The 72,089-nt window shown below is 30.5% G+C and overlaps 2 protein-coding genes across 2 annotated transcripts; one reads left to right on the top strand and one right to left on the bottom strand.

Moving 5' to 3' along the window:
• Positions 1-44,192: 44,192 nt before the first annotated feature.
• On the top strand, positions 44,193-56,098 carry LOC111301160 (ABC transporter G family member 13). The gene is made up of 9 exons (XM_089744648.1): positions 44,193-44,809; positions 51,861-51,937; positions 52,134-52,595; positions 52,754-52,876; positions 53,341-53,472; positions 53,693-53,977; positions 54,084-54,356; positions 54,455-54,562; positions 55,174-56,098. The coding sequence occupies exons 1-9, from the start codon at positions 44,527-44,529 to the stop codon at positions 55,528-55,530; spliced, it is 2,100 nt and encodes a 699-aa protein (XP_089600774.1). The 5' UTR covers positions 44,193-44,526; the 3' UTR covers positions 55,531-56,098.
• A 3,901-nt stretch (positions 56,099-59,999) lies between these two features.
• On the bottom strand, positions 60,000-65,824 carry LOC149514724 (protein TRAUCO-like). The gene is made up of 2 exons (XM_089744647.1): positions 64,584-65,824; positions 60,000-60,453 (listed from the first exon to the last, which is right to left on the bottom strand). Exons 1-2 carry the CDS (start codon positions 65,707-65,709, stop codon positions 60,185-60,187), a joined length of 1,395 nt encoding a protein of 464 aa, XP_089600773.1. The 5' UTR covers positions 65,710-65,824; the 3' UTR covers positions 60,000-60,184.
• Between the last annotated feature and the right edge of the window lie 6,265 nt (positions 65,825-72,089).

The following is a 72,089-nucleotide window of genomic DNA, read 5'->3' as shown; positions in this document are numbered from 1 at the left end:
CTATGCCTAGGGTTTCATTAAAATCCTTAAAATTACAATCTCATGCTATCGCTATAGTATCGATTCTACTGCAGTATCATTGTCGTCGTTGCTGCGTTATTTTTCTTATACATTTTTTTTCTCTTTTTCATTCTATCTATTGATTGATTGGTACCTTTCTTTTCTCTCTTCCTTCACTCATTTACTAGTTATATGTTGAAAAAGTAAGAATGTTTGGTATGATTAAGTTTTTTGACCTTGGATTTTATCAACGAGTTTTATTGGATCTGTTCGCTGTAGAGAAAAGTATAAATATTGTTCATCTTGTTACTTTATGAAAAATTAGTAAGTTAATCTAATTGTTTGTTAGGCTTGTGTGTGAGAAAGCAGTGTTTGTAAATTTTTTAGTTAGTTGTATCTATAACAGCACCCTATACTCTATCTCTATGGCTACCAAATCTAATGAAACAATGTTGTAGGTAAAAGCATCCCATAAATCTAGTATAGAAGTTGTTACATATAGGAAGTTGATTGAAATCAAATTAAGTGGACTGAACTACCCACAATGCATGGTATTAAAATGCACACATATTTAAAAAATGTGCCTCTAAATCCAAAGTCAAAGGAGTATCAATAGTAACTTTCAGATGATGATCAGATCTATGGTCAACTAATGAATTCAATGGATGTGAATGGGTTTATGTGCCAAAAATGAATGTTGATGGTACATTTGCTTGTTTAAAAGCATGTTTGGTGGTGATGGGTTTGTGTAAATGTATGGTGTTGATTATACAGAGACTTTTTTTGCTGTGGATAATTTGGCTTCTGTTTGGTTATTTATAGCTTTAGTAGCCAGGCATTAGTGGCTGTTTCACCAACTTGATGTGAAAAATACCTTTTTACATAGTGATCTGTAGGAAGAAGTGTACATGGAATTATGAAAATCTAATCTTTATTATTACTTGATTAATTGACTTTGTTTATTTTAGTTAAGTTTCTTATTTTAATGATTTAGGTAATTACACCAAATCTATTAAATATTTTTTCATTATATGTAAAGAGTAAAATACTCATTTGATTAGCTGTTTTTAATGCATGAAAATCTTGAGTTTTAAGGCTAAGAATATTAAGTCTTTAGCCTATACATTTTCATGCAATTCTAGCATTGTAATAAGAAAATTATAGAAGAATAAAATAGTTTTATTCAAGAGATTTCTTCATAGTATTAGAGCATGATCTGAACCTTTGAAAATTTACATTCGAAATCCATCATGACCAGTGAAAGGGAGAACCCGACATCAGAGGTTACCTTTAACCCTAGAGCTGGTGTTTCCCAATCATTACAAAATATTACCACTCCTATTTGAACAGATTCTTTAACATAAAAAGATAATTTTCTAAGTGCTTTAAGTGTAAAACTAGAGATATTAAATTCATGGATTATGGATTCAAGAACTTCAAACCATATGACTGAAAATGCATCTGTATTTAGTAAATACAACCCATGTTATGAAAACTTTATAGTTCGAATTACTAACGGGTCACCTTCAAAAGTAGCCGGTATAGGTTTTGTTATTATTTTAAAAAGATAACACTTGATTCTATTTTATTTGTTCCAAATCTAAGTTATAATCTATTGTCTATAAGTAAACTTACAAGAGACCTTAAATGTGTTACTAATTTTTTTAAAAATATGAGTGAATTTTAGGATTTGAACTCGAGGTAAATGATTGAGAATGCTAAGATGTATACAAGATGCTATATCCTAAGAGCTAATGGTTCTGAAAGATAATATCAAAATACCTCTTGTGTAGCTTTATCCTTTAGTAATAATAAAGATAGTTTACCAACTATCCAAACATACTCATCCCATATATCTTAATAAGTTTTACAATTCATCTCATCATTTATCCATGATACACAGTAACATTTGAGGTCCTTTCAGTGTAAATAATATTATTGGTTCCAGTTGGTTTGTCATACTTATTGATGATCACACTATGGTTACTTGGGTATTTTTTATGAAAAAAAAATAGAAGTGGGCTAACTATTCCAAAACTTCAACAATATGATTCAAACTCAATTCAAAACCAAAATTCAAGTGTTGAGAACCAATAATGGGAGAAAATACTACAATTCAATCCTTGGATCATATCTAATGAAGCATAGTATAATTCATCAAAACTCATGTGTCAATTCTCTTTAATAAAATAGCATTGTTGAAAAAAAATTGACATTTGTTGGAAGTTATAAGATCCCTAATGTAGCTGCCCATGTACCTAAACATTCTTTGGGTGAGGCTATTCTTATTGCTACATATCTTATAAACAGAATGCCTTCTCATGTCTAGAAATTTCAAAGCCCTTGCCAATCATTTCTTGGTTCTTATCCTCACTTTTGAATCATCTTGTCTATTTCTATTAAACTGTTTGGATGCACTGCATTTGTTCTTACTAGCCAGTAAAACCAAAGTAAACTAGATCCCAAATCCATCAAATGTATATTTCTTGAATACTCCCAAAATAAAAAATGGTTACAAGTGTTACTCACTAGTAACAAAGAAATTATACTATTCCATGAATGTTAATTTTTTTTTAAAATCAACCTTACTTTTTCAAAACTACCATTCAATGAGAGAATTCAATTACATAGGAATATCAGCTTTGGGAAGATCTTATTACTGAACTACTAACCACTTCTCAAACTCCCTTTCATATCCAAAACATCCAACCAATCTAGGGATGTTAATCTTACCCATACCCAATGGGAAACCCAACTTTTTATCCGAATGAAAAAGGGGATGGGTATTATATGGTGGGTATGAGAATGGGGATGAGTATGATTTTAAATTTTTATTGGGTATGAAAAGGGGGACGGGTAATATAGTACTCGCCCTGTATCTGTACCTTATATATATTTATATATATATTTAGTAAATATATTTTTGATTAAATAATATAAATTATGATTTAAGAATAATTAAAATTAATATATTTTTATTGAAAAATATATATTAATATATATTTATAAAAAAATTACCTAAATATACAAGATAAAAATAAAAAAAATGTTAAAAACATAAATGTTATTTTTTATTTTTTTTATAAGTTAAGGGTATGAGGATTATCCATACCCATTAAATATCCATGAGGATGGGGATAAATTTAAAATATACATTGGGTTTGGGTATGGGGAAGTGTATAATATAAAAATTTGGGGATGGGGATGGGAATGCTCTACCCTACCCACACCTTACCGATTGACATCTTTTAACTCTCTTTTAAGTCTAAAACATCCGACCAAATCTTCCAAGCCTGAAGTCTACATAAGAGAAAACAAACCAAGAATTGATTGTCTATTTAAGAAGACATAAAACTCAAAAAGATCTAAGAGAATGTACACATTCAAAGCAAAATAAAGAATCTGAACCGATTCAAAAAATACTTGAAACCAATATAGGTAACACTCTTATTGAATCTAATTCAGTTAAATCTTTTGATGATCTTGATCAACCAATTGCTCTAAGGAAAGGTGTGAGATCATATACTCAACACCTAATCTGTAATGAGGTTTCTTATGAAGGTTTATCACCTAGTTATTAGGCTTTTGTTACCATACTAAACAATATGTAAATTTCCAATAACATTCATGAAGCACTCATGCAACCAAAATGAAATATGATTGTTTTGAAAGAAATCAGGGCCTTAGAAAAAAAACATGGGAGATTTTAGAACTACCCAAAGGAAAAAATTCAAATCAATGCAAATGGATTTTTACTGTCGAGCATAATGCAGGTAGAAGTATTAATAGATTCGAAGCTCACATTGTTGCAAAAGGATTTACTTAATCCTATAATGTTGACTATGAGAAAACATTTGCTCCGATTGCTAAACTTAATTCAATATGGGTGTTATTATCATTGGTAGCAAATCTAGATTGGCCACTCTACCAACTAGATGTCAAAAATGCATTTTTTAATGATGACCTAGAAGAAAAAGTTTACATAGAAATCCCTTTAAGATTAAAAATCAGGATAATTTTGGCAAGGTATGTGAACTTCAAAAGTCCCTATATGGTCTCAAACAATTCTCACATGAATGGTTTGATAGATTAACAAAAGTGATAAAGAACTATGGTTTTTCACAATGCCAAATCGATCACATCATGTTTGTCAAAAATTAACTTGAACGAAAAATAGCCATTCTCATTGTCTACGTTGATGAAATTATTCTTACTAGAGACTATGTGAAAGAAATTAACAACTTAAAGAATCTCCTAGCCAAAGAATTTGAAATTAAAGATTTGGGACACCTGAAATATTTTTTTGGCATAGAGGTAGCTTGCTCAAAGAATGACATCTCTATTTCATAGCATAAGTATGTCCTAGACTTACGTAAAGAAACTACAATGCTTGGATACAAACTTGTTGGCACCCCTATGGACATAATGAATAAGGTAGGAATGGAAGAAAGAAGTTCACCAATAGATAAGAGCAAATACTAGAGACTTGTAGGGAAACTCATATACCTCTTTTATACAAGATTAGATATCAATTTTTCAGTTAGTATGGTAAGCAGATTCATGAACAAGCTAATGAGGAACACTTGAGGTTTGTGTATTGAATCTTACAATACCTAAAGAAGAGTCCTGCCAAAAGGTTATTTTTTAATAAGACATCATGCTGAAATGTTGAAATTTACACTGATGTTAATTGGGTTAGATTCGTTACTGATTGAAGATCAACTACTGGTTATTGTACCTAGGTGTTGGGAAATTTGGTTACTTGGCAAAGTAAGAAGTAATCTGTGGTGGCTAGAAATAGTGCGAAAATTGAGTTTAGAGCTATGTCTCATGGCATATGTGAGGGAATTAAGCTAAAAAAGTTGCTAGGGGAGATAAAGGTCTCTCCAGAAGAATCCATGAAGATATTTTGCGACAACAAAGCTACCATAAGTATAGCAAAGAATCTTGTTCATTATGATAGAACTAAACATTTGGAGATTGATTGATCATTTGATTTTACTTCTATTAGTGTGATTGGATTGGAGTTATTTAACCAAACAAGTGTATCGGAGTTGTAGTGTTTCCTAAAAATATTGCACTACTAAAATAGTTTCTTCAGTCTAAGTTTCAAACCAAAGATCTTGATCGCGTAAATTACTTTTTTGGCATAGAGGTGGCACGTAGAAAGAAAGGGGTCTTCATTTCCCAACATAAGTATACTAACGACGTCTTAGAAGAGGTAGAGATTGGCTCTTGTAAGGTTTATGATACCCCTATGGACCCAAATATAAAGCTTCTCGGTGATGAGGGGAAGCTACTGGACATACCTAAGAGATATAGAAGGCTGGTTGGAAAGCTCATTTACTTGTCGCTGACACGCCCTGATATTTCGTATGCTGTTGAGGTCGTGAGTTGCTGCACCGCGTAAGTCATACTAGGATGCAGTTCTTCGTATTCTTCACTACTTGAGTTAATTTGTTGGAAAAGGCGTCTTATATAGTGATCATGGCCATACCTATTCTGAGGGTTTTACTGATGCTGATTAGGCTGCCAGCCCTTCTGATAGACGTTCTACTAGAGGATATTGCATGTTTGTTGGGGAAAATCTAGTGTCATGGAAAAATAAAAAGCAGGCTGTGGTAGCACGGCCGAGTGCAGAGGTTGAGTATAGAGCAATGGCTTTGGTTACTTGTGAGTTTTTTTGGCGGCGCAGTTTTTTATCGGAGCTAGGATTCAAGCAAGATACTCCTTCTAAACTCTGGTGTGACAGTTGTTCTGCTATACATATAGTCAATAATCCAGTGTTCCATGAGCGAACAAAGCATATCGAGGTCGATTAGCACACAATTTGAGAAAAAGTGCAAGATCTGACTATGTCACTCTCCCACATCAGAACTGGTGATCAGCTAGCTGATATTTTCACCAAACCATTGGGAAGGGTACATATTAACTATACTTGTAATAAGCTAAGCCTGATGTCTATGTTTAGCTTGAGGGGAAGTGTTAGAATAGCATATTATTTTGTTCGAGTAGCGTGTTGCTATGTTTGGCTCATTATTATTTGTTTTACTCAATTTTCTTGTTAATGGGCTTGGCCCATGTCTTAATCAATAAAAGTTGCTTGTCACCCATTTTAGGGTAACAATAGATTATTCTCTCAATTAACTTCATGTTGTAAAGATTTCTTAAAAAATCTATGGTTGTGTGTTAGAAATTATGGTTGGTTTTACTAAAGTGCAAAACATGAAGGGAGAAAAAGAACTTCGAAATTTTGTTAACGTGCAGCAATTGCTAGGAAATTAAGTCACTTAGATAAACATTGAAAGTAGAGAACTTTGTATCTATTATAATCTTTTTGATTTTGAAGTTCTAGGTAGACTTGGTTGTTAAAACAGATAGAAAGAATGGCATGAAGCATGATTCAATCACAGGTGTACCATTTTCTGAAGCACACCGATCAGTATACTATTTCTTTCATATTCATGGCATGACTGCTATTTAACCAAATGCTACTTCTTCCGTAGAACAAAGCTTTATATTGATATTCAACGTAGAACGAAGCTCTTACGCTTCTTCCCTAAAATTTTAGCTGTTAACATGCAGCTTTATGACATTTTGTGGTATCATTGCTTAGGGAAACAACTTTACAAAATAGGGTGGTATGTCTTATTTCATTTCTTGATGTAAAATTTCCTCTGCCCTTTTTTTCTTTACTGTCAAGTTGCTTGTTACATATAACAAACTTTACCCATTGAGCTTCTATTGTTTGTTCCACACTTGAGTTTCATTATGAATCAATGTAGGTTGAATTGTACAATACAGAAAGAGCATTACCAAAGATCAAGCGCCATGCTCCTTCTACTGGTGTTAATGTTAAAAAGAACCAAAACCAGTCTATTGGAAAGTAAACTGGTCACCACCTAAGTATATGGAGAATTTACAAGTGGAACTAGGGGAAAGCTGTAGTTGCAGTCATCTAGTGTCGTCAATTTTTCTTGTGTAATTTCAATTTTAAGAATTTATAATTTTCTATATTTTATTGTTCAGTTGTAGTATCACAGTTTGTGCAATTTTAGCACCCAAGAGTTAATTGTTTTTTTTTTTTTTTTTTTTTTTTTCTAATTTAGATTATTCTAGGAATTTAGGGCTTTTTTTTTTTTTTTTTTCTCGTTTTGGGGTCCAAGTTGGATACTTGGTTTCCAGTGAGCTTGTCATCACAGAACCTGGTTGTAGTTTGTTTAGAATTATCCAGCAATCTTTAAAAATATTTATGTAATCTCTATATTTAGAATACTTTTGTCATTTTAAGTGTTTTTCTAAACTGATCATACAATTATTCAACGGTTTAACATGGAAATTTGAAATTTAAATAATCAGAACTTGAAATGATTTAAGTTTGAATTAATCTGATCTAAGATTTCTTAAACACGTGGTGATATGATTTTTTTAAAAATCTGAATTTAATTTTATATAAACTCAAAATGATTTCAATTTTTAAAAACAAAATAATTCAATTGTTTTTTATCAAAACCAAACTTGATTCAAATCTAAAGTAATTTATTTTTTTAATCTAAAATGATCTGATTTAAAATTAATAACAAACCAAAATTAGATTCGACCTATCTAGGGCTGTAAACGAACCGAGCCGAGTCGAATAGTGAGAAACTCGAGCTCGAGCTCGACTCACAACTCGGGGCTCGAAACTCGGTTCGAGCTCGATCGAGTTTTATTTTTTAAGTTCGAGCTCGATTCGTGATCGAATTCGAGCTATTCGAGCTCGCTCGATTAAGCTCGATTAATATGTAAACATAAGCTCGATTCGTATACTCGACAAGAGTTCGATTATTCATGCTCGAACTCGAACTCGGACTCGAAATATTTTATTAATTAAAATAATAAAAATATATTTAAATATAAAAGCTCGATTAGATTCGCGAGCTACTCGAGTCAGATATAAGAATACTCGAATTCGACTCGATCGATAAGTTGAGCTACTCGAGCTCGAGCTCGACTCGACAATAATCGAACCGAATTCGAATTTTTTTCGAATCGAACCCGAGTAGTTTGCGAGTACTAATGTATCATTTACATCTCTAGATTTATCTGTTGACTACCTATAATTCTATTTGTTTTATAGGCATCCTTGCTTATAACTTGGTTTAGCATTTATCAGTAATAATAATATAATTTCACTTAAAGCCATTCATTAAATAAGCTATTTGATAAATAAAAAAGTTAAAGGTTTAAATTTAATTTCTTTAACTTCGAAGTTTTAATTTTACATTAACATTAAAAATAATAAATTTTATATTAATAGATATAATATGTATATCGGAATAAACTTTACATGTTAATACAAAATTTGATTAATATGCTTTTTATTAGTTTTAGTTATTTATAAAATATATAACTATATATAGAATATATAATTATATTTACAAATAGATAAAACAATAAGTATTCAGTTGCATAATTTTAAATTGTCATTTTAAATTTTTATTATAAATATTAATAAGATTTATCTAATTTGCAATAAGAATTTTAATTGCATCTAATGATTATCGTTAAAATATTTTTATTATAAATATTCATAAAACTTTTCAATTTGTAAATTAAAATTTTAATTTCATTAAATAACTTGTATTAAAAATATTTTTGTTAATTCTAATAGTATTGAATAATTTATAAATTAATATTAAAAATTTTCATTTATTTATAATTTAAACTTTATGCTTTGGAAATATTTTATTTTAAATGTAAAAATATGTGAAAAGTTTTGTAAATATTTAAATGTAATTTGCTGTAATGGTTTAGATGAATTAGATTTGTCGATGGGCAAACAGCTCACCAAGCCAACGAGTCTAGCTGACTCAGGTCAGGTTTTGAATAAAATTTTTAAGACTTATATTTAATTTGGCCGAAATATTATTTTATTAATAATTTTTTTTATTTAATGTTAATTTTAAATTATATTTTAATAAATGAACTTAACTGAAGTAGTCTAAATGGATTTAATTTCATATTTAGTGGCCAAGCAAGTGAATTTTTGGTGAGGTGCTATTGGGCTGCATTTTTGGTTGAATCACACTGTAAGACATGTTTGGATAACATAATCTGTGAGGTGATTGAGTTCCAGCCCGCACGAAGCCCCAATTTTTTATTGGAAGAAATGGGGTTTAGTAGACCACTGGTCTCTCAAATAGATCCTTTTACCCTCATTAAATTTTTATTTTTATTTTTATTTTTATTATATCCTTAAATTTTTATTCGGAGTCATTTTTTAATATGTTGAATGTTAAATAAAAATAAAAATATACTAGAACAATTTATTAATTTAATTTTATTTAATGTTTTTAATGATTATTTTTATTTGATATAAAAATAATTTTATTAATGTTTGATTATCTATAAAATTTATCATATATAAATTTTAATATAATATCTGTAATGATTATTTTATTATTTTATTATACTTTACATCATTGCTATTATTACATTTACATTTAAATATATATTTTATCATTGATTTTAATGTTATCTCTATAATATTGAATCTCATTATTACAATAATTAATTTTATCATTACAAATATTTTTAATTTTAGTAAAATTAATCTCACAATCCATTCAAATAAACTTTAAGAGAATGACTTGAAAGTTTATATTATTGATATTTTGATTGGGTGTAAAATAGCATATAGAATTTTTATATATTGTAAGTGGAAATTTCAAATTGCATAAAAAAAAATTTACAAAAAAAGGTAAAATATTAACACATCTGTTACTTTATATATGAATTTATTATTATTTTTAAAAAACCTCAATGGGTTATGCAATAACTCTAACCCAGTCAACAAAAAATTTAAATTTAATTAATGATGAATGAGATTATTTTCTCTTTATATATATAGAGAGATGGTGTAAAATAATACCGAGAGATATTAAAAATTACAATAGAATCTAAAAAAAATTTTATATCAACTATTAATTCTTGGTGGAGTTATTAGAATCTTTTTATAATTATTTTTAAAATATTGTGAAGAAAGTAAATATTTTATAACGAATAAAGTTGTCAATCAAAATTTATTGAACCCTTAGTCATCTCAAAATGCTTGATGGTTGGGGGTGGGGGGAAGAAATTATTACATGGAGCCGTACTTTAGAAATTAATGAATGATGCATTCCATTTTTGGAGGGTAGAAATGGCTCAATGGAAGAATTGAAATGGTTCACGTAATTGAATAAATCCCCCATGTTAAATATCACCTATACTTGGATGCCAAACCTTCTTGCGAGTTAGCATTCTGTAAATCAAATTTAAAATTTAAATTATAATATTTATAATTTTTTTATTTTCAAGTTATTATTTTTTTTTGTAAAAAAAAAATTATGAAAGGATCATGAAAAAGCTTGAATATGATGTAAATGACTAAGAAGATGGAGAGTGATGATTTAATTTGATTGTAAAATTTTAAGTAATGAAGATTTAGCAATGGGAAAAGACAATAGAAAATATAAAAATGACCTTGTTGGTATATGCATTCATAAGAGAATGGCTCAAAATATTACATGGTGGATATTTTTGTTTATGATGAAAAGATACTTAAAATTTTTATAAAATTGATATATATATATATATTGTTGTACCTATCTATTTAATCAATAAAGTCAATCCTATGCTCTCCAAATATCTGTACGACTATCGTGTCACCACTATAGAGGGTCAATCAACATTTGCACCCCTTGCCACAAAGTCGACTCGTTCTCGTCAAAAAAGGATTTGTCCAACTATCTTCACTAATGTCACATTAAGATATCACTTTATAGTAGACCAATTAGCCTCCAACTTATCTAGGATTGTTAAATGCAATACACATTATGTTAGGATCATTAAATGCAACCCATGCTCATCCATGTAACCTTTTCTCAAGCTCTACTTAGACTTACCATCAATAATTGGTGTTGTCTGTGGGAATGATAGCCATGTCTTACCCCCACTCCTCTAAAACAACAACTTTAGCCACACACATAACTACCTAACCTATAGCCACTACCGATGCTATGGCCATACTCCTGACTTTCCCAAAAATTCCATCACCAAACCTCATTCCATGAACACCAAGAAATGATACCATCCTCCTATTTCATAGTAACAATATGTTATTAAATGCTTGGACTGTATAGCCATCTAATTATTATCAAAACTTGATGGGAGTTTTATATTCAAAAAATGACCTTGATTCTTTTTTGGTCCATACTGTTACTGTTAAACCCTCAAATCCAACTTCACAACCTCTTCCATAACAGATGCTCTCTTTACAGTCAATTAATATAACTCATTGGCAAAACATTTCCCTTGCTACTTTCACTGTAAAAGTTACACTTCTAGTTCCATAGATCCCTATGTACCAAACTAATATACAACAACATCTCTCAAAGTTTTACCATGCATTAATAACCTAAATCCAGCTTTTAAATGCTTAAATAGCCACCTAATAAAGATTACTTCAACACTACTAGCAAGTCACTCAGCAACCACCACAAGAAAAACCCTACCCAAGGGAAAGCTTTGCCTCTTCCTTCTAAGAGCCATTACAAGCCGCTCTCCAACGTGCTAAAAGCTACCACCAACTTCTTCAAGATAACACTTATCGTCTTAAGCTCACAACAAAACCAGACCTTCATCTGTCATAACCTTGATAATGAACTCGTAGCCTAAGTCACTATTTTGTGTAAAGAATTGGCTGACATAAAAAAGAAAAAAAAAGACTTACAATAGTTAAAAGATTACCATAATCCCTTGCCTGCCCTTATTAGACAAGTTGACATCTTTATCTCCCTAAAACCCCTCAAAGAAACATATAATGGGACCATCAATCCCAAAGATCACCTGGACCATTTAAAGACCTTTATGGACCTCCACAGCATTTCAAATGTAGTCAAATGTAGAGTGTTTCCTACGATACTAAAAGGTAGAGCCCGCATGTGGTTTTACTTGATAGCCTCTACGACTATTGATAGTTTTGACACATTTAGTAGACATTTCATGGCCCACTTCCTTAGTAGCAGAATCATGGTATGCTCTTTTGTGAGATTGTTGGTCATGAGACAGAAACTTAATAAAGCATTACGATAATACTTTAAAACATTTAACATTGTAATTTTGGAAATTAAAGACCTAAACACAGAGTGGGCCATTAAAGCATCCACATTTGGGACAAAACATGATCAACTTAGGTATTCCCTTACTAAAAATAAACCTGAACAATTATATTGGCTTTATGAGAGAGCCCAAAAATTTACCAAGGCTGAATAACTCAAGGTTACAAATAAAACTAATAAGCATGACCGACTCTTTGAACACCCACGAGGTGATAGTAAGCAGACAAAAACCTCTAGAGAATAGCTCTATGACAACCACCAATTCCAAAAATCATCCCTCAAGGAGAAGAGAATGGCAACACAACACTAGTTAAACCTCCTAGCCACAACCCAACCATTACCAAGCCACAAAAAAAACCCTTAATGTCATCATTCTACAACCCATTTAGGCGAGGGCAATACCTAGAAGGCCAAATAATCAACCCCTAGCAAAATAACATTATAACCATTATTCAATAAGGAGCATTCCACTAATGAGTATATAGACTTTCAAAAGAAGATTAAAAGAGTAGAGGGCCTAATCAATAGCCAATCCACTCACTATAATGAGGGCCAGAACAACCTACCAACATATTGGCTAAGAAATACATCCACCTGCTAATAAGACGAGGTCCCTCTTAATTAAAGGGCATGTCAGACCGTTACTAATGATGGCCCTTTGCCTTTCTAACTCAGACTTTTACTACCTAAATACCTTTTTACTCATTAAATGTGATTGTCAAATAATTGAAGGGCAAATCGGTTATCCCACCTATTCAAATTGACCAAATTGTTTACAAAACCCAAGATGAATCAGTTAAAAGGATCAATTGCCAGGTTAACCTTGAGTTAAACTTGAAGATCAAACTCCAACACTAAGAAAATATGTAAATCCCATGTTAGACGTATGAGTCATGCCTGTAGGCACTCACAATTTTACTTAGCCTAACCTTGGGTAACTTTAACATTACATCACTTATCTCGACAACCCCAGAACAAACCAACTAAGTGTATAACCTAAAACCACCTTAAAGATCAAGCTCAACAACTACAATTACATGTTGAGTTGATACATAAGGCTACGCTCAATCGCTCACTATTGACTACAAACCTCTTATCTAACTCTAACACCAGCCTCAATTATATTCAACCTTGGCAATATGAGGTCAGGTCATACGCATAAATTTATAAAAACCCACACTAAAAAGTTCAAGGTCAGATTAGCAAACATGTGTACCAAAGGGCTCAATCAAGCATTCCTTACTCTAATACTTAAATTGTTTTGTGGGGAGACAGACTGTTAAGGGTATTTTTGGGTCCAAAAGGTAAATTGGTTTTTTTTCTCATTAGGGATTGTCAGCAAATAGCTGGGGGTATTTTTTACTTTGGGTTCAATCTAACATGTCAAGCCGACCTGACATACACAATGCCACTTCAACTCAGCTATATCACTATTTTGCCCTATAGACACCTCCCCTTTCACCTATAAATAGAGCTATTTAGGTACTATCTCTATTTATCTAATCTAACTTTTCATTCCATTTCTATTTTCCTCTTATTTCGACCTTTGACTTAAGCATTGGAGTGCAAACGCATGGGACACCTTATGCCTGTGTCCTAACCACTATCTTTCCTTTATTGTGATTTTAAGGTTCTAACCTTCAATTTGGAATTTGGCACCAACATGAGTCTTATGATGGAAGAAAAAACCCAAACATATTTCAATTAAATCTTCGACTACCCTAATTAATTTTCATATACAAATCATGTTACAAATTCGATGAATATCATGTTTACAATGTTTTACACGTGAACAGATGGAAAAGAAATAAAAGATAGTTTTATTTAATTAATTACTCCATTTTTTATCGTACATCTAATCTACTATTCTATTAGGATGTTTTAGATAATAAAGTACTATTGTTAAGTTATTCAATTATTGTACAATTTTTATGGCACTGTAAGCACTAGTTTTTATCTTCAAAAGGCATCATAATAGCAATCATTCAAGGCTTATAATTAAATTTGATAATTTGTTTATGTGCGATATTTATTTTGTATTAAATATATATAAAATATAAAAATTATTATATCATAGTTCATATTAAATACATATAAAATATAAAAATTATTATATCATAATTCATATTAATATGTTAAACATTTGTTTTATTTTTTCAAATAATATATAATTTTTATTAAAATTTTAAATCGTGTTATTTTTATGTCTTTTATCATATCATTTTCGTATCATATTATACTTTATATTTAAAATTATTAGATGTACTAGATTGTAAAACATAACTACATAACTTTTCAATTAAATTAAAAAAAAAAATCAAACTTGATTCTCTGAGCTCAAGTATACACACATCTATTAAATTATCAAATGAGTATTTATCACAGTTAACTATAAATGTGCAAAAAAACCACATTCTTTATCCCCTGACAAAGTTTTAAGTGTATTATTTTTTTATTGAATGGAACGAAAATTTTTGAAATGAAATTAACAATGCAAGAGTATATATAGATATCTAAAAACCACACTTCTTGCAAATTGACTTTCCTTAACATTATGTAACAAGATTATTGAATTATGTATGCATGGGTCATTTTGCCTTTTGAATCTAATAATTAAGGCTCTTTGTAGTTTTACAGAAATATGCAATTCAAGCTAACTTGAATGCCCTTTTGTAGGAAAATGGAATGAATGAAAGGCATGAAAGTCATAAGGAAGAAAAATGATAATTTCTCTCATTCGGTAAAAAGAAATGGAAATAATGAAAGAAAATTTATAAATTTGCACATTTTTACTCATTTAAAATCCAATCATTCTACATTGAGAGTAAAGTAGAAAAATGGCTAAAATATTAAAAAAGAGGTTATCTAAGAAATGGAAAAGACCTTAGAAAATGGTCAGGTAGTTAGAGTAATGGTAACAGTGATGGCATTTATGGTGGTCAATGGCGATGAATGAGATTCTTAGAGATTAGAACAGTGAAAAAGAAGATAATGGTGAGTACACCAACATACTAAAAATTTAGAGGAATCGAACAATTGAAAGAGGCTGAGAAGGTAGTGGAAGACTACGACCTTATTCTTAGATCCCAGTCGTTAGGAGATAATTTATGAAAAATTGAGTTTAAATTCGAGACAAGGGAGCCGAGAGGAAGTGAAGGTGCAATTTTGGGCTTGCTCCAACAAAGGGTGGAGTGTGGCAGTTGGTGATGGCATGACAATCAAAGGTAGTGGTCGAAATTTCTTTTCTAAAGAGATACTAGAGAATAAGAGAACTAAAAAGTGTGGAGAAGGAACAAATGAGACAGAGATAAAAATTTTAGCGTTTTATAGAACAAGAAAAATGACACTATTTTAAGTTAAGTAAATCGAGTTCTCTTTGACCTGATTCAAAGACCCACACAGTTGCCCATTGGAAGATCTGACTTGCTCCGGCCCAATTGCAACATCCCGCTCCAATTGCCCTTTGTAGAATCCAACCCAATTCACCTAGCCCATCATTTTAAAAGTTTGGATGAAAATTTAATTTTGCCAACCATTCAAGACTAATATTTTGGAGTTCTAGTTGGATTTAGCCCAATTGTTGGCACAATTCTCTTTTTTTTATATACTTTTATATTTCATTTTTTATTATTTATATGTTAGGATTAAAGATATTTTATTTTAAAAAATAAAATTTGAGAAAATAAAGACATTACCAACATATTAGAAGGTTGAAATTTTAAAAGTAAGTTTTATGAAAATAAAAATCTTACCAACATATTAGAAGGCTTGTGATTTTTTTTTTTTTAAAATAAAGTTTTTCCAATATATTGGAGAATCTTATGAATTTTTAATAAAAATTAAATTTTGATTAAAATATTTTTCTAAAAAGCCTCTAGTGTTTTGGAGGGCTTATGGTTTAGAAAAAGGGTTTTACCAATTTATTGGAGAATCTTATAATTTTTAATAAAAATTAAGTTTTAAAAGAAAAAGAAAAAGAAAACGAAATAGTTTAAATTAAAAGTGATAACAATTCGATTCGGATCAAATTCAATTCAATTTTTTTGAATATTACATAATATTATGAAAATTTAAAATTTGATCTAAATTTGAATCGAATTTTCATTCAATTCAAACTGAACAGAACTAAATTCGATTCGATTTATCATTTTTTAATTTTTTATATATTATTTTAATATAAAATTTTAATATATTTAAGTAAATTTTGATATAAAATTATTATTTTTATTTTATAAAAATTTAAAATATATATAAAAACTAAGAAAAATATATAATTTAGTTTGATTTGATTTTTTTTATTTTTCACCTTCTAATTTGAAATTCGATCCTAACCTAATATATATATATATATAATATCTAAACTTGATCCGAACTGAAAAAAGGAAAAAACCAATTTGAATCAAACCGAATACTATGGTTTTGAATCGGTTTTCGAATTTCTTAATTTTTTCTCACCCCTAGTTTATATAAAATCCTACCAACATATTGAAGGATAATTTTTTTAAAAAAATCTTACCAACATATTGAAAGATATTTATGAAAATAAAGTGTTTTTATAAAAATTAGATTTTGAATCACCAATGATGGAATTACTATGAGCATTACAAATAGTAATCTCTATATGTCGTAACGATTTTGGGACCATCAGACGTAAAAAGTTTTAATAATCAAGAAAATAAAAAGAGAGTCGCCATCAATCTTTGTTAGGGTGCGATTGGCCACCTAAAAGTTTATCTTTTTAATAAAACTATAAAAACGAGTTTAAAGTTTATCAAAAAGATAAATTTCGATCTACAAAAATCAGGTTGGGTCCGGGAGTCAGTTACGTGTGGGGAAGGATTAGCACCCCTACAACGCCCATAAATTGGTATAATTTAATTATGCGTTATTTTCGGTATTGGATAAAAATGATTTCAACTTGAAATTTAACACTAATTCCCTTCACTTTAAAAAAATAAATTTTGGTTAAAATTCTTTTTTAGAAATATTGAAGAAATCTTTATGTTAAAGAATTATCTTAAAATTCTCCAACATCTAGGCAAAACTTAAGATAACTCTTTTCACTTGAGACTTAATGCAATATCCCTTAAAATAAAAATAACACTATTTATGAAAGATAATTGTCGGTAACACTCCAATATCTAAGCAGAATACCAAGAATTATTCCTTTGGAATGTTATTTTTGTTTTATTTTATAACATCACAACTTTAAAAATATATATATCTTTGTTTTGCAAAACATTTTATAAAAAAAAAAGTAAATAATGGTATTATCAAGTAACAATTAAAAATTAAAGGCAGAGAAATATGAGATGAGCATCAACAATAATATAATGATGCATATATATGCCAATGGATATTATGCAAGATGAAATGCATTTTTATGGTTGGGCTCTTAAGTATAATGAGACCACCTTGACTCTCCAACATCTAGGTAGAGCTTAGGTGTGACTGTTTATATTTTAGATCCCAATTTACTATTATATTTTTTATTTAATAATCTCATTATTAATGCGTATTAAGAAATCATGTGAAAAAAAACTTAATAAAATAAAATTTCTTAAATACCCCATCATTTAGGCAGCATTCGGGAACAAATTACTTCAAGTGAGATTTTCAAATGTCTTTAGAATTTCAGATGGTTTTGGTTAGAGCTTAAGTCAAGGTTTTAAAGGTTAGGATCTCAAGATTTTGAATATTCAAAAATGTGTATCAAATTTGGGTCTTTACCTTTAGATTTTTAGGTTTTGGAATTTTGAGTTTGGGATTTTGGATTTTAGGAGTTTTTAAAAATTTAGATTTTTAGGTTTTGGATTTTAGGGTTTAGGATTTTGAATTTTAGGGATTCGTGTTTGGGGTTTGAAGTTTGAGATTTTAGTTTTAGGGTTTAAAGGATTTAGGGTTTGATTTTAGGGTTTGGAGGGTTTAAGGCTTCGTTTTTAAGGTTCAAAGCGTTTAGGGTTTCGTTTTTAGGGTTAAGAGGGTTTAGGGTTTAATTTAAGGTTTAGAGTGTTTAGAGACTGAAATTTAGGGTTTGAGATTTTGGATTTTTGGGTTTTGAATTTAGGGTTTCAATTTTAAGGTTTGGATATTTTAGGGATTTGATTTTAGGGTTTAGAGGTTTATGGTTTAAGAGTTTTAAAGTTTGGTTTTAGGGTTTGAAGGATTTAGGGTTTCAATTTCAAAATTTTATTTTTTGAAATTAAAAAAAATGCAAACATCTCTAAAAATCCTCAACATCTAGGTAGACTTTCGGAACAAGTTCGATTTTTTTTAATTTCAAGAAAATAAAAAAAATTTTATTATAAATAGTTAATATTAATCTATTTAGTATATATATTTTTTAATAATAATTTTTTAACATCCAGGCGAAATTATCATTATTTAAAGCATTGTTGTATTCCCTTCAACATTTAGGCAGGGAGAAGTTTTTATTTATTATTTATTATGCATATTTATTATTTTTTATTTAATACTTGGATTATTAAAAAAAGAAATTAAAAGTTTTTAAAACATTATTATTATTGTTATTGTCATTTAATTATTATTATTGTTAATTATTACTATAAAACAAAAAGTATTTATTTTAATAAACTCTAAAAGTTTTAAAGTATGCATAATAACAATAATAATAATGTTAAAAATGATATAATAAATAAAATATAAAATTAAAATTAAAATTAAAATTAAAAAAAAATTGAACCGGACCGGTTAACGGTCGGTCTGGTCAGTTATGTTTGTAGGGGTTCGAATCGATCCAAACCGGTTCACTACGGTTCGTTTGGACTGGCTAAAGGTTGGTTGAGATGGGTTGGTGGGTCGATTTGCTCTGATCTCGAGTCGGATAATCGGGCATGCGTCGATCCTCCCTACTCTATACGACATCGTTTTACTCTTAGGCTTTTCTATAAAAGTAAACTTTTTTTCAGTTCATTTCATCCCTCTTTTAGAGAAAAAAATTCCCTAGCTCTCCAAACTCTCTCTGACTTTGGTAGGAGTTCGGTGTCATACCATCACGTTGGCCATCATCTGGGTCACCGTCGATGGTCGTCGGTAATAAAAAAACATAAAAAAATCATCTAAAATTCCCCTCGACACCCTATTTTTTTAAATCCGACCTCTTTTTGCCAAAATGAGCCTCGATAGTAGCGAATCGATCTTTAAAGTTTTTATTTTTTATTTTTAATAACTTAAACTGATGATTTCTCTTTCTTGTTGCATGGTGGCTTTGACATTGAGGTTCCTACCTACGGGGAGGACTGTGTGTTATTTTTTTTTTCTTTTTTTTTTTGGGTTAGGTGTTTAGGAACTATCTGGGTATTTTGAGGGTTTCTGGGTGTAGGCAAATTAAGGTTTCTAGGTAGGAGACTGAGGTCTTCTGAGTGTAAAAAGTTTGGATGCTTATCTACATATGTGTGTTCGAGAGCTTTGAAAAAGAAGAAGTTAGTTTCTTTATAGGGCCAGGTATATGTTTGGAACAATGGGTGGTCTAAGGGTTGTAAGGCTGTTGTAGGGCTCTAGTGAAGGGGTGGCTAGTCTGGTGACTGGTTTGATGGCTGGTCACAAGGGTGGTCTGATGGGACTGGGCAGCTACGTCATACACCGACACCCTTGTTTTGTCTTTTTTTATTAATTAATTAATTGTATTTTTTGTTCAATTAATAAATATTAAAATAAAAAATAAAATAAAATAAAGTATAAATATGTTTTGGGCTTAAAGAATGAGATTGGGCTTCGGGTCTGGTTGGATCAAATTGGGCCTGAAGCTTAATTGAGTCAGAATCAAGCCCGAAGCCTAGTTGAGCCAAAATTGGGCTTAAAGTCCAGTCGAATTGGAATCAGGCCTAGTCCTGAAAAACCTAATACACGCAACAAACTTTAAAATGATACTTGACAAAAAATTGGACAAATTTGGTGTCTACAATTGCCCCTCTTTGCGTATTATTGAGAATCAGTAATAGGGCAAAGATAAAGACACCAATTTTTTTTGAAACTAAAAAAATTTTGTTTTGGTTTTGTTACTTTATTATTATTATTATTATTATCATTTTTTTTACGAGTCAGAAAAATAAAAAAAAAATCAGGACAACATTGCAAGTCGAGAAGTAAAGAGTCAACTGGGATAACACCACGAGTCGAGAAATAAAGAAAACGATCGGGACAACACCATAAGTCAAGAAAATAAAGAGACCGAAATTAAACCGCGAGTTAGAGAAAGAATGAGGATCAAGATTAAACTATGACTTAGAAGTAAAGAGATCGGGATTAAACCACGAGTCAAAAAAATAAAGAGACTAGGATTAAACTGTAAGTCAGAGAAATAATGACGATCGAAATTAAACCGTGACTTAGAATTAAAAGATCGGGATTGAAACATGAGTTAAAAAAAATAAAGAGATCGAGATTAAACCACAAGTCAGAGAATGAAGATCGGGATAAAATCGTGACTTAGAAGTAAAGAGATCGGGATTGAATCGCAAGTCAAGAAAAATAAAGAAACCGAGATTAAATCGTAAGTCAGAGAATAAGGATCGGGATTAAACCGAGACTTAGAATTAAAAAGATTGGGATTGAACTGCGAGTTAAGAAAATAAAGAGATCGAGATTAAACTACAAGTCAAAGAATGAGGATTGAGATAAAATTGTGACTTAGAAGTAAAGAGATCGGGATTGAACCGTGAGTCAAGAAAAATGAAAAAATCAAGATTAAATCGCAAGTCAAAGAATGAGGATTGGGATTAAACCGTAACTTAAAATTAAAAAGATTAGGATTGAACTGCGAGTTAATAAAATAAAAAGATCGGGATTAAACTACAAGTCAGAGAATGAGGATCGGGATAAAATCGTGACTTAAAAGTAAAGAGATCGGGATTGAACTGCAAGTTAAGAAAATAAAAAGACTGAGATTAATCCGCAAGTCAGAGAAAGAATGAGGATCGGGATTAAACCGTTACTTAGAATTAAAAAGATCAAGATTGAACCGGGAGTTAAGAAAATAAAGAGATCAGGATTAAACCGTAAGTCAAAGAATGAGGATTGGGATAAAATCATGACTTAGAAGTAAAGAGATTGAGATTGAACCGCGAGTCAAGAAAAATAAAGAGATCGAGATTAAACCGTAAGTCAGAGAATGAAGATCGGGATTAAACCGTGACTTAGAATTAAAAAGATCAAGATTCAACCATGAGTTAAGAAAATAAAAAGATCAGGATTAAATCGTAAGTCAGAGAATGAGGATCGGGATAAAATTGTGACTTAGAAGTAAAGAGATTGGGATTGAATCGCAAGTCAAAAAAAATAAAGAAACTGAGATTAAATCGTAAAGTCAGAGAATGAGGATCGAGATTAAACCGCGACTCAAAAGTAAAAAGATCAGGATTGAACCGCGAGTGAAGAAAATAAAAAGATCAGGATTAAATCGTAAGTTAGAGAATAGCAACTATCGGGATTAAATCACGATTTAAAATTAAAAAGATTAGGATTAAACCGTAATTTAGAAATAAGAATGACTGAGATTAAATCGTGAGATGGATAATAAAGAGATCGAGATTAAACGCGAGTCAGCAAATAATAAAACAGGGATTAAACTGCGAGTCAGGGAATAACAATGTTAAAATTAAACCGTGAGTCAAGAAATAATGTGATCGAGATTGAACCGTAAGTCACAGAACAATAAAATCAGGATTAAATTGAGGGTCAGAAGAACGATGACTAGGATTGAACCACAAGTCAAAAATAAAGACGACTGGGATTGAACCGCTAGTTAAAAAATAAATGAAGATCGAGATTAAACCACGAATCGAGAGAATAAATGTGACCAAGACTGAGCTATGAGTTAAAAAATAAGGGATTGGGTACTCTATAGATTGACAGTTTCAATTTTAAGAATCGTACTAAAGACAACATATCATCTTCAAGGCCATCATCTTTATTTTGAAAATAAAAAATGCTGATTCTTCCTGATGTCTCATAAAGAAATCTTCTATATAACTTATCAAGAAGTTTGTGATGTATGCAATGATTATGATGAATGAAAAGACAAATATGCAATCAATGAATTATATCATGCATTTTCATCCAAGTTAATTCAACTTTTTGGTTCAATTCTTTCAAACTTTAAAAGCCGCTTCCAATAGTCTCATCCTTCTAAATCTTTTGATTTTTGACCAAAAATCTCTATTTTATGATAAACCTATTTGGCTTTTAATCACTCTAAAACTTTTTTTTAATTCTTTCTTTATCCTCTTTCTATTCTTTGTTTTTAGTAATCAATCAATTTCATTTCATTCTTTTTCCCTCATATTACTATTTCTATCATTCGTATATTGTATTTTTTTTTCGAGTAATGCATTGGTCTATTATGAACTTTATAAATCATTATCTTAATTTTAAATGACAAATACAATGATTTCAGGTTCAAATTTGGGTGTGAAACACGATCAGTAATAGGGTATTTTAGGTTTAGAAAAACAAAGATAAGCTTTTTGAGACATAAAGAATAATTAACTCAAAAGTATTTCAAGAATCAAATATCAATTCTCTAGATAATGAACATTTGAATGACTTTGGCCTACTCAGACCAAGTCTTTTCCAAAAACTCGTTACATTTACGATCTTGTCACGTGTGATTTTATATAATCAATCATTGCCTCATATCTGTGACTAATAAAAACTTGCCCTTTAAAAGTCATCTCTTTAATTCTAGCGATGATTCATCCATTTGGTGCCACTTTTTCGTTCTTTGAAAGATTTTCTCCTAGCTTCATCTTCATTCAAGCTGCCTTTTCAGGTTTTCAGCTTAAATGACCCCCTTTTGGTTTAAACCGCCCTTTTTGGGTTTTCAGTCTGAATCACTTCCCTTTTTTTTTTTACTTTTTCTCTTTTTTTTTCTTTTTTTTTAAGCAAAATATTTCTTGACAATGTCTAAATTTACAAGATTTAGCAATTCATCACCATCCATTTCTACAAGAATCAGAGCTCCACCAAAGAAAGCTTTTTTTTTACCACATATGGACTTTCTCAATTAGGCATCCATTTTTCTCTATTGTCATGCTAATATGGCAAAATCTTTTTCAAAACCAATTTGCCCTCACGAAAGTATCGAGGTTGTATCTTATTGTCATGCGCTCGTATGATTCTTCTTTGATACATTTGCCTATGATTGATTATCGAGAACCTTTTCTCTTCAATAAGATTCAGTTGCTCTAAATGATTTTGAACCTATTCTGCTTCATCCAATTTTGCTTCCATCAAAAGTCTCAGGAAAAATTTTTTTACTTTAATCGGTAGTACAGCTTTCATGCCATACACTAGTGAAAATGAGGTGGCCTTCATGGAGGTTCGAATTGATGTTTTATATGTAAGTATGACAAAAGGTAATTTTTTATGTCAATCTCTATATATATCAGTCATTTTTCTCAATATCCTCTTGATATTTTTATTTGCAGCCTTCACTGCACCATTCATTTTTGGACGATATGATGTTGAATGGTGATGCTTTATCTTAAATAGTGCACATAATTTTTTTATCATTTTATTATTCCTGTTACTAGCATTATTCAAGATGATCCTTTCTAGGAGCTCATACCAGCATATTATCTCTCTTTTTTATAAATCTACACACCGCTGATTGTATAATACTAGCATACGAAGCTGTTTTTACCCATTTTATAAAGTAATCGATTATCACAAAGATAAATCGATGCCCATTTGAAGCTTTTGAGGTTATGGGTCTGATCACATCCATTCTCCACAAGGAGAAAGGCCATGGTGGTGCCAAGATATACAACGAGATTAGAGGGGAATGAATTTTATCTGCATAAATTTAGCATTTATGACATTTTCTAGCATAGTTGATGCAATCATTTTCCATTGTAGACCAGTAGTAACCAGCTCTTATAATCTGTTTGGCCATCATATGCTCGTTAGCATGTGTTTCATAAATTTTTTTATGTAATTCTTCAAGTATTCTTCTTGCTTCTATAGCATCGACACACTTTAGCAAAATCTAGTCTCGACTCTTTTTATACAGGATTTTTTCATCAAGTACAAAACTTACTGCTAATCTTCAAATGATCTTCTTAATATTTTTTGAAGCTTACTCTGGGTAGTGTTGACACTTGATATATTGTACAATGTCATAGTACCACGATTGTCGATCTATCTCTTCTTTCATGTTTTAATAGTGGGCTAGTGAATTTTTTATTTGCACTTTGATGGGCTGAATTCTCGTACTTTCATTTAACTTAAACATTGCTGTCAAAGTAACCAAGGCATCAGCAAACTGATTTTTTTCTTGGGGAACATGCTGAAATTAGATCTCTTTAAAATGTTTCATTAAATCGATTATGTGTTTTTAATATAACACTAGTTCAGGTCTCTGGTCTTTCATTCATCTTTTAGTTGATAAATTACTAAGGCTGAATCTCCATATACTTCTAATGTTTCAATCTTTTTTTCAATGGCTATCTGAAACTTCATGACACATGTTTCATATTTAGCAACATTGTTTGTGCAATTGAAATCTAACCTCGTAGTATAAGGGTAATAATTTCCTTATGGAGATATAACACTGCCCCTATCCCATGCCCCATTAGATTGGATGCCCTATCAAAAAACATCTTCCATACTTTTCTTACAGGATTTTCATCTTTATCCTGCAAGATTGCCATCAAGTGTTCACCTAAAAATTTAAACTTCATAGGCTCATAATCTTTTGTAGTTCGATCAGTAAGAAAATCAGCTATTGCACTCTCTTTTATGAATTTTTGTCATATACACAATATCATATTATGAGAACATCACCTATCATCTCGTTATCCTTTCTGATAAAGATGATTTCTCAAAAATATACTTGAGGGGATTCAATTTTGATATTAGCCAAGTCGTATGATAGAGCATGTATTGCCTGAGTCTACGAGTAGTCCAAGCTAGGGCATAACATATTTTTTTCATTTGGGGATACTTAGCCTCATACTCCTTAAACTTTTTACTTAAGTAATGATAGCATGCTCTTTTTTACCAATTTTATCTCTTTGTCCCAATACACATCCCATTAATTTTTCTTGAATTGTTAGATATAAAATCAACGACCTTCCTGTAATTGATGGTACTAACACTGATGGGCTTGTCAAATACTCTTTAATCTTTTCAAAGGTATTTTGGCATTTTTCATCCCATTCATCAGGATTATTTTTATGAAGCAACCTAAAGATTGGATCACATTTTGAGGTGAGTTAAAATATGAAGCGAGAAATATAATTCAATCACTCCAAAAAGCCTCTCACTTCCTTCTGTGTATATGACGTTAACAACTCTTAAATTGCTCAAATTTTATCAAGGTCTACTTCTTTATCTCTTTCACTGACTATAAACCCTAATAATTTTTCATATTTAACATTAAAGGTACATTTGGCTGGATTCAACTTAAACTGGTATCTTCGTAATCTTTCAAAGAGTTTTTTAAGATTAACAACATGATCTTCGTCTTCCTAAGATTTAGCTATCATATCATCAATATGTACCTCTATCTCCTTATGCATCATATCATGAAAAAGAGTGACCATTACTCTTTGATATGTGGTACCAACATTCTTTAGCCCAAAGGGCATGACTTTATAGCAAAATGTGCCTCATATTATCATAAATGTAGTTTTTTTGTATCTTCGTAAGCCATTTTGATCTGATTATAATCGAAAAACCTATCTATGAATGAAAAAGTGAAATGCTTAGCAGTGTTATCCATAAGAGTATCAATATGTGGTAATAAGAAATTATCTTTTGGGCTAGCCTTATTTAAATCTCGATAGTCCACACACATTCTAACTTTTTCATCTTTCTTAGGAACTGTGACTATATTGGCTACCCATTTAGGGTACTTGGCTACTTTTAAAAAACCAATGTCAAATTGCTTCTTTACTTCTTCTTTTATTTTCAATAGTATTTTCGTGTTCATACGTCTTAACTTTTACTGTATCGATCGACATTTTAATTTTAAAGGTAATCTATGCTCAATCATATCTGTGCTAAGTCCGGGCATATCCTAGTAAGATCATACAAATACATACATGTACTCTTGTAACAGATTCACCAGCTTCTATTTTTCAATCGATGATAATAAAATACTTATCTTAACTTTTTTTTTTATCCTCACCATCTTCTAAATTCAACAAGTCAATTAATTTTTGATGGGGCTCTATAATTTTCCCCTCTTGCTTCATTCATTTCAACAAATCATGAGACAAATCATAGTCTTCTAAATCAACATCATTATCAAGCTCGCTAATGTGAATCGAATTTTTAAAATCAAACCCAGTGTTATTGCCTGGATTTTCCATAATGTTTATTATTAGAAAACCTGAAAATGGGTATAATCACAAAGAAATATATACTAATCTTTGCAAGGGCAAAGAGGATGGCAATGAAAAAGGAAAAAAATGAAAAATAGAGAATATGGTATAAGTGAAATGAATTGCATCCATCATTTTATTAAGACAATGAAAATAAGCCCATACATTTAACCTCCGTATGCTCTTGGGTAGAAGCAATTGAAATTTTTAAGTTAAAAGGTTCAAGGATAACAAAACAGCACACCATTCTTGAATCTCTTAACCTAAAAAGAAAAAAAAGATCTCTTCATCCTACATGACTCCTTCATCTGCTTTAATTTAAAATCGAGAAAAGGCTTTCTCTAATCCCATTACTGGTTCCCTTTGTTCAACCTCCGTTGATCCATGATAGACATGCTTGCCTGAATAAAAAGTTTCATACAAATAAAAGAACACCATTTTTCTATCAATCAAATCTTGCCATTTGAAGTGTGCCATTCTCTTTTCTTTCTTTTTCAGCATTATGTTCTTTCTATCAGTAGCTGTAAGCTTATAGCCTAACCTCTAACTTTCTTTATTTTTAAACAAGCATATGCTTTTGTGATTCCTTGTAAAGCTTTTTCTAAGCCTTGTCTAGCTCGCCAACCCTTGCCAGTAATCTGTTTGATCATCATATTTATAGCTTTTAACAATTGAGGGATCAGTATCTTTGACCTTTCTTTGACATAAGTAGCATTTGCTATTTCAAAAGCTCTGAATAAACATTCGATCGCTTATTTTGTCGCCTCAATGTAGGGAGTAGTTAAGGTCTTTGTTACCAATAAATCTTCCTCACCATTTATATAAACTTATTTTTCTTCCATGAAATTTTACTTTCTGGTGCAAAGATAAAGGTACAGCTCCAGTAGTATGAATCCAAGGTCTTATCAATAGATAACTATATGTAAGAGTTATGTCAATTACTTGAAATATGACATTGAAAGTACATGAATCGATCTGTAATTAAATCTCTATATCACCAATTACCTCTCTTCGCACTTCATCAAATGCTTTTACGATCATATGACTATTTTGCATATGAGAAGAGTCCACCGAAAGCTTTGACAATGTCATTAGATGCATAACATTAATAGACGAACTATTGTCAATCAGCACTTTAGCTATAGTGTGGGATTTACACTTGACAGTAACGTACAAAGCCTTAACACTACCTTGTCTTTCTAGAGATATTTAGTCATCATTGAAGGTGATAAAATTTAGGGCTATAATATTCTCTACCATATGATCTACTTTTTCAACAAAAATATTATGCTCGACATAAGCTTGGTTGAGCACTTTCAACAAAGCATTCCTATACGACTCAAAATTTAATAGTAGTGACAGTAAAAAAATACGAGCTAACAATTTGTTTAACTGGTCAACCGCATTGTACTCACTATACTTAATGATCTTTAGAAACTCACAAGCTTCTTTTTTTGACACCGATTTGTTAATTTACATTTTTGAGCTTACCACCAGCTAAGAATCTTGGCTTTCTTTTATGTCTTTTTCTCTTATCTTACCTTTCCCTTTTCTAGCTCTTTTTGATATTTCGAGAGTGTAAATCCGACCACTTTAAGTCATTCTTCCTATTCTAGCTATGTTGGTAGTATTTCCTATATTTAGATCATTTGAGGTCACATCAGGCTCTCACATCACCACATCATAATTGTATTTCCATGGGACTGCTTTGTCAATCTGATAAAAGAATGGACTAGAGACATAAATGGTCATTGGTGTCCTATAAGAAGGGATGGTTTTCTCAGTTATGGGCTCTGATTTCTCATCATAATAAACAGTAAGAGGTTTAGGGATAAAAGGCTTGCCAAGATGCTCGTCACCCAATATATTCACACTGCTTTCATCATATTCATCATAAAACTCAATGATGGCCTCATTCATCAAGCTCTGAAATATTCGTTTAAAGACCTCACTATCTTGGATCGAATATCCAATTGATCTTTTATGGTACTTACAAAAATGGTTGAGGTTTTCATGACTTTCATTGTTATCTAAAGATAGTAGTTGAATCATGCTTGTCTCACATAAATAGTCATACACTCGTTTAAAAGAGGTCTTTATTTCTTCCACGCATCTTTTAATCCTTACATCTTTTCCCTTACCCACCATATTAATTTTTCTTTCAGTGTGATCTGACAAAGGGTTTCCACTAACATTTAGCTTGAATTTGGTGTCAAAAGTTAAAAGCCCATCATTTATCAAACCTTACACTTTATGTTTAAGTGCTAAGCAATTTTTAGTAGAGTGCCATGTAATCTCGTAATGATAATCACACTTAACGTTAGGGTCATACCAACTTAGGTAAGGTGGTTTTAATGGTTTTGCTTATAAAAGAGTGATAAGATAGGCTCTTACTAACTGAGAGTACAAATTAGTGTAAGACATGAGAATTTGGTCAAAATGAGGTCTTTCTCGATTGTTATTATTTTATGAGTTTCTTTTATTATTGTTTAGGTTGGTTGGTTGGGCAAATGATTGAGTTGGAGGTGTAAAGGTATAATTGGATGGCTAAGGGCTAAAGCTTGATCTGGGTAGTGGTTGTTGAGGTGCTCGATAATAATATGGTTGTTAAAAAATTTGGTTGGTAACAGGGTAGTAAGGAGGGTATGGAGGGTTTGGATTATATGGGATAAAAAAATAATGCAAGAGATTTCTGTGAGTGACAGCATGTGTTTCATGCTCTTTTTTTTTTTGAACTTGTTATTTTCTTTTCGGCCCCTTCAATTTTACCATTTTTGATAGTGCTCTCTATCATCTCTCCTGAGATTACCATATCAAAAAAGTTTTTTGTGGCATTCTCTACCAACCTATCATAGTATGGGGCTTTCAGCATGTTGACAAATAGCACAGTTATCTCTTTTTCAGTCAATGGTGGTTGGACTTGGACTGCTACATCTTTCTATTGATGTGCATATCCTTGAAGGTTTTCATTGATTTTTTTTTTCATATTCTGTAACAACAGCCTATCAGAGGCTGTATTAAGGACATGCTTATACTGAGCAATAAAAGTTTTGGCCAAGTCTTTTTACGTATAAATTTTACTCTGATCTAACTGCACGTACCATCTTACTGTCAAACCAGTTAAACTATCTTGGAAATAGTGTATCAAGAGTTTGTCATTATGGATAAGAGCCATCATATTTCTATAGAACATGGTAATATGGGCAAAAAAACATTTTGTTTCATCGTATTTCTTAAAATTTAAGGTTTTAAATTTTGGCAGAATAACCAAGTTAGGCACCAGGCTCAGTTTAGTAGCGTTAACAACCCTATAGATATCATTTTTTTTCTACTGCTTTGAGCTTTTCTTTAAGTTGATCATACTTATTTCATATTTTGAGCTTATAATAGGCTCTAACATTTTACGAGACTTTTTTTGTTTAATAGGGTCATCAAGATTTGACACTATGATGGGATTGACTGGGATAGGTCTTGAATTAGTATTCAAGTAGGTCGATTGTTGACTTGCTGAATGATTGATATAGGGGTATGGTTACACGCTTGGTGGTCGTATGTGTATACCCCGAAAAGTTTGAACTTGAGCTTGAGACGAGGTAAATCCCGGAGGGTATAATGGCTCATTCATATTAACCTCTTCCCCTATCTTTTATGCACCAACAACTCTTTTACCTTTCAATGAACTAGACAGTAATTGTCTTAATTCAACCATCTATGCTTTGATACTTTGTTGTATATCCATCACATTTTTTCTCATTTTCTCTTGTGCCTTTTCAACTTTTTCAAATCTAACTACGTTTTTTTCTTTCATAACTCGAGCCTAAGAACGAGTATTATATCTGCGCGAGATCAACTAACTTAGATTCTTCGATTTCGTTATCCTTGAACCTTAGTTTATTAACCATGAATTAGATCGCATGATATAATATCGTTGTTATTGTTGTTAGTATTTACTTTTATTAAAGTGCATACATGAAATGAATGTAATGCAAATTAGGGTATTGTCTTAGATCAATCGAAACAAAAAAAAACTTTCATTAACCATGAGAGTCTTTATACATCATCCGATCATCCTTGCATTAAAACCATAAAAATATTTGATTTGAGCATGTTGCTCCCTAGTTTCACATAAAAAATTCAATAATCTCTGACTATAACCTTGGGTCTGTATGATCTTTCGTTTCAATGCCTCTGTCCTTTCGACCATGTTGTCTATTTTTCGAACAATCTTATAGATTTGAGCAGTCAAATGTTTAATGTATTGCTACCTCCCTAAACTTTTTTCTCTCTATATCTCTCAAGTATCTACTTTTATATTGCAAGTACGAGCCCAATAATCCTCTCTCTCTTGTCATTCAGCCAAAATCTTGTCTATATAACTCTAATTGCTTATCAACTGAAGCTTCAAGCTCATTAATTCCTACTCTAAAGCTTTTTTTTCATTGTACAAATTTGAGTTCCTATTATGTTCTTTCCTTAGTTCGACTTTTAGCTTTTCATTTTTTTTCTTACACTTCGTTACCTTTTCAGAAGCTGCTGAAAGTTTTTCTTTCCATTCATGTTATTTTTTGGTAAGTGCAGTGATCATTTCCTTGTTCTCTTAAGCTTTATTCTTTTAATACTCTATCATATCTCTTAATTTTTTCATATCTTTCTTGGATCCCTTCAAAAGTCTACTATCCAACTTTAATTTCTAATTTTTTTTATGCAGATTTTGTAGATCTTCTTTCAATACCTTTCGTTTCTTGGTTAACTTCTATACTACATCATCTTTTATCATTAAATCATATCTTAGTTGGTTAACATGATCTATCATAACCATATTTTCTTTCTCTAACCTTTTTTTTTCAATCTCAAACTCTTTTTGGGCAATCTCAAAAGTTGATAATACTGGTATTGAAATAAGAGTTGGTAACTTTTCTAAAACATCAACTGGTAGAGCCCTAATTTCGTTAACCTTTTTTATCCTTCACGTAAGGTAACTTTTTGCAACATTATCTGTAAATCTAGCTGAGCTCATTTGGTTGACCTGCTTTCATGTTTTGATGATTTCATGAACCATTTTCATGTAATCGGGTGCCTCATAATCAAACTCGAGTGAATTGAGTCTATGAGTCATAGGGATGAACTACCGTGAGTCATATTATCTTTAAACCATAAGAGGTACATAACTCACTACCCTCCATATTCCTAACAAAGGTACCCATGACTCATTTTTATAACTATACAAGATGGCCATAGGGAGCATCCATGATGCCTTCCATGTTACATCCTTGTTAATGAGCTTTAGAAAGAATGACATCTACTGATTTTTATCCAATCTTTCCTCCATTATTTAGCAATAAATTCCTTGATGGGAACTCAATGAACGGAGAATGGCCGAAATGATGTCTTTTTTTTTCCCAAAGTGACTTCTGAGCTAAACAAACAGTAACTGAGCACACCCTATAAATCGTCCCTCAATTTTTTTTGATAAAAATTAAGTGATCTAACGTCTTTGCCAAAATAGTTGGTGAATGATTTATACCTTTATCCAATTGCTCAAAAAAATCAACCACTGATGCTTCTATATGTCCTAACACCTTAGGGAATATCATCAATCCATATATGGTCAAAGCAAACACATCCAACCCTTGATCAGTATCAATATACTTTTTTACATACTCAAACAAAAAAGTTGATGGAATAGTGTCAACCTTATTTTTTTCCTTCTTATGCTTGTCTATCTCCTCAACCCCTATTTGCATGATCTTGGCAGACTTTTTTTTATATCTAGTAGTTTTCTACTCTTTTCAATAGATCTTATCTTGATTTACAAACTCTATCTGGAGTAAAGATGAACATTCTTCAATCGTGAAGGTCAAGTCTTATTAGTTGAACATAAAGCATCGACAGGATAGATCCTAGAATTGTACTACGACTCTCATCAGCTGTTCATCAATCTTTATCGATAAAGTAGTGCCATATCCGTGTATTTCTTGGAAAAGAAATTTTTTCTCTGTTTCTCGCTGTTTCCAAATAGCTTCCAATTTTGATATATCATTCTGACTAAGATCTACATATACTAACTGTGGTAGCATTGATATATGACCATCTACTAAACAATCTCTTTTTTTTCTTTGAGTACTTTCTGATTGGCTCTTAACCTCTAAGTAGCTTTTACACATGGATGATATTTTTTAAGTTTTTTAAAAGTTTTCTTACTGAAGATTGGTCTAAAATAGTACCTTTTAAGAAATATTGTACCTGTATGATACATGCAGCAAAATTGAAGACAACAAAAGAATTAAACAAATCAATAATGTAAATAAAATAAATAAATAAATAAGTAAATAAATAAACAAGTATAATATATGACATAACAAAATATACATAGTGTCTTAGTTTTAGGTAATTTTCTTGTAAAAGGGACAGCATGGCTCTATCCTAAGGTCGAACATTACGGCTCATTATATGCTGGGTTAGGATTTACGTGTCTAAAGGTTCCCAGACTATTCTTCACATCATTGTCCGTTATAGACTAGTAAGGCTTTCTGATCCTCACCTATTACATGCTGTTAATGAAATGGGTTCAATCTGAGTGAAAGTGTTTCATTAGCAAATGCGAAGTTTATCACCTCACGAGAGCATAGCTACTTTACTTTCTCTTAAAAGGAATAGAGCTCAGGTCTAGAACTCATGCATACGAATGAATATGCAAAATGTGTGCAAAGTGATATATTAATCAACATAACATAAATAAATCATAACACAAAACCAAAATAAAGTAATAACTAACATACAATTTATTTTATTCATTAACCTCTATATTTTTGAAAAATAAAATAAAGGAAGTAAATTAAATACCCAAATAAAACCAATTAAATCCAACCATTGTCAATAGTGCATAATTAAAATTTTGGCTTGACTCTCAACTAATTTATATCCCTAGTGGAGTCACCAAGCTGTCGTAACGATTTTGAGACCATCAGACGTAAAGAGTTCTAATAATCGAAAAAATAAAAAGGGAGTCACCACCAATCTTTGTTAGGGTGTGATTGGCCATCCAAAAGTTTATCTTTTTAATAAAACTATAAAAGAGGGTTTAAAGTTTATCAAAAAGATAAGTTTTGATTTACAAAAATTAGGTTGCGTTTGGGAGTCGATTACGTGTGGGAAAAGATTAACACCCCCTACAACGCTTATAAATTGGTACCATTTAATTATGCACTATTTTCGATGTTGGATAAAAATGATTTCAATTTGAAATTTAACACTAATTCCCTTCACTTTAAAAAAATAAATTTTGGTTAAAATTCTTTTTTAGAAATATTGAAGAAATCTTTAAGTTAAAGAATTATCTTAAAATTCTGCAACATCTAGGCAAAACTTAAGATAACTTTTTTCACTTGAGACTTAATGTAATATCCCTTAAAATAAAAATAACACTATTTGTGAAAGATAATTATCGGTGACTCTCCAACATCTAAGTAGAATACCAAGAATTATTCCTTTGAAATGTTATTTTTGTTTTATTTTATAACATCACAACTTTAAAAATATATATATATCTTTGTCTTGTAAAATATTTTATAAGAGAAAGTAAATAATGGTATTGTCAGGTAACAAATAAAAATTAAAGCCAGAGAAATACGAGATGAGCGTCAACAATAATATAATGATGCATATATATGCCAATGGATATTATGCAAGATGAAATGCAATTTTAAAATTAGGCTCTTAAGTATAATGAGACCACATCGACTTTCCAACATCTAGCAAAGCTTATGTGTGACTGTTATATTTTAGATCCCAATTTACTATTATACTTTTTATTTAATAATCTCATTATTAATGCGAATTAAGAAATCATGTGAAAAAAATTTAATGAAAAAAAGTTTCCTAAATACCTTATCATCTAAGCGACATTCAGAAACAAATTGCTTTAAGTGAGATTTTCACATGCCCTTAGGATTTTCACATGATTTTGGTTAGAGCTTCAGTCGAGGTTTTAAAGGTTAGGGTCTTAAGATTTGAAGATTTGAAAATGTGTATTAAATTTGGGTCTTTACCTTTGGATTTTTAGATTTTGGATTTTGGAGTTTGGGATTTTGGATTTTAGGGGTTTTTAAAAATTTGGATTTTTAAGCTTTGGATTTTAGGGTTTAGGATTTTGAATTGTAGGGATTCGTGTTTAGGGCTTGAAGTTTGGGATTTTAGTTTTAGGGTTTAGAGGATTTAGGGTTTGATTTTAGGATTTGGAGGGTTTAAGGTTTCATTTTTAAGGTTTAGAGGGTTTAGGGTTTCGATTTTTAGGGTTTAGAGGGTTTAAGGTTTAATTTAGGGTTTAGAGTGTTTAGAGACTGGAATTTAGGGTTTGAGATTTTGGATTTTTGGTTTTTGAATTTAGGGTTTTAATTTTAAGGTTTGGATGTTTTAGGGATTTAATTTTAGGGTTTAGGGTTTAAGAGTTTTAAAGTTTGGTTTTAGGGTTTGAAGGATTTAGGGTTTCAATTTCAGAATTTTGATTTTTGAAATTTAAAAAAAATGCGAACATCTTTAAAAATTCTCAACATCTAGGCAGACTTTCGGAGCAAGTTCGATTTTTGTAAATTTCAAGAAAATAAAAATTTTTTTATTATAAATAGTAAATATTAATCTATTTAATTTTTTTTAATAATAATTCTCCAACATCTAGGCGAAATTATCATTATTTAAAGTATAATTGTATTCCCTCCAACATCTAGGCAGGGAGAAGTTTTTATTTATTTATTATGCATATTTTTTATTTTTTATTTAATACTTGGATTATTAAATAAAAGAAATTAAAAGCTTTTAAACCATTATTATTATTGTTATTGTCATTTAATTATTATTATTGTTAATTATTACTATAAAACCAAAAGTATTTATTTTAATAAACTCTAAAAGTTTTAAAGTATGCATAATAACAATAATAATAATATTAAAAATGATATAAATAAATAATATATAAAAATAAAAATAAAAAAATTTGAAAAAAAAAAACTTGAACCGAACCAGTCAATAGTCGGTCTGGTCGGCTCTGTTTATAGGGGTTCGGATCGATCCAAACTAGTTCATTGCGATTCGTTTGGACAAGCTGAAGGCTGGCTAAGGTGGGTTGGCAGGTCAATTTGCGCAGATCTCGGGTTGGGTAATCAGGAATGCGTGGATTCTCTCTACTTTATATGACGTCGTTTTACTCTTAGGTTGTTCTATAAAAGTTAACTTTTTTTTAGTTCATTTTATCCCTCTTTCAGAGAAAAAAAAATCCCTAGCTCTCCAAACTCTCTCTGACTTTGGCCAGAGTCCAGTGTCGTACCGTCGCGTCGGTCGCGGTCTGGGTCGCGATTGATGGTCGTCGTCGATGGTCATCGGTGGTCGTCAGTAATCGAAAAACATCAAAAAATCATCCAAAATTTCCTTCAACGCCCTTTCCGAATTCGACCCTTTTTTTACTGGAAAGAGCCTCGATAGTAGCGAATCGATCTTTGAAGTTTTTTTTTCTCTTTTTTTTGAATAACTTAAACTAATGATTTCTCTTGCTTGTTGCATGGTGGTTTTGACGCTGAGGTTCTTCTCTACGGGGAGGACTATGTGTTGCTTTTGTTTTTTTTTTTCGAGTTAGGTGTTTAGGAACTGTCTGGATATTTCGAGGGTTTCTGGGTGTAGGCAAATTAAGGTTTCTGGGTGGGGGACTGAGGTCTTCTGAGTGTAAAAAGTTTAGATACTTGTCTGTGTATGTGTGTCCGAGAGCTTGGAAGGGAAGGAAGCTGGGTTCTTTATAGGGCCAAGTATATGTTCAGGACAGTGGGTGGTCTAGGGGCTGTAGGGCGGCTGTAGGGCTTTGGTGAAGGGGTGGCTGGTCTGGTGGGTTGTTTGGTTACTGGTCACAATGGTGGCTAGTCTGATGCGATTAAACAGCGTCGTCGAACACCAACACCCTTGTTTTGTCTTTTTTTTATTAATTAATTAATTATATTTTTTGTTTAATTAATAAATATTAAAGTAAAAAAAATAAAAGCATAAATATGTTTTGAGCTTAAAGAATGAGATTGGGCTTCGGGTCTGGTTGGATCAAATTGAGCTTGAAGCCCAATTGAGTCAAAATTAGGCCTGAAGACCAGTTAAGCCAAAATTGGGCTTAGAGCCTAGTCGAATCGAAATCAGGCCTGGGCCTGAAAAACCCAATACACGCGACAAACTTTAAAACGATACTTGACTAAAAGTCTGACAAATTTAGTATCTACACTATATAAATTCCTACGTAAAATTTAAAAAATTTTACTAATATATTGGAGAATTTAGATAAAATTTTTTTATACTATGGTTCTAAATATCATTCAATGCTAAATAAATTTTTTTGAGAAATTAAATGAATATTACAATGAAACCTTTTTAAAACATGACAAATAATTTCCTTGAATACTTTTAAGATGAAAAAATGTTCTTAAATTATTATCAACATATTAAAGTAATTTAAGAATAATTTTTAATGATTAATTACATAATAAGATTTTTAAGGCTGGGATAATACAAAATCAAATTGATACTATCCTTTGAATGGGCATTATAGGGGTACTATAACTTTTCTAATGCATAACTGTATTTTTATACCTATTCAATGATGTGGCAATCGCACTTAAATAAAAAAGATTAGTAGTGACTTTTAAAATCATAACTAACGATAAGTATGTAGATCTATACATTATGATAATATCCTATAATAATAAGATATGAATTGGTATTCAATAATTTTAAAAATCAGTTTTATCCTAAAATAATGATTAATATGCTTACATAAAAATAATTATTTAGACCCTGTCTAAATATTAAAAGATTTTTTAATAATTACTTTTCATGTAAGGATATTAAGTTAGATTTTAAAGAATATCGTGAGAATTTTAAATAGAAAAATATTCTTTAAAGTTCTACCTAAATTTTGAAGAATTAAAAAATGTTTCAATATTAAAAATTTTCATCTTATTCTTAAATAAAAGATGAAAAAAGATTTTTCATCAAAAAAATTTTGAAAAAATTACATTTAAATATTAGAATTAAGATTATTTTATAAAAAATAAAAGATAATATATGATTAATTGATACTATTTTTAATATGGGTACGATGAGAGTGTTAATCTTTTTTTACACGTAATCGACTTTAAAACTCAGTTTTATTTTCATAAACCAAAATATCTTTTTGATAAACATTAAATTTATTTTTATTATTTTATTAAAAATATAAACTTTTTAGATAATTAATCACACCTAACAAAAAAATATTAACGATAACTCTCCTCCTATTTTGAAATTTATAAAAAAAAATTTTATCTAATAATCCTCAAAACCGTTATGACATACAGCAATTAAATCAGCCCTACGTAGTAACGTCAATTCCACACATTCTTGGCTTCTTCTCATGCCACCTCTACCAGGATTAGGAGTTCAATTCCAAATTTAAATCTTTCATGAAAATTTTAATTCAATGTGAATGCTTGAAAGAAGAGGCAGTTTCATGAAAACGTGACCTCAACTCGGTCTCGTAAATTCCCTTGTCCATGAAAAAAAAAAAAAAAAAACACCAATCTCGGCTTCACCCCCATGTCATTAAAAGATTATCCCCTGCATGTGCACCGACAGAAAACTTACACAAAAATTCTGAATTCTGCTTGAGCTTAAACCGAGTACTGCTTGAAATAGAAACTGCATTAAATTGCAGACTGTTTTCAATTTTTAAGCACTGCCAAAACTGCTTTAAATTTTCTGCATGTTCTGCACAATTTTCTGCATAAATTGCATTGACTGCACTGCCCAAAACATCATGGACTTCGTGCACTGAATTCTGCACTGTTTTGCCGAAACAGCACTAAAAATCAACAATAAATTCCAGCTCAATTCACCTCCAACTTGTAAAAATTCTGGACAGCTTAATGAACTTTTATCAATTGGTTCGGCCTATCATTGCTAGGAAAAATCTCACTTTTTTTTTTACCAAAAATCAGCCAAATTGTTTAAGAATTCTTTTTTTTTTTAATTTTTTTAAAATTTTGTTATACATGCACAAATTAAACAAATTAGGAAGGCAAATTAAATTATTTTGCTGAAAATAAAATAAATTTCACTTAATTAAGTATAAAAAATAATTTTATTTTATAAAATTATCAATAATCACTTCATATTCATTATTGTTTTTAATTTTATCAAAATCAATTTTATCGTTTATTCAAATAAACCTTTTAAAATATATGTAATAACTTTTTAGCTCTATTAATGAAATTATTTTTTAATTTTATTGAGGATAAATTATATATTTATATGTGTGAGTGATGTAAAAGATGTTAAAATTATAGTTATTCTAAATATATTTTTATATCAACGATTAGTTCCTTTGTAGGTTATGATAAGAATTTTCTCATTTTCAAAAAAATATTGTGAAGAAAATATTTAGTCGTTTCTAAATGCTGGCTGTTGGGAAAAGAAATTATTACATGGACCATGAATGCTCACTCTTAGTTACTTTAAAAATGACTGCTCAATGGAAGAATTAAAATGGTTCACGTAATTCTTCAATCAATCCCCAGTAGAATCCGATCGATGATGTTGAACCGTATATAGAGGTTTAATAAGGATGTCTATGCATGGCTAGATTAGGTAGCTACATCAAAGCTATTATAACAATTTAGTTAAAGCGTTAGCAATCAGTCCGGTGGTAAGGTATACAATCGAATTTAATTAAATTTTTTATTGATGTAAAATGTTATAAAATTTTAAAATTAAATTTAAATTCAAATCAATTTTTTTAAATCAAATTGGTTAGAATTGAACTTTATTGATTAAATTTAATTTATCAGTTTTTTAAAAATATTTATTATTTTTCGTATTATTTTAATATATTTAAATATATTTAGATATAAAATAAATAGTTTTATTTTATAAAAATTTAAAATTTATATAAAAATAATAAAAAATATAAATCGATATGGTTCAAATATTTTTTATTTTTTTATTTCATGATTGGAAAATTAATCTAAACTATAATTTTTTATATTTGATCCGAATTGAACAAAAAAAAAAACTGATCCAAAAATCAAACAATAAAATTTAAGATTAATTTTTAAATTTTTTTCCTCAAATCATGCTATTGAATAGGAACTTAGTCAGCTAGATTACCTAGAGCCCCCAAACATGATAAGGTGAAGCAACATTCCTTCGGGATAAGGGTGAATGCAATATTCATTGCTAAGAACTAGCGAGAAAATTAAACCATCCTCATTATTTCCTTGCTGTATATAAAACATTCTAGATTGGAGTCTTATGATGGAAGAAAAAAACCAAACACACTTCAATTAAATCTTCGGCTACCCTAATTAATTTCCATATACAAATCATGTTACAAATTCGATGAATATCATGTTTACAATGTTTTACATGTGATCAGACGTGGAAGAAATAAAAGGTAGTTTTATTTAATTAATTACTCCAAAAGAACTTCAAAAATGTTTTACATGTTTACAATATCATGTTTACATTAATTAATTCGATGAATATCATGTTTACAATGTTTTACATTCAAAAGAACCTCATTCTGTGTCCCTTGTCAACGTATCAAGTGTATTAATTTTTTTTTTCTTGAATGGAATGAAAATTTTTGAAGTCAAATTAACAATGCAAGAGTATATATAGATATATAAGAACGACACTTCTTGCAAATTGACTTTCCTCAACATTATGTAACAAGATTATTGAAGTATGTATGCAAGGGTCACTTTGCCTTTTGAATGTAATAATTAAGGCTCTTTGTAGTTTCAAATAAATATGCAATTCAAGCTAATATGAATGGCCTTTTGTAGGAAAATGGAATGAATGAAAGGCGTAAAAGGAATCGAGAAGGAAAACAATAATTTCCCTCATTTGGTGAAAAGAAATGGAAATAATGGAAGAAAATTTGTAAATTCACACAGTTTGACTCCTTTAAAATCCAATCATTCTACATTGAGAGTAAAATAGAAAAATGAGCTAAAAAAAAAAAAAAAAACTCTTTTAAACAAAAAATTGATTTATATTAAGGGTTTATTTAATTATAAATAAAAAATATAAATTTATTTAAATATAAATTAAAGTTTTTTTTTGTTATATCATAAACATAAAATCTTAGTATAAATAAGAAAAAAAAAAAGGTTTGATTCGAAATCAGTCCTTTAATGTCCCATCAAGTGCCTTTAATTACTTGAAAACTAAATTAAAGTTTAAAATCTTATTTAAATGTAAATTAAAATTTAAATACCCATTTGTGTATAATAAAAATATAAATAAATGTAAATAAAAATGATAAAGATCATAAGTATTTTTTTTTTATTTTTGCCTAAAAAATATATTTGTTTCACAAAAAAATAATCATTTTATTCATAAATTTTTTATACGAATAGTTTCTTAATTTTGTTTGTGAAATTTGATGTATGAAAAGGGAACTCTAATAATTTTTTTCTACCTTTTCTCATAATCCTGTCATTTAGACATATTTCTCCAATTAGATATATTCCCGATAAGTCATTCACTAGAGAAAAGTGAGGATGCAACTATTTCTTACCCGATAGATCTATGCTCAGCACTACTGCAGGCCATTTAATTTCCAGTATTAGATGTTCCATTAGAAGGTAACCTTAAACGACTTTGCTCATCACTACATGAGGTGTATTCGGAGAAATTAACAATCTTAGCAATCGTAAACATATGGTGAAGTTGGAGCAAAGCTCATATCTTCATTTGTAGGTTGCAACAAATAATATGAGCAATGATGAATTCAAATTTTTTTTTTATTGTGTACTTATAATATATACAAAAAATTACTGAATTCATAATTTTATCAATAAAAAAATATTTAAAATTTTTTTTGAAAATACCTCTTTTAAATTTTCTTGTTTTTCGATGTTTAAAGGTATCCACCTTCAAACATGGTTTGGCACTGAACGTGAAATACTAGTTAGGCTCCTAGGGTTACAATTCCATGCATATAATCCAAATTTATTCCAGCCAGACCTCCCCATCCAAATCTTTCTCAGCATGAAATGGCTAAACAGGACTGTATCCAAAATGTCAAAACTTGAACAAACTCCAATAACAGTGATATGATATCTGAAAATTGAATTGCTTCAGCCTCTGATAACAGGACTATGCCCATTTATGTAATCTTATAAATACTACCCGAGCCAAATATTGAAAATTTGTTACAGTTTTGAATCTCCATAAAGGAGAAAATCGTGAAGAGAATCTGACAAAAAAAAAAAAAAATCATTTGCGTGCTTTATGGCACCGCCTGCAGCTGCAATAATGTGGTCTGAACTTTGGAACGTGAAGAAAGCATATAATATATTACATAAGCGAAAGCATTGATTGATCCTCTAGGGTGTAAGCTAAAAAAATTTTGGATGAATTATTTGTAAATATATTTTGCTTGTTAATATTTATTTATTAAATTTAATAAATAATTTTAAATTATATTTTTATGAAGTAAATTGAAAATAAATAAATATTTAATTTATTTATATTTATAAATACATTTATTTAAAATTTATTTATTTATTGCTCATTTATAATAATAAATTATTTTTTATTTTATTTTATTTAAAATTTTGTTTAGATTCATTTATATTTATTTAGAATTTATTTGTTTAAATTTATTTGTGTCAAATTTGTTTATTATTTATAAAAATATTTATTTATATATATTTATTTAATATTTATAAATAAATTTATTTAATTTAGAGTTCATTTGGATGGGTGATAAGATTGATAGCAATGAAATTAAAAAAAAAAATAATTATTGTAACTATAATTAAAAAAAATTATTGTAATTATGATTAAAAAAATTTAATGAAAAATTATGTTGATTTAATTTTATTGAAATTAATATTTAAATTTAATTGATAGTATAATAAATTTAATCACATTGCACCTAATATATGATAAAATTCAAATAAAGACTTAATTAAATTAAATATAAATCAAACGTAAATATTTTATCAATTAAATTAATCAAACTCAAGTAAATAAAATAAAATTTTTTATTTAATATAAATCAAACTTAAACACTTTTAAAAATAAATAAATAAATCACAAATATAACTTTATATTTTTATATTTGATTCGATTATAACTTTAGCACAATGCAATAAAATAATTCAAATATACATGCAAAGTCCGGATAAATCTTACTTTAGAATTGAAATATTTACAAATATTTTTAAAATAAAAAAAATGAAAAAAAATTTTCTTAAACATCTAAATTTCTTCATAAACACTTTTTCTATGAAAATAAAAATATATATATATATATTATAATTGATCATAAAAAAATCCTAAATCTAAATCAGCAGCCTACATGCAACACTGCTTCGAGAGTGAAGCCGCCGGAGTATGGTTGGCTCGAGGAGTCGGTGATAAGTGACTTATGACTGCAAGAATTAATATTCCTGCACAAATTTATTTCACCTGCAGTACGTCAAATACTTACTAAACTATTCTAAGAAAAACCTAAAATATTTACCTTAAACACCGAAAAAAAAAAACAATTTGTTAACGATTCTCCTAATGTTATATCAAGGGTTATCAGGTAATGGAAGTATATATATATATATATATATAGACATCATTATAAAAAAAAAATTATGTATTGGTTAGAATGTTTTCACCAAATTTAAAAAATTATAAAATTTTTTCTTAAATATTATCTTAACAATACTTTTTTTTAATCAAAATTATTTCAACATTAAAAACAATAGAAGAATAAAATAAATTTTACATGGGTTAATATTGAATTTGTCTCTAGATTTTAATTTTGTTAAAATTTTTCATTGCATTTCTAATTTAGTTAATTTTTAACATAAAATAATAAAATTTATGAAAATTTATCATTTGTATCATACAATATTCTATGAATTATTTTAATTTTATTACTTTTCATTCAACAAAATTAAAAGTAAAGCGATAAAATTTATCATTTAAATGCATGAACACAAAATATTTAATTTTTTTATTTTAAAATCAACAAATCGAAAGTAATAACCATAAAATTCAATATTAAATTATAATAAAAAGACAAATTTATTTATTTATTTATTTTTTAGTTTCAAAAGGGGTTAGTGCGGGGATTAAACTAAGAGAGGAAAATCAATTTATCCTAATTCTAAACAATAGTTAACAAGTAAATTGTTGATTTTTGAAATATTTTTTATTTTTGAAACAAAAGACACTGCTCCACTATCAGCAAAATCCAAAATATATTCTATGATATTTACTATGCAATTATTCCTTTAAGTTTGCACGAGCAGCGTCTTAAAAATGAAAGATAATCATTCTAAAAATGATTTTTTTTTAAATGATCAAAAATTGAATTTTGTAACGTATGTTCAGCAATTTATCAACGTATCATGTCAGCGTCGGTTTCTCATATAAGATTTTATTTAAATGAATGAAAAGATTGATTTTAATAAAATTAAAAAAATTATTATAATTATAAATAAAAAATTTATATTAAATAAATTTTATTAAAATTAGTATTTAAACTCAATGATAGTTTCCAATTCACCGCAATAAAAATGTAATTGAATTGAAACCCTAAATATTTACTACACATTTAATTCTCTTCTGACTGATCTCATCTTCCTTGCCACATCTCTATTTATTATTTAAGAAAGCACATTGGGTTAGGTTTTGGTGATCATAGTTGATGCCATTCACTTCACTGTTACTGATCAAACATACGGTAGCGACCTAGCAGAGAACCAGACCATTTATTTTTTGTATTCACTAATTTCTCTCTCTCTCTCTCTCTCTCTCTCTCTCTCTCTCTCTCTTACTTCTTTTCTTCATTGAGGTTTGGTGACAAAGCTACTTTCCAAACAACCTGGCTCCCAGTGCCAAATATCTGTTTCTGACAATCATTGAACAAAAGAATAGAATTGTTGCTGCTTGGCTTTTTCCTTTCTCCCGCTACATATGCAGCATTGTTTCTTTGCACATGTCCTTTTAACAAATATTTTATGGCTGAGGTGGAGATAGAGAAGGTGAATGGCGGTGCAGGTGGTGGAGCCAGCGTTGATAATGGTGCACAACCTCATCAGGAAGGCTTGCCGAGATCAGGAAGAGATGAAGGGCAAATGTTATTGGTGTGGGAAGATTTGACGGTGGTGCTGCCAAACTTTGGTAATGGACCTACTAGGAGATTGCTTAATGGACTAAATGGGTGTGCTGAACCTGGTAGGATCGTGGCTATCATGGGTCCATCTGGGTCTGGAAAATCCACTCTACTCGATGCATTAGCAGGTTTGGCCTCTCTCTTAGTACCTATCGCGATTCACGCATATATGCCCCTACTTAAACAAAAAATTTGAAGATGGGATTTGAGCGTAGCTAACACCAAATTTGAAGATGGGATTTGAGCTTAGCTTTGAGCAAAGAGATACAAACAAACTACTATTGAGCCAAATGCATGAGTGCTGCAATCTTTTGCCTTCATAAATCCATACTTTCGGTAGTTGAGAAAAGGCCATTATTAGTTTTTTATTTTTATTTTTATTACAAAAAGGGATCATAGAAAAATGTTATAAATGTTGGAATTTAAAATTTAGATTTATTGGACTTTACCTCTTAGGTAGTATTTGGTATATTTTCAAGATCACCGTGATGATCTAATTATCATGGTAATAAGAATACCAAGCTAATTTGATTGCCAATGATTTTAGATTATTATAGATTATTATGTTTGTTATAATATTATAAATTATTAGTGATTTTAAATCACTGAATTTGGTATTATATGAAAAAATAGATCATAAAATATAAAATATCCAAAATATCTTTAAAAAAATAAAAAATTAATACTTATTGAATTGATAATATATAAAATAGTTAAATTTTATTTTATTTAAAACTATAAAATATAAATTAGTTTTGATGAAAAATAATTTGTAAAAAATTATTAAATAATTTCATTATTTTTATAATAAATAAATATTTGTTCAATTATAATAAAAAACGTTTTTATAAAATAAATTATTAAAAAATAAACTTTTGAATTTTCTAATCATTTTTCTAAAACAGTGTTAAGTACATCTTTTATCTAAGTAAATTAGTCTAAAAATAATATTAAAATTACTATCTCATGATGATAAAACTGTTTTATACATTAGGTTGAAAATCATATCACCCCCTTAGGTAGTAATCTTATGACCTTAATAATTTAAGATCATTGTCACATAAGATTTTTAAATTGGTACAAAATAAAGCAATGTAATTATTGAATGCACATCAACGTGCTTTTCAGATAAATTACCTCATACCAAATATTTTATTAAAAATGATTATATAAATCAACTGAATTAAATTTTAAATTTATTATTAAGACTCTTTCTCTTTCTTTGAGTGTTCTTGGCTTTATTCCATGAGAAAGTGGTATGAAATTAAGGTGAAATTAATTCAAATGAGACTAACAGGAAACCTGTATTTGTTCCAATGATTGTAAATTGTAATTGGTGTCCTATGGTTGTATTAATGATAGCATATGGGCAAGGAGATTAATGACCTTGTCTTACCACGGGGGATTCATCCCGCTAGGTTTTTGTGGCCCTAGCTTCTTAATTAGTACGCATCCATGACGTTATAGGTGTGTTTTCCCATTTTGCGACGAAAGGGAGATTCAATCCTCGCTCTTCTTGGAACTGAGAATACATGTTCAAACTGTTGAATTAAATGCTGAAAAAAAATTTCAGAGCTTCTAAGAATCTTTTATGAGAATGAAATTTCACATCTCCCTCTTCTCTAAGTCTATGTAAAAGGCTAGGCGCAAAATAGAGCCAAAAATGTAGTTTGGGATGTACTTCAAACTAGACACTCGTTTGAATTTAAACCAAAATTCCCCTCCTACAGCCACTCTCAGTTTCTACCCACAAGGGATTCCTGTTCTCCTAATCGTATTGGATCGTAATATTTTAATTTACTCTTGGTTGAACAAGATGGAAACAACTTGAGAAAATGTTATAGCTGATCTAACTACCCAAAGATAGGCCATTAAAACGGCTATCACTATCAATCCTGCTACCTATTAATTTCTTGCTTCAGCTACAGCAATAAATTTGGCTGACAAAAATTTGGCTAACAAAGAATTTACTTAGTCAAAAAAATGGCTTAGGTTGCTGAAGGCTGCAGTTGCACCCGATGCCTAGATCACTACAATTGTTATGTCAATATGAAAAGGAAACATCATCCCCATCCCATTTCATGCTCGATCTCCAAGTAAATATCATGGCTCCAAAAGGAGTAGACGTAGTGCTTCATTCCTCCGCCAGATAAGAAAGGAAAGATCACTGGGTATATAAGCATTGGCCTTGCGCATTCTAATAGATTGATTATACAAGAAAAGGACAATGGTCATGTGACATAAGGACTATGCTAAATACATCTTGACATAAGTGGGGATAATTGCAACCCTAATTACATTCATTTGGACTTGAAATGGCTATAGATGCATCCTCCCCATTATTTAAGGCATGGGTTTACCAGTGATTGTCATATTAATCATAATATTAGAATTCATCCTTGTAAGCATAAATAAAGAAACAATGTTCTCTTACTTTTATTGAGAGATAATTCTCAAATATATAGGAACCAACATGTACAGAAAAATCCATAAAAATGACATAATCATCTAAATATAGAAACAAACAAAAATAAGTAATGATCAGGAAAATAAATCCTAACAAATCCGAAAATAAATCCTGATTGTTGTCAACAAATCAAGAATAGATCTTGATTGTTGTCAGCACTCCCCTTCAAGTTAGAGAATAGATATTTATCATTTTCAGCTTGTCAACAAGTATCTCAAAGTTTGGTTTAGGTAGCTCCTTTGTTAAAATGTCTACTACTTGTTGCTTTGTAGGGACATAAGCCATACAGATGACTCCCATATCAATATTCTCTTTGATAAAATGTCTATTAACTTTCATATGTTTTATTTGATCATGATGCACTGGATTATAAGCAATACTTATAGCAGTCTTATTAGCGCAATACAACTTTATAAGATATTTTGTCGATATTTTCAACTCTTTTAAAAGTTTATTCAGCCAAATAGGTACACAAATTCCTTGTGCAAGGGTTTTAAATTCTGCATCTACATTGCTTCGAGCAACAACAGATTGTTTCTCTCTCTTCAATGTGACAACATTACCTTAAATCTTCATACAATGCCCAGAAGTAGATCTTTTATCTTCAATTGATCTTGCCTAGTTTGCATTTGTAAATGCTTTCACATTTTTTTATTCATTTTTCTTAAATAACAACCTTTTACCTGTATGTTCTTTAAATACTTTAAGATTTGATACATAGCTTTAAGATGCTCCTTAAATGAAGATTGCATATATTGACTCATTAAAATAACTACAAAGGTTATATCAGGTCTTATATGACACAAGTAGATCAACCTTCTAACCAATCGTTGGTATCTCTCCCCATCTATTGGAATTCCTTCTTTTTTTTTTTTCCAAACTTCACATTAGGATCTATAGGTGTATCAACTGGTTTACAACCAAGCATACCAGTTTATTTCAAGAGATCAATTGTATATTTCTTTTGAAAAATAACAATACCATTCTTGCTCCTCGCTAGGGGTGAGCAAAAGTCGGTTTGAACCGACTAGATCGACCGAAATCGAGCGAATTCGGTTGAATCGGTTTGATTTATTTGGTTTTAGTTATAATCGATTTTTTAAATCGGTTAAATTGATTAATTTGGTCGGTTTTCAATTTTTAAAATTGATAACCGTATTAACCGAATTAATCGACTCTAATAATTAAAAATAAAAAAAATTGAGATAAATATTTTTATTTTTTTTTTGTAAAATATTGTTGAAATTATTAAATTTTTTAGTAATTTAGTTTGAATGATATTAAAGTTTAAATTTTATTAAGTTGAATTTGTGGTTAAATAATTATTAATAATAGGAAGAAAAATTATAAAAAAAATCGATTATTTAACCGAACCGATCGAACCGATTTTAATCAGTTCGGTTATGGTCGATTATTTAATAATATTCGGTCGGTTCGGTTATTTGTTAAATGAAAGTCGGTTAAGTTGGTTATTGATTTTTTCAAACTAAACTAATCGAACCGACCATTTACTCACCCCTACTCCTCGCAACTTTCATCCCTAAAAAGTATTTTAATTGTCCAAGATCCTTAAACTCAAATTCTTTTTCAAGAATTTTCTTTAGTTGCTCTATCTCTTTAGTATCATCACCTATCAATATAATATCAACATAAATGATCAAAATAGTCTTTTTTCATGTTGTAAGTGTTTGAGAAAAAAAGTATGATCTATTTGTCTTTGGTTGAATCCACGTCTTCTTACTAACTTTGCAAAGCGATCAAACCAAGCCTTTAGTGAATGTTTTAAACCATAAAGAGAATTCTTTAGTTTACATACCTTCCTGTCATTGTTTCCTTCTTCAAAACCAAAAGGTAAGTCCATATAAACTTCTTCATCTAACTTCCCATTAAGAAAGGCATTCTTAACATCCATCTAGAGTAATAGCCAATCAAGATTAGTAGCTAGTGAAAGTAATACCCTTATAGTATTCAATTTAGCAATTGGAGCAAAAGTTTTAGTGTAGTATACTCCAAAAGTTTGAGTAAATCTTTTCGCAACTAGGCAGGCCTTGTGTCTCTTTATTCTACCATCTAAATTATACTTAATAATAAACACCCACTTGCATCCAACTAGTGTTTGATCTCTATGTAACTTCACAACATCCTAAATCTCGTTCATATTTAGTGCTCTTATATCTTCAAGTATAGCATCTTCCAATTTTAGGATTTTTAGAGCTTTATAAATATTTTGCGGGATTTGAGTTACCTCAATCTTTTCTATCAAGGCATGAAATGCTGTAGACAAACCACTGTAGGATAGATAATTGGACAACAGGTGTTGAGTACAAGATCTTACACCTATCCTGAGTGCTATAGATATGTCTAGATCGTCAGATAGAGTACTCACTAGTAATGATACGATAAACACAACACTTTTTGATTCAGAATTTACTAGTAGATCAATATTCGCTGGCGATGATGTGTAGGTTCAGCATTTTTTGATTCAGAATTTGCTTGCAAATTAGATTCTTGACAATGCTACTAGGGCATAAAAGTTTGTCTTCTTGAGGTTATGGTTTACGTCGTGAATAAACACGAAGTTTTGTTTTTTGTTGAGGACTAAAGATAGATAAATCTATCCCTGTTTCTAGCTTAACTTCTATTGGTGACACAATAGGAATAGCTAATGTTATAAGCAGTGGAATAAAAAAATCTTAAAGCGTATCTTCACCTAGTATCTTTCCTTGAAGAGTTGGTTTTGGGTAAAATGGTTGATTTTAAAAAAATGTGACATCTAATGAGACAAATGTTTGTTTTGTGGATAGAAAATAACATTTATACCTCTTTTGAGTAAAAGAGTACCTAATAAATATACATTTTATAGCTCTAGGTTCTAGTTTCCCACAGGATAGATTTTTGTTGTGAACAAAAGACGTGTAACCAAAGACTTTTTGTGGTAAAAAAGTAAACAACCTAGTTTATGGATAGCAATCCAGTAACATGTTCAATGGTGCTTTGAAATCGAGAACACTACTAGGAAGACTATTGATCAAGTATAAGATTGTTTCCCCAAAAAAACTTATGAACATTATGGGAAACATGATAGCATGAGCAACTTCTAATAGATGACTTACGTTTTGCAACCCCATTTTGTTGAGAGGTGTTAATACAAGAATTTTGGTGAAAAATCCCATTTTCTTTTAGATAATCACTAAGAAATAATTTGAAGTGTTTCCTCCCATTGTTTGTGTAAAAAATTTGGATTTGAGCTTGAAATTGTTTTTGAATCATTTTGTAAAATTGCTAAAAAATTGTCTTAACATCAGACCCTTGAATAAATAAACCTAACAAGCTCATGTGTGATCATCTATAAAAGTTGTGAACCACCTAGTTCTAGTTGTGTTATTTTCTCACGAAGGTCTGCAAATGTCACTATGAGCTAAATAAAAAGGTTTAGAAAATCTATATGGATGATTAGGATAAAGAACATGAGTGTGATTGTTAAAGTCACAGGTTTCACAATGAAAGGAATGGATATCTTTATTTTTAAAAGAGAAGGAAAAAGAGTTTTTAGATATGAAAAACTAAGATGTTCTAATCTATTGTGCTATAACATAATTTCACTAGAAACAGAAATAGATTCACCACTTAAGGCCAAAATTTGTTTATTCACTTATTAAGGTTCCTCAAGATAGTACAAGCCTTTATGCTTCTTAACATTGCCAATGATTCTCTTTAAAAGCAAATCCTAAAACTCATAATACGAAAGATGGAATTTAGCCACACAATTCAAGTCTTTTGTCAATTTACCAATAGACACTAAATTACATGCTAAATTACGAATATGCAAGACTAAAAATAGTGTCATATTAGAGACGTTAATGTTTCCTTTTTAAGCAATAGAGGATAGTGATCTTTTAGCAATATGTATCTTTAGGTTTCCAGGACATGAATTATATGTTGAAAACATTTCATGGCATCCACTTATATGGTCGGACACTCCAAAATTGCCTAAAATCTGATTTTGCACCCAAAGCAAAGAGATAATTTACCTATTTGTGCAATTGTGCACTTTGGAATAAGAGCAGTAATTGGTTCAGAGGTCACCTCTAATCCACTCTCGAGAGATAATTAGTTTAGAAGTCACCTCTGATCCACTTGAGAGAGAGATACCAATTTTGACTGTTTTAGCAATTAGAAAAGAAAAAGGAACAAGAGCAAACCTTGCTCTGACACCATGTAAGCAGAAATAAAAAAAAATAATGTTCTCTTACTTTTATTGAGAGAGAATTCTTAAATATATAGAGACACCAATATTTATAGAATAATCCATAAAAACAGGAAACAATTATTTAAACATAAAAACAAATAAAATTAAGTAATGACCAGCAAAATAGATCCCAACAAATAAAGAAATAGATCCTGATTTCTGTCAACAAATCAGGAATAGATATTGGTTGCTGTCAACAACCCTCATTGTTATTTTTCCATCTTTATGAGAATTCTAAATTCAAGAATATGGTAAATGAATAATGATTTATCCACCCATCTAGTCAATTCACTCTGCCTTTTCCCTTTCTGCATCCATATAGTAGAGGATTTCTCACGTAAACAGCAATAGATTTAGATAACGTTGGACATCAAGATAATCTTTGAAATTTAGGCAGGTAGACTCTCTAGAAATGTTGTCATGATTGGAAATGTTCTTAAAATAATCTTTGAAATTTATGCAGGTAGACTCTCTGGAAATGTTGTCATGACTGGAAATGTTCTTCTTAATGGAAAGAAGAGGCTAGACTACGGAGGTGTTGTAAGTACCCAACATATCATTTTAAATTGACATGAAAATCGTAATAATAAAATTATATATATATATATATATATGTGAGAAATTGAATTGCCCCAAAAAATTTGGGATTCCGTGCGGGAAGAACAATATAGCAATGAATCCAACTATTCATATGGCATGGCTCTTCACTAAAGAGTTGTCTGTTCTGAAAATTCAGGCTTATGTGACTCAAGAGGACATACTTTTGGGAACTCTAACTGTAAGAGAAACCATAACTTACTCTGCTCATTTGAGGCTTCCATCATCAATGACCAGTAAAGACATTGATGGCATTGTGGAGGAAACAATCACTGAGATGGGCCTCCAAGAGTGTGCTGATCGGCTTATTGGAAACTGGCACCTACGGGGTGTAAGTGGTGGGGAGAAAAAAAGACTAAGTATTGCACTCGAAATCCTCACAAGACCTCATCTCTTGTTTCTTGATGAACCTACAAGTGGCCTAGACAGTGCCTCAGCCTTTTTTGTGATACAAACTCTTAGGAATGTTGGCCGTGATGGCAGAACTGTCATCTCTTCAATCCATCAGCCAAGTAGTGAAGTATTCTTACTTTTTGATGACCTGTTTTTACTCTCTAGTGGAGAACAAGTTTATTTCGGAGAGGCAGAAATGGCTGCAAAGGTATGAAATAATACATATTTTCCTATATGCATGATAGAAACTTAAATATCTTGACAATCTCATCAAACTTGTTCCTAGATAATAGTGTTGCATCACATTAAAAGTATATCATGGAAAATAAATTTGTTCATTTCTACTTACAAAGTTTATTTTTGCAGTTCTTTGCTGAAGCAGGATTTCCATGTCCAAGTCGGAGAAATCCTTCAGATCACTTCCTTCGCTGCATAAATTCAGATTTTGACATTGTTGCAGAGGCTCTGAAGGGATCTCATAGAATATCTGTATGAATGTTGTAGCATTTTCTCTTTTTTTCTTTTTTCATTTTTCAAAGAGAGCAACATAGTAATTTTCCAATTTAGCAGTCACTTGGTTTCCTTGAATTTTATGAAAAAAATTTTCACTTGATTTAACATGCTACAAAACAATGCAGTATGGTATCTCAATTTTGTAAGACAGTTTCATATTAAATAAGGAACAGGAACATTAAACCAAGGTCCCAGGCCATGCAAAAACCCTATAATTAACTTCTGTTGGTCTTAGAAGCTTGAATTTTTTTCCAATTAATATTCTTCATTTTGAGCCACATAGATTTTCAAAATAAAACATAGTTCCAATTATTTCAAAGTGAAACTGTAGGAGCTTACATTATCCAGCAAAGTCCAATTAGAAATTTCGTTTTTGATTCTGCAATTGATTAATCTCAATATTGTCATGGTTAAGAATATTTCTCATTTATGGACTGCAGGAATTTCAAACTGCATTAGATCCTTCGACAAACTTACCAGCAGCACAGATAAAAGAATTGCTTGTTAAGAAATACAGAAGCTCAGATTATGCGGCAAAGGCAAGAGCAAGAATTCAAGAAATCTCAACCATTGTAAGCATTTCAAACTTAGTCATAAAACATCTACTAAGATGTACTGGTTTTTATCATCTACCTATGCCCTTCGGATTTGTTAGACAGCCAAAGTTAAATAGACTGATTAACATGAGTTTCCTTCTCAAAGCCTATTGTTTACTCATAACTGGCTTAAATATGTCAAATAGATAGAATATGACATGAAGAGTTCCTTAGATTTTACTTATTTGTATTTCAGGAGGGACTCATGATTGAAAAAAAACATGGTAGTGAAGCAAAATGGTTGAAGCAACTATCAACATTGACACAGAGGTCCTTTGTAAACATGTCTAGGGATTTGGGGTATTACTGGTTAAGGATAGCAATCTATGTAGCCTTATCTATTTGTGTTGGCACTATTTTTTTCAATATTGGAACAAACTACAATGCAATCTTAGCTCGTGGGGCCTGTGCCGGTTTCATAGCAGGTTTCATGACATTCATGTCTATAGGAGGCTTCCCATCCTTCATTGAAGAACTTAAGGTAAGGAATCCAAGTAAGCAGAGGCTTTCTACGCAAGCATGAGAATAACGTTACTAAGCCTTTGATAACCCTTTTTTTTTTTTCTGTTTTTGGTGTTCTAAAATAGGTTTTCTATCGAGAAAGGCGCAATGGACATTACGGGATTGCTGTTTATATACTCTCAAATTTCCTCTCTTCATTTCCATTCTTGACTGTGATGACCCTTGCTACAGCATCAATTACCTATTACATGGTGAAATTCCGTCCAGGAATTTCACATTTTACATATGTCTCTCTTGATCTTATAAGCTCCATTGCAACTGTAGAGAGCTGCATGATGATGATAGCATCAGTAGTTCCCAACTTCATGATGGGAGTCATAATTGGAGCTGGTTATATAGTAAGAACTGTAATTTAAGAAATTTTATAAGAGCTCGTCCATTAATGTCTTAATGCATTTCATGTGTTTATAATCATCAGAAATCTTTTTTCACACAGGGTGTAATGATGATGACAGCCGGGTATTTCCGATTGCTGCCTGATCTCCCTAAGATATTCTGGCGTTACCCTGTTTCATATATCAACTATGGTGCATGGGCATTACAGGTAATTCAATAGATATTTAATTCAATTTTAAACCAGAAAAAAAAAGAAAAAAGATAAGGGAAAAACAGATTCCCACGGGGGAGAACATTCTTATTTTTAGACCAAGAAATAAAACTTTACTGAACACAGGTTAACTGACAAATATTATTGCAGTAGTTTATAATAAAAACATGAGAAAAAGCAAGCTCAACAGCACAAGCCAAGATTATACTAGTCCATGTTTCATTTGCATTATGTCTAGGGCATGAAATGTCAGCTAAGTTGATACTTTTGTGGACTCAAAGGAAACATAATCGGATTATCTGCTGATACAGTACCTCAAATCCTGCTAAAAGATATAAATAAAAGAAAAAAAAAAAAAACCTCATTTTTTCTAGGAGCTTGTGTAACCACTTTAAAGAAGAAAAGGTTCCAGAAAATTAGTTTGGGTGCTGCACTCCTAAATCCCAAAATTAGTCTTCCATCCGAAAAGGTTTACCTTGTAATCCAAGGCAACGGGCTACAAGAGTTAAAATTATGCATGGGAAATGCAGCATAGCAGCTTAGAGCCCGAATATAACAATGTCTCAATCAAACAATTTCAATTGACTTTCTGTAAAATGAGAATGCAGGGAGCATACAAGAACGATATGGTGGGGCTTGAATTTGATGGCTTCATACCTGGTGGTCCAAAACTGAAAGGTGATGTTGTCCTCACAACCATGCTTGGCATTCGGCTGGAACATTCAAAGTGGTGGGATTTAGCAGCTGTTATAGTGATTTTGATAGCTTACAGATTTCTTTTCTTTGTCATTCTCAAGTTCAAGGAGAGAGTCTCACCTTTATTTCAAAGTCTTTATGCGAAGCGAACTATACATCATCTCGAAAAAAGACCTTCTTTCAGGAAAACATTGGCCTTCCCATCCAAGAGGCACCAAGTTCTTCATTCACTGTCTTCTCAAGAGGGTCTTAACTCTCCAATTCACTAGAATCAACAAACAAAAAGAATTCTAGTAATCTTCTTGCTCTGATTTGATTACAGAAACAAGGGAAAGGGATGATAATAACATTACTTGAGAAATTAGCTATATCAGCTTTATTTTTCAAGTGCTTCTTCAAAGGCACTCCTTTATATTTGTAGCAGATGGTCCAACATTGCACTTTATTATAACATCTAATGATACCGTTATATGTAATATCATTCTGTTGTTGCAGTGTTAATGCATGGATTACAAAAGTGCTAATTAGAATGTAGTTTAGAAGTTCCCAGGATGGATAAATAGGATTCTTTATCGATTTTTGGGTTGTTCTTTACCTACAATTCTATTATTTTCTATCATTTGTTCCTTTCTAATTGTGTTCTACAAGTGTAGATTGCCATTCCCACAAAATTTGCAGGACATCAGTATCTAGCCAACAGTTGATACACAGTTTATAAGATGCTAGCGTACGAGTGCAATACTTAGGAATTTGGATGAACATTTTATAGGCTACATCCATTTTTTTTCTTCTTGAGCACTACATTTGATCGATCTGACCTTTGTTATTTTCTTTTTCATTTTCACCTTGATTTCTTCATTTGTTCCTACAAATCAGCCAAACCATCCAAACACCATTTACCGCTATACAATCCAGAAAAACAATCACTGGTAAGGCACATTGAATGCAGTAAACACTTATATGTCACCTTTGAAATTTCATAAATTACGGTTGAATTAACATCTAACTCTGTTTCAAGTCTTTAGTATCTTACCTCTTGTCCAGAGGGGAAAAAATATGTAGTACACGAATTTTACAACAGGTGATAAGAATCATCCGAGACTGGAAAGATGGAATCAAACACACACCTCTTCCATTTCACTAGGTGAAACAAAATTTAAAGCAAAAATAATTATGAATCTTATGAAATAAATATTAAAATGATATGGCAACCTAAGAAATTAATAATAAAATATTATATTTTACATCATAAACATTGACTTTTTTTTTTTATTGAAGTTATATATTTTGTGCTATAATCTTCTAACTCAAAGACTATTCTACACCACCATAAAGTAGAGATGCCCAAACATACGTTAATATTGTTAGCAATTAATCATGCAAGATCGATGTCTATCAAAGTGTAGGTAGTGGAAATTTCAAATTTTAACTTCCAATCAATTGAATCATGCAATAATATTGCTTTACACAAGTTTCTAGCACATGAAGAAAATTTGAATTTTACCTAACGCTCTTTGTAGATTCCAATAGGATAAATTCTTCAAAAAACTTCTAGTTAAGTTGTAACCTACCTTCAACTATCCAATTATCTAGCTTCTTAATGATATTACATGAAAAAATAATTAGAAAACCTCAAAAGAAGATAATAATTAATGCTCGCTAAGAATTGCCTCTTATGTTTTATTATGATTTATCATTCAATTTCATCTACATAAAAGGATGACTTTTTATATTCTTTAAATAAATGAAGTAATTTCGGCAATTTTATTTTGAGTTAATATCATGAATAATTCTTAAATTATAATAAAATATTTAATATAATACTTAAACTTTAAAATTTTCTAATATAATATATGAACTATAAATATGTTAACTAATGTAATGCTCACATCTAACATGGCTAGCTTAAAATTTTGAAATGTGATGGACAAACAATCCTCTAAGTATCATATTAATGAATAAATTCATAGTTCAAGTATCATATTAAAAATTTTTTAAATTTAAAAATCATATTAAATATTTCACTAGAGTTTAGACTCATTAATAATATTAACCATTTTATTTCTAAGAGAGTTATATTTCGTTAATTTATAAATTGATCCTTTAAATTTTTAATCCTGTTAATTAAGTACCTAAAGTTTCAAACTTTATTTCAATCAAGTCTAACTTAACTTGAATTGTTCATTTTAATTTTTCACTTAATATTTCTAATTGAGTGTGACTCGTTAGATTCTTCTTATGTTAGAAATAAATATGAATATTTTAATCTTTTTTTAATTAGGATCAGATGAATTAAACTTTTTTGCATTCATCATTAATTTTTTAATTAAACAATACATATTTATAGATTAAAATTAACATATAATAATGTGTCGTGATCACTACATATTAGAAAAAGTCAAACAAATTTGACTAACTTATCTGTTCATAGTTTCTTAGTAAAATTCATTTCTTTCATAATTATATCTTGATGAAACTATAACTTGGATTAGTGTCTACTTTATACACATCCAACCACAAAATTTTTGAATGTCAAAACTATTAGCTTTTCAAATGATCTTTGAATATATTCCAAACTTCATTCTACTTTGTTCAAATATTTCATGAATTAATCATTCTCAAGAATAATGAGATATTTTGATCACTCAGGTTGATGAATTCTATCTCAATCACTCCTCCATCTTCATATGATTCATGTTATACCCAATATCCAGCCTATTGAGCATCCTTGCTTAGAATCATGTAGGAGTTATATCAAAATATAACATTTGTTATACAAGCTAAATAGTGACCTCAAGTCAAAGCACCACTTATGCAACTATAACATGAGAATTTTGTTATAGATACTCAAGTGATTATCAAATGACATTCTAATCTCAGGTCATGTTATTTATATGTACCAAAAAGAAAATACTTGTTGAACATGTTAAGAAAATATCTCTTACACAAAGCAAAAAATAAGAGTAAGACAACAAAGAAACTAGATATGTAACTTTAAATTGAATGTATTAAGTAAATTAAAAAATATGAAGCAATGTTTATCTTTCATAAATCCAAAATCCAAAATTTCACATCTGATTTTAAAGTACGAATGCCTCGACTATCCTTATTAATTATTACTTTAATCCTGAATGACGATACAATAGAACTGAAATCCTATGATGTTATCACATGTTAATGTATACAAACATAAATTTGCTTTAAGCAATTTAATTTTTTTCAAAGTAATAACGCTTTTAATTTTTTCAAAGTAATAACACCGGAGGAACAATCCGACCAGTTAAAGGCAAAGAGCGTATCGCCTGCATTAGGGGCGAGCAAATCAATGCACTGCTCATCATGGGGTGGTTATGCAACCTTAAGTCCAACTACGAGTTTTTTAATTGCAATAACTTAAATATTAGCTTTGAAACTAAAATTATCATGATTGCTCGCACCAAACTTGCTATCCAATGGATCCTTATTAAGAAATTTAAATTATACCCATTTCAATTACTAAACACATAGAGTCCGATATTGTTATTTATCGTCAGTACCTCTCTTATCCTACAAAGCATGGTAGCATTTGATTTCTTACTCTACCAGTTGTAGAATTAAATGACCCTTTAAACTAACAATGAAACAAAAGGCATAACGAAAGAGTAAAACGGATGGAAGATTATTGGCTGATTCAAACAGCAAGTCCTAGAATTTCTTGATTCCGCCTTGTTCTATTCATTCCAATAAGCCAAGCAATTTTGCAGAAGCAAGGTGACTTGGGCCTACGAGATCAACTATATGCAATTTCAGATTTAGAATAATAAGCAATTAGCTTCACAGCCAAAACTGCTTTCTATATTTAAAAGTAAAAACAAAAGCAAGCAACATAAGCAAATGATTACTCAATTGTTAATAACATAGCATTTCACCATAAAAGATTTCAAATACAGTTTAGCTATCAAATCACCTCCTCTTTAAAGTCATATAACCAATAGAATTGGAATTCAGGAAATAAGAACAAGTAGCTTATTAGAGAATTTCACCCAAAAGGCAATAAGGCCAACCTGATCATTTTCCTTGATTCATAATTTATATATGTTCTGCTGCCTCTGGAACATCTTGGCACTTTCAGCAAAGCACATATTTAATTGGGAATCAAAATTTACCTGTCAGGTGACAGTTCCAATAATTGCAATCACCAGGAAGTCCTTCTATCCTACCAGGAACTGCAAAACAGTAACAAGCAAAAGCAAAAAGATCATAGTTCAATGTTTGAGGAAGATTAGTACACTTCACAAGCTAAATAATTACTACCATTTTAATTTTTCAAGATCTGCATAATTGCCTCCTGCTGCAAACAAACGGCTTTACTCAGTTTAAAGAAGCAGAACCCAAAACTTCCACTCTATCAATAGAAAAGGTGCATCAACAAAATCAAGGTGAAATTGAGAAACTAGAAGACTGCAACCAAAGGGAAATTTCCAGTGGCACATACAAGCCATAACTTAGGAAGATTTTGCTGGAATCCTGTGTAGATAAAGTAGAAAATGCAAAATCAAGAATTTCACAAAGACATCCACGCAAAATCTTTCAGAAAAGGAGCTAAATCACATTAAATGCATTCAACATAAGAAAAAGGAGGTCATTAGCCGGAAGTCAAAAATATTCTTGCACTTTATTGAAAAATCATATCAAGATATACAAGCAAGACAAAAATAAATAAAATGATATCAAGATATGGATCAGCTTATGCAGCAGATTTAGGTGTTGCAAGCAGGAAATTAATCTTTCTTTCTCTCCTTAAAAGAAAAATCAGAGTTTACAGAACTAATCAATCAACTTATCAGTCCTAATTTCAAGAGTAAATAATTAAATTACAATCTAATGACATGGTCTCTCAAAATTAGCAGGCACTTCACAATGGTTTTAGTCTGTGCTGCAAGCTCACAACTGTTTCTTCTCATTGGATACACCATTTCCGACTCGGTTTTCAAACCCATGATAAGGAACTTCAGCCAGGGGCCTGGGAAGAGGACGTCCATCAAACTCCTCTGGGAAGCATTCAAAGTCTGGGCCAAAGTTGAACTTCACCTCACAGTTTGGCTGATGCGGAAGAGTATACATTGAAGCAGCAGGATAGTAACGACCACCATACAAATCCTTGAAAGCAACTCCTTGGCATACCCCATTTTTGAAAAAAGAAATTTCACTTCCTGCATGAAAAGTCAACATTTTTTGACAGTGAATAATGAAACTTCAAGCATACCGTGTGAAAAGCAGCATTATAGCTAACTGTAAATAGTCTCGACAAGTCCTCATCAAACACAGAATAAAGTCATTTCAGTGGCAAGTTAGTTAAAAAATGAATCTATTTCATTTCAAGCATAGCAGCTAGAATTCAGTGCCAGACTAAAGTCTTTCCTCTAGCCTACCGACACAGGTTATGCAAGTTAAAAGCTGCATGATATAGTCGCAACATGCCAGACTTTTACTAAAATGCCAGGTTTGAACAAACAATCTAATTTTTTATAAAATGCTTTATAAAAAGTTCACTTGGAAATATTATCAGGACCAGGTTTAGCAGGAAAAACGAAGCACAACCAATAAGAGAGGTTCAGATAGCTTCAAGTTAGACTTTATACTAATTGTTCTAAGTTTACCCATTATGGCATGCTTTATACCGTAGAAAAAGCGCCAAAAGGGAAGAGCCTAGCAACCCATGCAATGATCATATAAAAGCCAGAATCCAAAATCTTTAACCAAAATCACGGAACAGAATTCAATGGTGTTATAATCAGACATTTTTGTTCAAATCTTCCACATGATTTATGTGAGGGTAGAATACTGCAACGTCCAATGGGATCATATAAATACAACCCATAAAAATTGCACTGCACAAACTTTCCATACGTCACTTCTCAGAATCCTGCTTAAGTACTCATTTCTTGCTATATCTTTTCATAATAATCAAAGACCTAAATTACAGTTTGTTCACTGGAGTGACCGATGAATATTGTTTGGGGAGAATAGGATCAAAGCTTATAGTAAACAGCCTCTACTATTGAGAAGCCTTTTCCTTAATTCAATAATTAGAGAACCTTACAGTGTATCTGGATTGGAGAAGATGGAAGGGAAAAGAAAGGAAATGAGGGGAAAGTGGGAAACCTTCCCCTTGTTTGGGTCAGACCTTACAGTGTATTTGGATTGAGGAAGATGGGAGGGAAAAGAAAGGAAAGGAGGGGAAAGTGCAAAACCTTCCCCTTATTGAAGTCAGACTAAAATTAGGAGGGAAAGGGAGGGAATGCCAGTATCCCTCCATGTTCATGTTAACCTCCCTCCCCCCAACTTTTCAATTCCCCCAAATCAGGGAGACAGAGAGAAAGGAAAGGCTGAAAAAAAACTTATCTTGAAATGTCCTCAATGGCCTCACTGTTTTGACCAAATTACAAACCAACTCATACAAAAACCTTTCTTAACCACTGCTCATTTTTTTTCTCTTGGTACCCAGCAACAACAACTTATTTGGCTTTTCTCACTTGCTTCCTCACTGCCTCTAACGGTTAGGTCATAGGTTTCCCAAAAGGCAGAAACCATTGCTGCAAATCTATATAGCAGGAAAAGATGGCAGCTTTTACAACATAAAAACCACAAGCTACAACAACTCAAATAAATCACATTGGATTGCATGGTTCACATGAAGAAGCATGATTAAAGGGGATGGGGGGAAAAAATGAAAACAAGTTTTCTGGATTTGATGCCATGAGAAAGGGGAAAGGAGATGATGAAAGGATAACATTGGTTGCATGTAACCAAGGGGACAAGTTATCTTAATAAAATAGTAGTACGTATTTACTTATCACTAAAAAGATTGAAAATGATTATTATTCATTTATATATCAAATAAAGATTATTTTCAATTTTTAATTTCAAGTAAGAAAAGAAAACTCCCGAAAAGAGAGATATTTTTAGAATTATTTAATTAAGAATTCAGTTTAAGAAACTACCAACCTAAAATTTTGTGATTTGATTCTTTTCCACATTAATGCCACTCAATAATATCTAGTTCCGTCAATATCTTTGTCAATCACTTTTGTCTATGTTGATACTTTTTAACAGATTGAGTGTGTGCTGTCATTACTTTTGCAAGAAAATTTTAATTTTGAAACATTAGCAATCACATGGAGTGCAAGAGTAGCATAATTGGATGAATTTGAGCATAATTTGTCAACATTAATTGAATTTCAAAAATTCAAAGTAACTAATCAGCAAATGATCCTTACACCCTTCAAGAAATGAAACTTGCCATAACAACAACCAAAGAATATTGATAAATTAAATAAGACATTAGAAAAAACAAATACACAATGTATGGCATATCTTTTATCTACTTATGTTTTCTTCAAATTTTAGGAGTGACACTTTGTTTACTGGGAGGGAAAGAGGAAATGGGAAGGAAGGTTGACCAAAAGATTATCTTCCATCATCGAGTAGGAAGGAAATGAGAAAAGGAAAAGAAAATAGAAAGATTTACACATTTCCATTCCTTCAAAATCCAATCATTTTCCACCTATGGAAGGATAACACTCATTTAGCTAAAATTAATCATTTTATTTGCAACCCTCATATATTTTCTTTCCTTCCAATTTTCATCACCTATACCAAACATGAGGAGGGAAAAACAAACTACCTTTCCTTCCCTTCCCATTTCTCACCTTTTCCCCTTCCCTCCATTTTCCTTCCTACCAAATCTTGTGTAAGGAATTTGGTTAAATTCTGATTAATTCAAAATTGGCTAACTGTAACTGATGTTATTAGCTTATGGAATCTATTTTTGGAGTCTGCAGTGTTGTTTCATTAAGTATTATTTAAAAGTTTAATTTATTGGAAATTTCAATTTTAAAATGGTTTAATTTTTCGAAGATGTTTTATTACTCATTTTCAGAATCATTTAATACAATGATTTCAACAGAAAAACTATTACAAATATTGAGTAGCCAAAAACTGCTTAATTTATTCAATAAAGTTTATTTTAAAATTTTTATTTGCTACATTGCTGATAAAATTTCTTCTATCCCATCTTCCAACTCCCTTTTATTTGTCAAACTTCCAACACTTACTATATGTAAATTCTCTAGAAATAGTAGATATGTCTTTTGCAAAATTCAAACCCATTCATTCAGGCATTACGTTTTAGCAACATATCAATTGCTTTTTACAATACTCAAAATATACAATACAAAAATTGTGACACTTAATTTCTCAGCATTAATTTTAAAATTTAGCAAAAAGCACTTCAATCTTTATGGGACAAGTATGAAAAATGTCATTCTATCAAACTATATACATCATTTTCTCTATTTTCCAAATCAAAATGCTTCCCAAATGTTTCAATTACTCAGTGAACTATCTTCAGGTGTTTCTAGTAAGCTATGAACTACAAATTTTACATTAATGAAATCAACTTCAGGAGCCGCACAAATGCCACCTTTAAAGCCTAACCAAATCTATAGCCATGTCAAAATCCAATTCCTACCGGAAAAATAAAGTTAAGATTCAAGTTGTCTGTTCAATGCTCACTCATTTACTCAAACTAAACCAAGAACTGTCATCTCTACTAACAGAGACTCTAGACGGCAAATATTTTGCAACTTTAAACCATTAATTTGGCCACCATTATCAATAAAGCCTTGAAAAAAAAAGCATTTCAATAACAGTCCTATGCCACAAACAGGTAATAATATTTGAAAGTGCATATACTGACTTCTAAAATTGATTAATAAATGTATCTTAAATCTTTCATATGCTCAACTTGTCATTAAGTAGATGATTATTCTGGAAACTATCGAATTTCAAGGCAACCAAAAAAGTGCCAGCTTGAAAGAAAATTGGAAAGGAAAGTGGATTCAAAAACATGAAGACAATCATGCAAAAGAACAAATGATAGAATCAATAACTAAGTTTAATAGATGCATGAATGCATAATGGGACTGGGATCAATTTTTTCTGGACTCTTAAGCATCAGAAGTACCATCCCTAAAAATGCAATCTGCACTCTTAATCATCAAAAGCACCATCCCTAAAAATGCAATGTGTTGGACCTTTTTTTTCCATTTTTCTAATGTCACCTACTAAATTAATAACAAGGAAGTGACCACTTTCTTTTCTGTAAGTACAATGCGGCTTTCCCTTCTAAGATATTATCAAAACAGAGCATACATAAAAACGGTAAAAGACATGGTAAAAAGAATAAGAGGAATAAACATAAAACCAGCACACATATCCAATCCATTCAAATACAATGAGGAAAGAGCAAGCTTTAATCAGAACACTAGCAAAAACTTACCAAGCACTACTTTAGGCGGCTCCTCCTTCGCATCAGGGGCGCACACATACCTCTGTCCTTTATACCAAACCAAATGGGGCGGCTTGGGAGCAAAGGACCCACCTTCTGGTAAATTTATATAAAACCCAATAACATCCCCTTCCTTATACCCTTCTTCTCCATACTTCTCTCTCAAAGCTTTATGCACCTTACTCCCATCAATATCTCTGTACCCAAAGCTATTGCCATCATAGCCTACTGGAGCCTGCAAGTCCCCTTTCTCAGTAGACCACCCGAGCCGTGTATGCCCCGTCTCCCCCAACTTCACCACCTTAATTTCAAAGTACCAAGCTCCTTCCACCACCCCTCTTGTGGCTCTAACCATTCTATACCCCTTTGTGCTCCCTGCACTCATCCTATCCTCACTTAACTCCACTTTTTCTGCCTTATAAACCTTGGAAAGACATATTTTCATATCCGGGGTATCGTCCCCTTTGTCAGGGAATCTTGGAACAGGGGCGATCAAAACTGTGTCTTCCGCATTCCCAGCATTCTGGTTATTCACTTTGCTCTTCTTTTTCCCTTTTCGTGACGTTTTCGTCACCCAAACATTATTGTTTTTCTTCTTAGACTTCTTTGCAGTCGTTGTTTTCGTTGCAGGGGAAGGATTTGATCGGGCATTGCCGTTATTGTTGTTGTTTTCCACTGCGGCTGCGGTGGGGTTATCATCGTTGATTATGGGAACTGAATTAGAGTATTGGGGAGGAGTTGTTAAGGAGGAAAGTTGTTTTTGCTTTTTGGGTGGAGGTTCTTCTTCATCGTCGTCGAATTCGTCGTCGTTTCGGGGAACTATAGCAGGGTTTTGGGCGTCATCAGAAGCTGTTGTTGTTGTGGTGGTGGTGGGATCTTCTTCGGAGATGGAATCAGAGGAAGCCGCTGCAAGATGGGTGGTTTTGAGTTTGCTGGTGGTGATGTCGTTTTGGGGTTCAATTTCTTTCGTGGGTCGGACGTCATCTCCAAGTATAGCATCGTATTGAGGATCGCCAGTGATTGGTGGTTGCCGTGGTGGCGGACCGGTGGAAGGTGATGGTTGGGGGACGGTTTCTTCGTCGTCTTCGTCTTTGTAAGTGGCTTGGAGAGAGTCCATTGAAGGGAAAAAAGTACGAGGCTTTCTGTTTTGAAGGGGTCTAGATTTGGATTTGTTTGGAAAAGGGGAAGAGAGAAATTTAAATAGAAAGGGAAGTATTTTTGAGAAGGAAGAGAAAACAGTGATGGAAAATTTTGTCGTGGGTTTTGGGCTGGGACTCTAATAGGATTTTTGAATGAATGAAATTGGCCTTTTGGTTTCCGCCTTTAGGCATTTGGGCTTTTCTTCAACTTTTAGATGGATTTGGGTTTCATCTATTTGTTTCTTCTTTATGAAAATACTTTTTATCTTTTGAAAAATTAATGAATTAAATAAAAAAATTAACCAACCAACATAAATTAAACTAAATATATACAGTGAGACTTAAATATAAAATCTTTAGATTTTGACCTTTTCTTTATTATTAAGATAAAATCTCATTCGTTTGTTTATTCAAACTATTTTTTTTTTCTTTTTATTTGAAAGCCATAAGGTAGAAATGAAAATGGAAATGAGCTTATTACCAATAATAACAATGATGGTAAGTAATAATGGAATGGAGTTTAGACTTTAGATATGAATAATTATGAGTTGAATTAGTTGTGGATTTTGATTTTTTTTATGTTCACTTATTATATACAAAAAAATTATAAAATAATTTTGGACAATATATTTTATGTTATTACAATTGTTCACAATGGAACTTTTATATTTTGAAAAATAATAATAATTATATTTGTAATACCTAGCCTAAATGATAATTGGGCTAGACTAATACCAAAGTCTATCAGTTTTTTAAAAGCTTAATTAGTAAAAAAAAAAGAGGTTGATATATTAAATGAAAGAAAACTTCGTTATTATGAAACAGAAAAGAAATAAGAGTTTTTTTTCCTCATCTTTCTTAAGGTTAGAGACAATGAAAAATCAAGTTGGAGATTCGAAATTAAAAGCTACAATCAAGTTAATTTCCTAAAAGTGAGTATATGCCATTTTTTATTTAAGAAATATCTTACGTTAATTGCTATTATTTGGAATTGACGTTCTAAGAGAAAAAATCAAGAAAAAGTATGAAATATTTCATTAATCTTCATGATTGATTTGGGTAAATTATTGGGTTTTATTTACTTCATGTGATTAAGATATAATGATGATTATTGAGTGAATTTTAAAAGCTAAAAGTAGGGATTTAGATTTGTAAAGGTTAAAGGAAAATATTTATTTTTGAATAAGATGCTATTATTTACAACAATAAATTAAAATAATATTTTATACTAAAGGATTAGATAATGCTATGACTTATATATCATTGGAAAACACGTTGGATCTACTTTCTAATGAAACAAATGAAAGTTAAATCCGAGTTTTCTATAAAGAGTTATCTAATTTTTACTTAAGGATATTAGGTTGTATGACAGTATCATTAGGGTTGAATTACGAAAATTACTTTAAATTTTATACAAGGAATTAAGAATTGAGCTACATTTTGAAAAGCTTATTAAGTCTTTCTAATGAAATAAGCAAATTGAATTTGGAGTCTCCTATGAATAAATATGTAATTTTTATTAGAAGGTATATATGCTATCTGGTAGTAGCATATAAAGTGGATTGCAAAGTTTATTATAATTAATCTACAAGGAATTGTGTGGTGGATCATATATGGTTAGAAAGCTTATCGAGTCTAGTTTCTAATGCATTAAAGATATCTTAATTCCAATTTGGATATTTTGAGATATGGTCATTTTAATAGAAAAAGGTTAGGCTGCCAGTATTAGTTAATTGAGTTAACTTTTGTATAACTTAGTTGTTTCAACATTTATGGTCTCAAAAAGAGTTGATTAATTTTTGATATGTTGAAATGATCTTGAACAGGCTATTAATTATTTTGAGAGAAAAACTAAGTGATGAAATTGAAAGGAGGTAAGTAGAACACACACTTTACTTGTTTTCGAACCTATGTTTATATGTATATTTCTAAATTAGTAAATGTTTTATTTCTTTATTTTTGATATATGAAAATAAGATCAAGCATATGATTATTTTGTGTTTTTACTATGTTTCTAAATTAGTAAATGTTTTATTTTTTTTATTTTTAATATATGAAAATAGGATCAAGCATGTGATTATTTTATGTTTTTGCTATATAAATGATGGATCATGCTTATGAATGAAGTGAGAAAATAATTTATATTTAAGAAACAATTTTATGATAGCTACGTCTTTACATTCCTAAAAGTGAGATCATCGACACCAGAACTAATTTTATGGCTCTGGCTAACAGATAATAATAGTTAACATAGAAATGATCATACAACCTTACTAATGGGTTATAGTAGTTAGCATAAGGTCCTGACTAGCAATTTATAATAGTTAGCAATGATTATGAGGATGAAACTATCGATACAACTAATGTTATAGGTTATAGCAGTGACCGTAACTAATAAAAAACTAATGATAATGATGATTTATGATGAGGATGATGATTTTTAAAAATTGATCCATGATTTGTATATGAAGATGATTTACGATGATTTCTAAATATTGATTAATGGTTTGGTTTGATTACAGTATTCAAATGGTAACATATGTTGCAATGATTTAAGAAATGACATGTTTTGATGTTGTATTATGGTTTACAAAATGTTTTATAACATGATGATTTTTGAAATATTCTAACATTATGATTTAATGAATATTTTTGAATAATCTATGTGATATGTATGAAAATGATACTTAATCAGGTAACATATTTAAGCCTATACTTATTGAGCTGTGGTTTTCTCATTTTCCTTTTTCTTTCTCCTTATAGATGAGTAAATAATAAGTTTGATTAGTCTTGTGAAAAACTAAAATATCAAAATAGAAAAAATTACTTATTTGTTGGAGACAATGTTGACCAATAAGATATTATTAATGGTTTTGTATTTTATATAGTTTGTATTTGGATATATAGAGATGTATCGTTAGTTAGATTAAAGATATAGACTTTATGTGGTATATTATTTTATGAAAGAATTTTAAAACGGTTAAAAAAGAAGGCTTCGTATTACTTTTGAATTTTACTTCAAAGTAATATGACCGTGTTGTATATTGGTCTCGAGGCATGACAATATCACTCTTAATACTATCAAATAAATCCTTTTCAATATACATCTTTCTCATACCTAGAAATTTTTTTATGATTTAGTGGTAACCAAGTGAAAATTTGGGGTGGCAAAATAAAATTTTTGAAAATGTGTAGAAAAAGATGAGCCTTTATTTTTTTATATTCTTAATTTTTAGGAATATTCATGGACATCCCACTACAATATATGCATCCTTCCTTTATTAGAATTTAAGTATGCATATTAGGTTTAAATCAAAATGTTTTTTTTTGCGTTACAAATTTTTTTTCTTTTGAAAAGATAGGAGAAAAATGATGGAAGTTTTCTAAAAAGTTCAAGATTTATTCTTACTAGGTGGGTGTCTATGCATTGTCACAAGTTAATTTTTTTTTGTTTTATCATCCATATTCATTGTTTTTTTTTTTTTTTTGTTAAAAAAATATTTAATTTAAAAAACAAAAAAAAGAAAAAGGTATGAAAAAATAAATGAAAATGATATTTGAATACATAAATAGGTCACATATTCTTACAAAAATATATTTTATAAAAAATTATTTTTTATTTTATATTTGTGTGCAAGACTCCCTTAATATCAAACTTTCAACAAAAAACCTATTTTTGACCCATCCTCGATTTTTGTAAAAAAATTGACTCGAATTAATTTGATATCAATTTTTTTATAAAAATACCCATATCGAATCAAGATGGATAAAAACTTATCGAATACTGATTGTTTTACCACCCTTATCAACCTATTCATTTGTTATAATTTCATCTAATTAAAAAAATTCAAAAATACATAATTTTTAAAAAATACAAAAAAATAAACAAATTAAGGTGTTACATGAGCACTTTCATTAACATTATTTTTTACAAAAAAGTTAAAAAAAAAAAAGAAAGAAAGAATATGAGATGGAATCGAAGGAAGCAATAGCAAGTTAGGTGGTTTTGAGTTTGCTGGTGGTAATGTTATTTTTGGGTTCAATTTCTTTCATGTTTCGGATGTTGTGTCCAATTATATCATCGTTTTAAGGATCGCTAATGATTGGTGGTTGTCGTGATGGTGGAACGATGTAATGTGGTGGTTAGGGGGCGATTTTTTCATCGTCTTCGTCTTTGTAAGTAGCTTGGAGAAAGCCCATTAAAAGGAAAAAAGTAAAGGCTTTTTGTTTTGAAAAAATCTAGATTTGGATTTGTTGGTAAAAAAGGAAAAAGAAATTTAATAAAAAAAGAGATTATTTTTTAAAAGGAAGAGAAAATAGTGATGGAAAATTTTGTCAAGGGTTTTGGGCTAGGATTCTAATAAGATATTTAAATGAATGAAATTAGGCTTTTGGTTACTACCTTTGGGCATTTGAGCTTTTCTTTAACTTTTAAATTGATATTGAGTTTCATTGATTTGTTTCTTTTTATGAAAATACTTTTTATCTTTTAAAAAAATTAATGAATTAAACAAAAAAGTAAATTAACCAACCAACATAAATTAGATTAAACCCATTTGGTGAGACTTAAATATAAAATCTTTAAATTTTTTGTGGCATTTTGGGTGTTGATCGAAAGGGAAATAGCTTGGTGGTTGTATAAAAGACATTTGGGATTGCAAAAAGAAAGCACGATTAGTAGGCACCGAAATTGATTTTTAGAGACACATTCCATCATTCAAGTTAGCCAAATGTCTAAGGTTAAGATGAAAGTAAAGGTAACTTATTAGTACTTAGAAAGTTCAAGAAAGAAGAAATCTCAGTTCATATCATACCTGGGCCTCTTTTTTACCTTATATATGAAATAAAGAATGGTGATATGACTAAGACAGTTGATAGTTGATGATAAGTCCACATAGAGCTTAAGAAAAGGTCATTTAGGTAATTATGAGCTATATTTAATGATTTTAGGTAAGCGTGAGCTACATTTAAATGATCAAGACAAGTTGGAGACTAGTCGATTTTGTTATGAAGTAATACCTTAATAGGACATTAGTGAAGGTAGTTAGGTGAATCCTTTTTTGGTGAAGGTGAGCCTACTTTATGGTTAGAAATATGGATGTCAAACCTTACCTATGGTGATGCGACAGTCAAGCATATGCTAACTTGGCAATCATAGGAGTTAACCTTGTAAACTGAACAGATAAGTACGATAGTTGACTTTGTTGATTGAATATATAAGTACAATAATTGCACCCAAGTTTGAAAGAGGTTATAAAGTGATCGTTCTCAAACCTTTGATGGACCATGTGTGATGACATGTCCCTTTTAGGTGAGGGATGCTATTGTGACAAGTTGTGTGTTTTGTTAATATACAAGGGACAATAGACAAGGACTTAAGAAAGATTTTGTTCCAAAATATATACAACGTATGCAATGCACATAAATGGAGCTCTTTTTCATGTTGTGGGACACGTGCCTGGGTTTTTAAAATATTTGGCTACACAAGACACATGATGCAGTAAAGTTAAAAGATTGACAAATACAATAAATGGGTTTAAAATTTGAATTTGTACTAGTTTAAAGAAAAAGGGAACAAATGTATCTTTTTTTAAAAAAATGTGTAACCGAAAAGTCGATCGTAATTAGAAGTTAATCAAACTATTTTGTACCAAGTTGAAATAGTATTTTAATTCATATAATTTTATCGTATTATTTGGGTAGGTGTAAATAAGGAAAGAATGTAAACTTAGACTATCTTTACAATTTGTGAATAAGAGAAAGACTTGTGTTGTTGTCATACTTGTTATTTTTGAAGAGTTCTTATGGATAAGAGTTTTCTTGGTTTTTCATTTGTGTTGATTTGGTTATTATTGAGAAAATAACACCAAAATGAGGACTGTTGTTGAGAGTTTGAGTGATGATAAGGGCAATAAAATGCCTACTGATGGTAGCTGGGTTTAGGGTAGAAGGGAAAGAGTTTAAGGAAATGGTCGTAGAGGCTAAAGGGCTTAAGGTAGTGGTGGCTGCGATTGTAATATAATGATTAAAGAGGTAAGGGCTACTAGTTTTAAAGTGAATGCCCTCGACGATAACAATGAAAAAAAAAAAGAAAAGAGGAAGGAAGTGGTGGTAAATGAGCCCAAAGATTTGGTGCTAAAGATATGGCCACCAGATATTTATCGATCCATTATAACATTAAACATGGTGAACCAAGCCTTGGATCATGCGGCCTTCAACCTAGGGAACTCCACATTTTTTTTCTCTTTACCTCTTGAAGGATTCACCATCAACCAGGTTAAAACAAACAAAAAAAATGACAGGATTCTATTTGCACAACTTTTACTATGAGTTTCACTTGCCACTACACTTGTTTTTC

The sequence above is a fragment of the Durio zibethinus genome, chromosome 15, assembly GCF_047325235.1.
Source record: "Durio zibethinus cultivar Kanyao isolate XHJ-2024 chromosome 15, ASM4732523v1, whole genome shotgun sequence".
Taxonomy (NCBI): Eukaryota; Viridiplantae; Streptophyta; class Magnoliopsida; order Malvales; family Malvaceae; genus Durio; species Durio zibethinus.
Note: the sequence above shows the minus strand (reverse complement) of the source record. Positions and strands in the feature narration are given on the sequence as shown.

Excerpts from the sequence above, each read along its gene's own strand:
- LOC149514724 (XM_089744647.1), bottom strand. The coding sequence starts at position 65,709 with ATGGACTCTCTCCAAGCCACTTACAAAGACGAAGACGACGAAGAAACC. Across the intron at positions 60,454-64,583 it reads GCCGCCTAAAGTAGTGCTTG|GAAGTGAAATTTCTTTTTTC; the intron begins GTAAGTTTTTGC and ends CTTTTCATGCAG.
- LOC111301160 (XM_089744648.1), top strand. The coding sequence starts at position 44,527 with ATGGCTGAGGTGGAGATAGAGAAGGTGAATGGCGGTGCAGGTGGTGGA. Across the intron at positions 44,810-51,860 it reads TCTACTCGATGCATTAGCAG|GTAGACTCTCTGGAAATGTT; the intron begins GTTTGGCCTCTC and ends AAATTTATGCAG. Across the intron at positions 54,563-55,173 it reads ATGGTGCATGGGCATTACAG|GGAGCATACAAGAACGATAT; the intron begins GTAATTCAATAG and ends ATGAGAATGCAG.